Source organism: Marmota monax, unplaced genomic scaffold (genome assembly GCF_021218885.2).
Source record: "Marmota monax isolate L192 unplaced genomic scaffold, Marmota_monax_Labrador192_F-V1.1 WCK01_AAM20220418_F8-fsc00008, whole genome shotgun sequence".
NCBI lineage: Eukaryota > Metazoa > Chordata > Mammalia > Rodentia > Sciuridae > Marmota > Marmota monax.
In genome coordinates, this window is record NW_026694432.1 from 18,179,295 (window position 1) to 18,250,289 (window position 70,995).

General features: G+C 53.9%; 1 long non-coding RNA gene across 1 annotated transcript; it reads right to left on the reverse strand.

Moving 5' to 3' along the window:
• Nucleotides 1-28,627: 28,627 nt before the first annotated feature.
• Nucleotides 28,628-40,102, reverse strand: LOC124109784 (uncharacterized). Its single transcript, XR_006857091.2, has 3 exons — nucleotides 39,899-40,102; nucleotides 30,700-30,811; nucleotides 28,628-29,137 (listed from the first exon to the last, which is right to left on the reverse strand). It is a non-coding gene; the product is annotated as an uncharacterized LOC124109784 (long non-coding RNA).
• Nucleotides 40,103-70,995: the final 30,893 nt, after the last annotated feature.

Here is a 70,995-nt window from a genome sequence, read left to right on the forward strand (position 1 = left end):
TCAGGAATAAAATAGACAATGTTGCTACAGATTCGACAGATATTAACAGGACAATAAAGAAACACGAACATCCTGCTGCCAATAAATTCAACAACTTAAGATGAAATAGTCAAATTCCAGGAAAACAAAGCTGCATTCCCTCAGAAGAGATGGATGGCCGGGTAGGTGCGATTTATCTTTATCTATCAAAGACATTGAATGTGTAGTTCCAAACTTCCCATTAAGGCAGTCCCTGGGCTTTGCAGGTGAAATCCACAAAGTGCGCTCGAGGAAGCATTTGCAGGGGAAATAACACCGATTCCACACACACTCCTCCAGAAACTAGAGGAGGGGGCTCCCCAGCGGGTCCCACGCAGCCAGCATTGGCTGGTTACCGAAATCCAGTACATTTCTTGAAAAGAACATTATTAGGCTAATATTCCACATCAACACAGAAAATTTCCAAACAAAATGTTAACAATTATTATTCAGGGATCAAGGAGACTCAAATGATTTATAGCTCATGAGCAGGGTTTAACATGTGAAAGCCAATGTAGCTCACCGCATCAGCAAAGTAAAAGGTAAAAACCGTAAAGAGAAAGTGGAGTTTTCATACAATGGGATCTCTCTCTCTCTCTCTCTCTGGACTGAGGATTGAAACTAGGGGTGCTTTACCACAGAGCTATATCCCTTTTAATTTTTCTTTGAGACAGGGTCTCACTAGGTTACTGAGGCTGGCCTCAAATCTGCAATCCTCCTGCCTCAGCCCCCTGAGTCGCTGAGTCCAGCTATAAAATGGAATCTTAACCAGCCAAAAAAATGGGGGGTGGGGGATGAAGGACTGATTCATGCAGTGACATGGATGAGCCTTGCAAACTTGCAGAGTGTAAGAACAGACACAAAGGACCACATATTACATGATTTCATCCCTAGACATGTCCAGAATAGAGCATTAAAGAGACAGAACATGGGCATTGCTTAGGGCCAGTGGGGATAATGAGGTTTGAGTGACAGCTAAAGGGTATGAGTTCATTTCCTGATTAACTCACATCCACAAACATAAAGCACATTCATTCACCCTTAGTATACTTGAAATGGGTAAATTGTATATCCTGTGAATTATATCTCAATAAAACTTCTTAAAAATAAAAGGCACTGGGCGCACATGTACAAGAGTGTCTGGGCTGTTTTCATCACTTTTCTGTGGCCATTGGCTGTAGGGTCCAGCCCCATGTGTCAAGGACTCAGTGCCCAGGAGAGGGCTGTTATTGGGATAAGATGGAACGGTGGAGAAGTGGGCTCCTGGGAGGTCCCGGGTCACTGGGGGTGTGCCCTTGAAGGGGACAGTGGGACTGTTCCTCTTTCTCTTTGGCCAATGAGGTGAGCGTTGTACTCCATCAGGGCTCCCACCCATGCCACCCAGCACCCCACCAGAGGCCTGAGAGCCACGCATCCATATTCCGGGCCATAACAATTTTCATTCATGAACTGGAATGTCTAATACCATGAACCAAAATAAACATTTTCTCTTTCTAAGTTAATTATCTCAGGTATTCTGCTGCAGTGATGGAAAGCTGACTAAGCCATTCTAAAATGAAAAGTTTAAAAAAAAGGCTGAAACTGGGGGGAGGAATTATTGATATACACTAAGATGCAGATAAGTCATATAATAATAGTAATAATAATAATAATACTGATTGAAAGAAGACAGTCTGAGGGGACATTCGTATGACTTCATTTGTATGCAATTCTCTGTAATGGACAGTAGCAGGAGGCACAGGCACAGGGTGTTGCCAGGGAGGGAGGGGAGGTGACGGGACAAGGAGGGGGGAACGAGAGGCAGGCGGGGACCTGGGGGATGCTGGCTCTCTTCGGTACCTTGAAGAGGTGAAGCTGCCAGCTGAGGTTCCAGCTGGGACAGGGTGAACCTGGATTCTGAGCCGACTCCAGCAAGGGGTGACTTGCAGGGACTAATAGATACGCCCCACAGTCTCGCTCACCTCCTTGGCCATCGCTTACGGATGGTCATCTCAGGTGAGGCGGCGTGCGTGCCCCTACCCAGAGCTGCCAGGCTGGGCACCTCTCAAGCTGTTCTGAGTGTGGATTTCACGGGCGGGAGGCCCAAGGCCTGGCTGACCACAGCCTCCCCTCGCGGCCTCCCCGGATGAGCCCGGGCTGAGTCCTGGCGAGGGGCAAGTGCTCCTATTAGTGCTCCTAGGTGTGTTGAGGACCCAGGTGAGGAACCAAGGATCTCAGGAGGGGCTTGGAGATCATCTCTCAAGACAACCGACTGCTCCATAACCCTCGGGCACATTTCTAAGCAGGCCTCCTAAGGGGGGCCACCCACTTCAGTCGTCCTGCAGAGCAGACTTGGGGTCCTCATGCTTCAAATGAACTCTGTCCCCACCCCTTCTCCACGGCCCAGTCAGCAGCAGGGAGCATGGAGACCCAGGCCTCTGGGCTCCACGGTCCTCCCAGTGAGGGTCAGGGTCAGGCTTGAGCAGGGCTGATGACAGGCTTGGGCAGAGGACAGGCAGGTCAACGCCTCTGTGTGGTCACAGGACACAGGTTGAAGATGAGACCAACCAGCTCCTTACACAACCACCCTGTTAGGTCAGTCCTGGTCACCCGTTTCCCAGGTGACAGTGATACAAAAGATGACAGCAGTGTTGAGAGTCAGATTCCGGGTCCCCGTTCCCCTGGTGTTGAAGACTGAACACCCGGGAAACACCGAGGCAAGAGCAAAAGGTTTTATTTAAAGGGTAGAACAGAAAGAGGGGGACAGCAGCTCCTCCACAGAGGAGGGCATCCAAGCTGGTGTCCGAGGGAGTGGGGGTGTCCTGGCCCCCACTATAGATTTCAGATTTCCAACCCAACAGGTGGAGAGACCCAAGGGCAGAAAGAAGCCGTCCAGGGTCACGGGCAGGAAGGGAGCGGCCCAGGGGCTCCCCATTAACATCCCCTTGCAGGAGGAACAGCTCCCTGGAGGCAGGTCCCCTTGGCAACAAGTTGGAGGAGGGGGAGAGCTCTGGAGGTAGAGCATTTGATTTCCTTTGAATCAGCCCCCACCTTCCTGACCCGGCCATTCATTCCCTAGCTGACTGTCCTTTTGCCCTGGCCTCAATACCAATGACCATTGGTTCCTTTGAGACTTTTTTTTTTCATGATAAATACCTGAGGCTCAGAGAGCGGAGGGCACCTGCCCTGGGTCACATGGTGTTCAGATGCACCCCAGTATCTGGCTCCCAGCTCACAACTCTTTAGCATCAGCAGAAAGTCATGAGCTTGTGCCAAAAGCAGCCTCAGAGGCTCTTGTGGCAGGGGCCTGGGCTGGCAGAGGGAGGTTTTATGTCCTCTGTGTCTACAGGGACCCTGTGGAGCTTCTCAGGGGTATGGCACAGAGAAGGCAGGGAAGGGATGACCCCATCGCAGGGCCAGGCTCTGGAAGGCTGCCCATGGCCTCCTCAGCCTCTCCTCCTCCTCAGCCTTCCAGCCCACAGGGCCACTTCTTGGCCTCCCAGAACACACCGTTCCTCGGCTCTGCTGTCTCTGCAGATGCCCACCCTCCACCCCCCCAGCCGGCTGCTCCTGGCTGTGGGGAGACGCACAGCCCCAGCGTCCGAGATTCCAACCACCAAGACCTCGCAAGAAGAGGGACTGTCTCTCTCCCAGTGTCCTCTCTCAAGTCACAGCAAAGACTCTGATGGGCTGAACCCAAGTCCTGCCCCCAGGGGACTCGCAGCTCCACTGACTGACGAGGTAAGGTCTGGGCGCCTCCATGGCCTGGTGTGCAGTTTGTTTCATGGACCCCGCGAGAATAATAATGGTCTCTCTGATGTCACTGTGGTTCCCGCAAACTCACAGAAGGTGAGAGTGGGGTTCCCAAGCTGTTCCTTCAGTTTAAAGGACTCTGGGGACATGCCTCATGGAAAGAACAGAAAACCTTTTTTCTTTTTTTTTTCTTTCCAAGTTAGCTTTGCCAGCTCTTCACGTGGTGGTGGGAAGAGAGGAGGCGTTGACCATGCAAATGAGCCATGGCAGGAACCCATCAACAGGGACCACGCCCGACACATGGGCCAATCAGATGAATCCATTCATCCAGCCCATCACCAGCTGAGCGCTGCTGGGAAGACAGGTGGCATGGAATCGATGGTGCCCCCAGGTTTCCAATGACCTTGGAGGTGACTCCCCATCTCCCCCAGCAAAGGGCATGTCCTACCCAAAACACAAAGGACCAGGTGGCTTCCTAGGGAGTGGGAGCCCCTCAGCTCCTGGGAGTTGGCAGGGGCTCCTTAATGTCAATGGTGCATTCACACACGGTCTGTGTCGCCGGGATCCTGATGGTGGCAAATGTCAAGGTCTTCCTGAGAGAAGTGGTGAGTGGGAGTGGGATTGAATATGGTCCTGCCACGAGATATGGGTTCCTGGATGTGGAGATATGGGTTCCCGGGTGTGTAGCCATGGTGACCGCATCCCTCCTGACTCCTCCACTCATCAAAGGGACATAGGCTATTGGAGGAGAAGCCCCTGCCTGACCCTCCTGGGGACACTGCCTCTAGGTCTCTGACTTATTGAGGGCCCCTGAGGATCTTCGACTTTGTTCTATCATTTATTTATCCATTCATTCAGTATGTTTGCTTTGTAATCTATTTTTTATACTGAGCCCTGTGAACAGGGCTCTCCCTGCCCCACTGGGTTTTATGTCAGGGGCACGGCAGAGATAACCAGACAACCAAGCAAATCTGGCGGTATAAATCAAAACTGGAGTCCATACTACAAAGGGAATGAATAGGATGATGTTCAAGAAAGGTCACTGGGACCAGGTTTTCAGGGAAGGACTTAATGTTGGAGTTGTTTGAAGATAGATCAGGGGATCAGAGAAGTCAGTCAGGCAAAAAAGGAGGGGAAGGACTTTTCTGGTGGTAGGAACTGCCCGTGCAAATGTCCTGAAGCAGAAGGAGCTTGGGCATCCTAAAAAAAAGAGGCCCAGTATGGCTGAAGCTGAGGCTGAAATCCCCACCAGGACCAGGTGAGGCAGGACCACAGGGACTCTGCCAAGGTCTAGCAGCTTACCAAGGGCAGTGGGGCCATGGGAGAGGTTTCAGCTGGGCTGTGGTGCCACCATCTGTCTGCCTTGTGGAGAGTGGCCTGGGGGTGAGGAGGGAGTGAGAAGAGTGTTCCAGAAAAGGAAGCTCCAGGCAGGTCAGCCTGAAGACTCAGGACGTGTTCTGGGACCTGCCAGGAGCAGGTGGCTAGGAGCCAGGGAGGGTGGGATTTGAGTGCCCATCTCAAGGGCACGTGGGGATGAGCTGTGGTGGGGATTAAGAAGCCTTAGAGTTGAAAGGGGGAACCCAGTCCCTAGTCCAGTCACCCGAGGGCATCTGCCCAGGAGCACTGGGCAGGGGGCTCCTTTCTTAGCCAGGGTCAAGGCCCACTGGGAGGGTGGCAGAACTGGGCCTGGGGGAAGCAGCCTTGGGCTCAGTTCTTGAGGAAGGTCACCTGACAGGGACCTGGAGGGCAGGAAGTGAGCACACTCAGAGCAGGGCCTGGGCATAAGTGGGCAGGCTGGCGACGATGGCAGGAGGGAGGGACGCACGTTCTCCATGCTGCACCAGGGGCTCAGGGTCCAGGCATTCAGAGGCCAGGGCTATGGAAACCCTGAGGCAGAGGCTTGGAGGACAGGGAGGCCCACCAAGGAGTGGGGCCACCTGCCCAAGGGTCTGAGGCATCCAGGAACCACCCCACCCTGTGCTCTCAGAGGCTGCAGGTTAAGTGTCTCGATGACATGCCTTTGAGGACTCGCAGGCTGGCCCTGGGGTGAGCTTTCCCAGGCCCATCCGGGAGGACCAGCAGGAGGAGGTGGCATCGGAGCGTGATCAGAGGCCAGCAGGGGCGTGCGAGGCTGTTCGGTGGTCACGTTAAAGCCTCCCTGGTCTGGCCTCGACACCATGGTTTTGTAGAGGGAAGGGACACAGCGCGAGATGCAGTCTTTGTGCTTCAGCGCGCGCATTCTGCAGAGAACATTTTTATGTATCATGTTGGGTCTTTGGGGCTTCAAGGAAGAGCAGCTCTCCCGAGCTAACCTAACCCAAGTGAAGGCAGCACCCCAGGCTGAGATGCATGCCAGGGGGGTTGGCAGAGACTAATCCAGAAAATGGTCCCTCACCTCTCTCTGCTCCTCTCTGCAGAAGAGTGTCCTCTGCCCCTCAGCGCAAGGGAAGGAACGTGGCTGCCATTACCTCCAAACTTACAGAATCTTTATCCTCCACCAGACAACAGGGACTTGCCCTCTTCAGTTCCAGCTCCAAAATCTCCAAAAGGTTCTATTGGTGCAACTTGGACCAGGTCTGTACCAATCAGCTATGACCAGAGAGTGGGTCCCGCTCGCTCACATGGCAGATTCCGAAGTGACCCAGGAGATGAATTGGACAGGGAGAAAGAGATCACTTCCAGGAGTTGGTTAGGGACCAACCAGGCTTTGCTCTTGCTGCCTTGAATCTTCCTCCTTCCCTATATCAAAGAGGTTCAGAGAGGGTAGGTAACTTGCCTGAGGTCAGACAGCCAAGAAGCAGTCAAGTCAGGACTGAACTCCAGATGTTCCAACTCCAAGCCCCTAACACTCCAACATTATTACCCTGGACTATTTGGGGGATGCTGGGCTTGAGGCAGGACTTAGGTTTTAGGAGAAGCTCCCCATCTCAGCAGTTGCAAATTTGGAATATGGGCACATCAGGGTGGGCTCTTCTTTTTGCTTGCTGGGGGCCCTGCTAGGGGCCTGGTCACAGGGAGGTAGGAAGGACATGGTCACTGGACCCCAGTGAGCACATTGTGTGTCTTTTGCAACCAAATCCCAGGCCAACTTTTCACCATAAAAAAAGATGTATACCCTCTCTCTACACATATGAGCTGTGTGATCTCAGGACAGTGCCCACCTTCTCTGAGCCTGTTCGTTCATTTGTGAAATGGGGTTAACTATGCATAATAGCATATAAATGCCATGTGCCACAGCACCTGGCATGTAGCCTATTATGTGTGATTCTGTCCCCTCATTACTAGACTCCTTGGGACATCAATTGTGATCTCTGTCCTTCCCTGGGAACATCTACTATTAAAGACCACACTCTGGCTCACAAAGGAATGAGCTGAATTGATGCTAAATTAAAACTAACTGGAGAGTGACGAGGGCTTCTATGGCAACAAGCCTTACCAGGCCACTGAGGGACGCCACGCAGATGCTCTTGGTGAGGGGGGCCGCAGTGGGTGTCAGTGAGACAGGGGAGGCTCACTCTAATCGTGCGACGGAGGTCTCCGTCAGCTGCATCACTTGAGGGGGGAGCAGGTTGGAGATGGCAGTAGGGAGTGTTTGGGGAAGGACAGAGACAGGAGGAACTTTGAGGCCAGCCTGCAGTTATGTGTAAAAAATACTCAGCCCGACCCCACTTCAGCAGGCCTGGACGGAACCCGGCTTCTGGGAGAAGCTCTCCAAGGAACAGCCCAAGGGGACAGATGGGGTAGGGGGTGGGGCTGGCAATGTTTAGCCGGTGACACCAGGTAAGCATTATGTCACCAGGAAGTCACCTGGCCTAACCCACACTGTACCAGACACCACTTTTCATATTATTAGCATGCAGAGAAAGTCACTGGGCTGCTGTGGGGGAAGGACGGGGACAGGACGGGAGCCTTTTTCCTCTGTCACCACAGGCTCTCTCTATGAACTTGGGAGAGCCACCCCCCCCCCCCAGGATCAGTTTCCTAGCCTTTAGAATGATGGCCTTGTGCCTGATGGCCCCTGAGGGCTTCCCCATCCAGGGCATTCCATGACCTAAAAATGTTGCAAGACCCCTGTGGAAATGAGGTGGTTTCCTTCTGTTTTTCATTTCCAGCCTCTTGGCCGGTGGCCCCCGCCTGGTCACCAATGCATCCCTTTGTCAACATTGTAGAAAAAGTGCCCCCCCCCCGGCAGTCCATGCCCCTCACCCGGTCTGCTCAGTTCCTGACTCACAGGGCCCCGGGGGCCCCGGAGGGCCCAGCCACAGACGGGGCATTGGCCAGTCGGAGCAGTGGTCTGAGTCTTGTCCTCGAGAGAGCAGGGCTGAAGTCCAGGTGCCATTGTCCATCCCCAGTGGGATTTGGAGGATGACGTCTGACCTGCTGCCAATCCCCGTGACAGCCCCAGCGACCCACAGCACAGTCAGTGCCCGTCACCCTGAACTCCCCTCTCGTCTCCCTCATGAGAGACATGATAGTCATTCACTCATTTGCGTTTCTTCCGGATTGATCTGTGGGCAAGTGATGTGCCTTCAGCCTCTGACCACCACCACCATCATCATCACCCATAGCCCAGGACCTCAGAGCTCATCTAACTGCTGTTGGGCACCTGCAAATAAACCCTGCCTCTCCACGAGGTCCCTGTCTTCCTGGTCATGGGGCAGGTCCTGCAGCCCCTCCCTGAGGAGCACATGGCCTGGAAGATCTGCCACGACTCCTTCTGCTCTGTCCCCACCGCGTCCTGTTGGCGACCATTGAGAACTTGCTCTGGGCCCAGTGTGGGGCTGAGGGCCCTGCTGTTAGAGAGGTGCCCCTTTGAGGATCAAAGTTAAGTCACTGTCCCCGACTCCCTCAGCCCGTGAGTGACAGGTCCGGCTTCCGAGCCCAGGTCTCTCCATTTCTAGAATCCACCCTTTTGACATTTTGTACCAAAGAGCAGTCTTCTGCTGTCCCCTCCCCTCTACCTCTCCTGCTCACCCCCCCCCACCTGCTCTTTGCTCACAGCCCAACACCCCCCAGGCTTTTGGTCCTGAAGCCCCAGGTCTGCGTCCCACTGTGGGAACAGTCAGGGGACCTGGCCTCTGAGACCCACCCAGGCCCCTCCCCCAGCTGGCTTTAGTGCCACGTGGCTGCCAGAGGAGAGGGACAGCAACACTGCCCCAAGGTTCACCTCCACACAGGGAGCCCGGAAGGTTCTCCCAGATTTCTCATGATCCTCAAGGAAGCAGAGCATCATTCCCACTTGGAAATGGGAGAAACAGAGAGCCAGATATCACAGGTTTTTGGAAATGGGAATCCCTCTTCTTTTTTTTCCAGATAAAGAAACCAAGGTCCCAAGAAGGGACTAGATCTGTTCAATGTCACCCAGCAAGTAAAGAGCAGAGCCAGCCCCCGATTCCACATTCTCTGACTCCCAAGTCAGTGTCTCGAACTGAGTGTTCCTTGGGTTTCCGGGTGAGCCCCACCCTGCCTGCCCTGGGAAGAGGCCAGGGGCTGAGGGGTCTGGACTCAGGCTCAGATTCCAAGCTCCCCCGCCAACCTGCAGCACAGACCAGGGTCACCCTGTCCCCTCTGAAAACCTTTTTAAAATTTTTTATTTTATAGTGAAATGCTTGCTGGGGGAATTCGGGTGTCCTGGGTGTTCTGGGCATGCTCAGAGCCCCCCAGCCCTCCCCAGGTGAAAGGTTAATAATCTTGAGAACTGTTTGCTAGTCTTGTTCCCAGAATGTGCTGTCCCCAACTGCCAAACTGCAGAATGTATCCCCTCACCCGGTTGCAGGCACACTGCCCACTCGCCCTGACCCGTCAATGAACTTCCCTCCCTGCCCTCTCCAAGGAAAGTATATAAGCTCTGCTTAAGCTGTTCTCAGGGCTCTTTGCTCTGTCTCTCTTTGCTCTAGTGAGCTCTGAGCCCCAGCACGCTGGTCTCCAAATAAACCCTTTTTGCTGTTGTATGAGACAGTCTCTTGGTGGTCTCTTCCTCCGACGTTTCGCCGGTCCCTTACACAGGGAGTCAAAGTGAGTGTGGGCCACACCTCAGGCATCTAGCTTGCAAGAAGTCACTTCTCAACCCCGATAACCATCTCAGTTGCTGCTCCAGAAACCCTGATCCAGGAATCCACGGAGGCCAGAGAAATTGAACTGTAAAACTGATCATTTCTCAGGGCTCCTTTCAGAGACTGCCCACAGGTGGTTCTCCTGGGTCCTTCTGGATGAGCCCTGAAGTCCAGTTGAGACAAACTCAGCCTTCTAAAGGGACATCTGCTGGGAGGTGGCGCTCAGTTGTGTCCCATTATAATAGCATTTCACCGCGGCTCCTTAACTGCTATTTAACAAGAGCTGGAATCTCCCACTAGGAGGACTCAGGACTTCTGTGGAAGGAAGATGTCACAAAGGGAAAGGGGGGGGGGGCTGGTGGGCAGAGGAGTGGCCTCTGGGACTGGGAGGGGCACGCATGCACTGACCTCTGTTGTGTGAAGATCAGCTTTGAGAGGATTAGGCAGACACCTTGGTGTGGCAGCTGAGGGGCTCTGGAGACTCGGTTCTCCAATCGGGGGCTTCCTCACTCTTTAGCAAACACCTGACCCCACCCCGCCCTGCCTTCCCGGGGCACTGGGCTGGGTGACGAACCTGACTGGACCGAGGCGCCCACCATCTTGCACAGGACATGGGAATTCTGGCATGAGAAGTGTCTCAGTCCACAGGGAGCAAGAGGAGAGAGCCCTGGCTCCCTCCATGGGTGAGCAGAGCAGGCGTCTATCCCAGACGGGTGGCCCCGCGGCTGACCCTGAGAAAAGCACCTGGGTTGTGTGGTTTATGTGGGGTCAGTTCCAGGGAGCAGAGGACAGGGGGGCAAAGATCAGCAGGGAGCGTCCTTGGTGCACAGCATGGTGGCCAGTCGGACTCGCCCCACAAGGCACCTCCAAGAGATCAGGTGGGACACCCCTCAGAATCGCCCACCTGAAAGGTCAGGAGCCGAGGTCTTGATCGGCATCTCGCGTCCCCCACAGCCGGAGGGCTGCCCTGGGACGTGTGGGACACCTCACCTGCGCATCCTGCTGCCCACGGACGTGCGAGCTTCTGGTGCCAGGGAGAGCCCCCAGGTGCCAGCGGAGAACAGGAGGTGGGAGAAGCACTCTCCCGGTGTTGGCTTTTTGTCACTGTGACCACAAGGCCTGGCAAGGGCCACTTGAAGAAGGAAAGTTTACTTTAGCTCCCGGTTTCAGAGGTCCAGTCCATGATGGGCCGACTCCCTGGGTGTGGGCCCAGGATGAGGCAGAACATCATGGCGGCAGGACGTGGGGACAGCAGCTCAGCTCACGGCCACTGGGAAGCAGAGAGAGAGAGGAAGGGGTGTGGACCGATACCGTCCAGGCCACACCCCAGTGACCTACTCCCTCCAGTCACACCCCGCCCAGCTACAGTCACCACCAGTCGTCCATTCAATGGTGGATAAACAGCTCTCAGGGCCCAGTGGTGACAGCTCTGGACATCGGCGCGTTGCCCAATGCATGAGTTTTTCAGGAGCCGCTCCCAGATCCAAACCCTAACGCCCGGGCATTGTGCCAGGCTGGGGCGAGGCAGCAAAGCAGCTGTGCGACACCCTGAGGAGGAGGTGTCTGAGCCGGCCCAGGAGGGTGACCGGGCACTGGCCTGCGGAAGCGGGCACGGGGGCAGCCTCTCCAGGCACCTGGAACAGGAAAGAAGAAAGTGGAAAGAAACACAAGCACACGGTGGCTGCTGACGGGCAGGAAGGCAGCGGCTCCGAGGCTGAGGGATACCAAGAGGACTTATGTTAAGGTCAAGGGTAGGAAAGGTCCAGCAGCCCGGATGCAGGGCAGTGGGAAGGTGGAGCTGAAGAACTGCAGACCCAGAAGAGATGCTCGCCAGGGCCCCCAGGTGGATGGCGTGGCCCCCGGCTGGGCAAGAATAAGTAGAGCAGGAAGAGGAGGAAAGCACCTGATGCTTTCAGTGCTCAGCACTCAGGGGACTGTGAGCCCGGCAGCAGGTCACAGGCCAAGGCTGGCTGCAGGGCTCATGCACAGCAGAGGTCTCCAACAGCCCTAGAGGAGAAAGGGACGGTGACAGGCAGGTGGGTGACACTGATGACAGCTGAGGTTGGCACTTGTGCCCAGTAGCTCAATGGTAGAGAACTTGCCCAGCATGCAGGAGGCCCTCAGTTCCATCCCCTAGACGGCAAAAAGAAAAATAAATGCCAGGCTCAGTACCTGGCACACAGTAATTGCTCAGTAAACACCAGCTCGCTGGGGTGGCTCTCCACCATGCTGCTCTGTGCCCCTCTGCTTCTTGTCTCTGTTGTCACCCTGTGGACCCCCTAAGAGCTGGGGACAGTCAACACACATCGTGCTCACAGCCAGCATCAGCCCAGCATGGAGCCAGATTAACAGAAGCTCACTGAAGGGACCCTGGAAGGAGAGATGGGCGGTGGGTGTTGAGTGACCCAGAGATGGTCTCTGAGGGCAGGGACAAAAGGCACCCCAAGCCCCTCTCCCATGCCTCACGCCTGAGGCAGGCCGAGACCACCGGGCAGTTGGCTAAGAGGTCTGCGCCTGCCGTTGAACCCAGTGTGGGGCCTCTAGAGGGGGAGGAGAGCCCAGCCTCTAGGATTGGCAAGGCTCCCGTCTCTGGGCTGGGGCCACTTGTCAGGTAGACCTGGTCCCAGGGGCTGCAGGACCACGGGGGTCCTAGGAGCAGGTGTTCTGCTCTGCTCACCAATGGAGGGGCGTGAAGATCGGCAAGCAGGCGCCCGCGGACCCCAGGCCAAACTCACACCAGGGCTGGCCCAGGGCGGTGCCTCCTGACGGTGATGCTGACCAGGACAGCTGTCTCAGCTCAGGCTGCTGTGACCATCCACAGACTGGACGATTGGACAGAAAACCCTCAGAAGCTCTGGGAGTTAGAAGTGCAAGATCAGGCTGCTCAAGGCTGCCGTGGCGGGGTCTTCCCACGGCGGAGGGCAGAGGGGGAAGCGACCCTCCCCGGCTCTTCTTACCAGGTCACTCATCCCACAATGAGGGCTCCACCCTCATGAGCCAGCCACCTCCAGAGGCCCTGCCTCTAGACAGCATCACCTTGGTGACAGGGGTTCCAACGTGTGGATTTAGGGCAGTAACAGTCCATAGCCAAGAAGATGACGGTGGTGGAGATGCTGGTGACAATGGCTATGCTAATGAGGGTGACAGTCAAGGGGAGGTAACGGTTCCATTCTGCCCCAGTTCCAACCCCTGAGCAGCCCCAGGTTACAGGTGGGAAGGATCAGCCAGACCCCAGGAAGGAAAGACCGTGGAGAGGATGAGCGAATAACATCTGCTTCCACGCTCTGCTAAGCAAAAGGAACAGCAATGCAAAGATCCTGAGACGGACCCAAGTTAGATTTTTAAATATTGTCTTGCCTACGCTTCCGCAGTCTCCCCCAATACCTGCCTGCCTTGCTCCCCTCTGAGGCCAACCCCCTGTCTTTGCACACCTCATCATGCAATCACCAGGGATTATTTTTTTTAACTGAGCATCTACTATGTGCCAGACACTGTGCTGGGCACCCAAAACAGGAAGGATGGGGTCCCCATTCGTGGAACTGATGTGCCCCCAGGGCAGTGAGACAGTTGATACACAGGAACTTGGTTCATGACTCCATCACAGTGGACTCTTGTTAGTGAAGTGCCAGGCTCTGTACTTGGACCTGACCACAGGAATTATTTATTCGACCTCTTCATTTTGTAGCTGGGGAAACTGAGGCACAGAGGAGCCAAGGGGCTTGGTCGAGGTCATACATCAAGTCAGGGCAGAGCCAGGGTTCTGCCCCAGCCCAGGGGGTCCCGGCACCACCTCTGGCCACCAGGCTTCCCCGTGCTGCCCCTGAGTCTGCCTTCCCGTTCCAGGTTGCTGCAGACGCGGCTCTTGGCTCCCAGAAGCTGTAGTGATGAGCGCTCATGGCTGGGCTTTGATCATCCAGGACGCTCCCGGGCACTTTCCAGAGCCATTTGTCCCTTCCAGCTTCCTCCCAATGAGCAGGTGCAGAGCCACCGTCTCCACTCACAGGGAAACCTCAGGCCCTCAGCCGGGCAGAGCGCCCACCGCGGTCCTCAGGGGATTCCTGCTCGCGGTGCACCCGCTGCACAAGGGGAAAGGGCTCAGAGGGCACAGACCTGCTCGAGGCCACACAGCAGGTCAGAGGCCTCAGCAGGGTCCCTGGGCTCTCCGCCCACTGTCCCAGCAGCACCATTGCCTGGCTGAGGCCCGAGCCTCCCCATGGGGTCGTGAGGTCAAGTTCACCCGTTTCTCGTGCTCTGAAGATGGAGGCGTCTCAGGGTCCTGCGTGGCTCCCGGGTCCCCTCTTCCTGGTTACGTAAAATAAACCAGTTCATTGTTTTAATACGGCTCATTGATGTTTTAAAACAACAAAATACAAAAAGCTTGACATCTGCAGATGCCGCGAGGTGACCCTAATGCCATCGTCCCCAGCTCTGTTCTGCTCTGGGCCGGTGGACATGCCAGCAGGGTCCCTGCATGCTGGCTCCCTGATCCAGCCCATGGGAGGCTCCCGGGACACCAGGGGCTGATCAGAGGGAGGCAGGTCCCTGACGGTCCGGGTGATTAAACCCTCCATGGTTTTCTTTATGCGCGTCAATAAACGTCACCCTGAAACCAAGAGCGTTCTCTGCACTTAGTGCATAAGAACTAGTCTAGCAAATCCAGATCACCCCAAGCCAAAGGCCCAGGTTTAAATCACTGGGAGCACTTAGTGAATGAAGGGGCAGGGGACCACGGCCGGCCTGTCACCCCAGGCCCACTTGCATGGGTTTCTGTGGCTCACTTGGGTGGGACGCAGCAGCCCGGGGCTTCCCACTGCACTCAGGGTCAAGGTCAGACACCTCCACATGGCTGCCAAGGTCCCTCGGGGCTCAGCCCCGCTGCCTCCACCATCCTCTCCATCCTCGGTCACCCCGTGCCCTCAAGGACCTGTCTGGGTCACACTGACCCACTCGGTGTCTTGTTGACATGTCTGGCTCCCTTGCTATCCCCTGGGCCTCTGCCCAGCTCCTTCCTCTGCCCTCAGAGGCCCTCCCCCGGGAGTCCAGGTCCACAAGGGGGTGTCCTGACTGTCCACACTGCCTTCAGGCACCACCTCATCCCAGAACCGACCACCTGCTCCAGGCCCAGTCAAGATGTCGGGTGCGTGTTGCTTGGGGGATAGAGGTCAGTGTGGGGGACACTGTGTCCCCGTGGCTACAAGGTGAGGTCAACACCTTTGTCACTCCCCAGCACCCCCATGTGCTCAGGCTCAGCAGGTCCCCTCTTCCTACTGAGGGTGGTCCTGACTAAGCTTTGGAGGGTGACTGATCTAACCCAGCCATGTTAATATTATCTCCTTGACCATTTGTGACCAGGAGCCACTATGTTCCACCCAATGGAATAGAAGCCAATCTTTCTTAGGTAAGCCTTCTTGGTTGGTACAACTCCCTTCCTCTTTGCCCAAAGCCTTCCTCCAATTTGCTATCCAGATGTCTGGAGCTATAGTAGCCATTTTATGACCTTGAGGCTACAAACATGAGAATAAGAAGCCACATTACTGAGGACAGAAGAGCGGAAAGAAAAGCCAACCTCAACTCTTTGAACAACTGTTGGCCACATTCTCTGTTACTTGCAGTTAAACACGGTGGTCACTGATACAGACCTGAGTTCAAGTCCCTCGCCTGACATTGACCACCTGGATGACCTTGAGCCTGAGAGTCAGCCTATCCAACCTTTCCAGGCTTCTCAGAATGCAATTTCCTCATCTGCTGAAATGGAACAGATGGTCTCTGCTACCATAAATTGGTCAGGCTTTGTGGGGCCCTCAGAGGAGGTCCTGAGAGGCAGGGGACACTGTGTTGAGGCTGGAGGCCTGGGTCTCCTCCTAGGTCCTTATTAAGTAGAGGCCTTTGGCAACTTGTCCACTGCTGAGGGCCATTGCTAAGTAAGAATGACGCATGGCATGACCCAGGTCATTTGCAGTGTCATTGCATGTAAGGTGACCTTGCTCAAGGACCAGGGCGGATCCGGGTTTAGGACAATCCGGGTTTAGGGTGGTTCCAGGTTTAAGGTGTACCCTGCTGGGAATAGGGCGTATCCTGCTGCCTCAGGCGCACCTGCTCGTTGAGAGAGTATTTGGGATTTTGCCCAGAACGTGAATTCCCCCAGAACGTGTTTGTAGAGTGCTGGTGTGAGTTCGGGAATAAAGAGTTGCTGTTTGAATCTACAAGGTGTGTGGTGGCTCGTGATTTTGTGCCCAGCCAGACTGCGGCAGTCCACCCGCCGCCCACCCGGAGCTTGGTCTCCTCTGTGCTCCAGGAGAGAGGAAGTGAGTCCCCTTTGTTGGGTGCCAGGCCTGGCAGAACAATGGAAATGACTGACATCTATCCAGCTTATCATATGCAGACGTCAATCAAAGGAGTTTCATGACTTGTCAGACTCAGTCCTCACCCTATTCCTATCAGATAAACATTCACATGCCAATATATATATATACATATTTTTTTTAGAGAAAGAGAGAGAGAGAATTTTTTTAAATATTTATTCTTTTTTTAATTTTCGGTGGACACAACATCTTTGTTTGTATGTGGTGCTGAGGATCGAACCCAGGCCGAACGCATGCCAGGTGAGCGCACTACCGCTTGAGCCACATCCCCAGCCCAAATATGCCAATTTTAACATGCCCTGTCTTGCACATATGAAAACCTGAGCACAGAGAGGTTGAATGACTTGCCCTGAGACACACAGCTGGCAAGCGACAGAGACGCCATGTGAATCTGGTCCGTCAGGTGCTCACACTCCTAACCACCATGCTCTCCTGACCTGGCACACAGTAGGTGCTCCATTAATGGCTGCTGAATGGATGGATGAACAGATGGCAAGAAGGGCTCAAAGACATGTGCGTGGACTTCTAGTCCATCTCTGTCCACTGCTTCCCCCGTGTGTGGAGGGTCCCTGAGGACATCGTGGGTGCAGCTCCTGTGTCCCCACCAGGCCCGTGGGCATTGCTGGATGGGGACGCCCGCGCCTGACACCTCGGCTTTTCTACTGGTTCATCCACACGGATCCTCCCCAGCCTCGCTTTGCCACGTCCATTCTCAGTGGACACTCAGTGAAGAAGCAGAAGGTGACATTCCAAGACCACAGGTGGGGACGCAGATTAATGGGGGCCAGTGCCTTCCAGGGGGACAAAGGAAGGGAGCCTCCACCACCCTGGCTTGTCACTGCTGGGCCTGGAGAGCCTGGGAGGAGGCTCTCGTCCAGTCTGAGGCAGGGCTGGGCGAGCTGGCCTCTGGGGGCCATGGCACGAGGGGGCTGGGGCTGGACAGAGACAGGGATGAGCTTTTGGATGGCCAGAGGACGTCAGGCGGCTCTGAGGGGACACACAGGGTCAAGTCTTAGGTGGGGACCGAGGGCACAGGAGCCTCAGCCGTGGTCACACGAGACAGTGGTCTCAGGGAGGGGACAGGGGGGGCAGCAGAGGCCAGGCCCTAGTGTGGCGGGGAGACTGGGCAGAGCTCTCCTGCACCAGGAACCTGGGTGACACCCGTCCAGCCTCCTCACACCCTGAGGAGCGGGCCCAGCTGCTGGACAGGGACTCGTCCTGGGGCTTGGTCAGGCAGGGTGCAGGGAGCTGGGTCCCTCCACCACCCCTCACTCCTGAGGAGCCCAGGAGGTGCTGGGAGCAGAATTACAGTGGACGAGCTCACCCAGGGCCACCTCCTGGGCCACCACTTACTGGACAGGGCCCTGGGCGGGGCTTCCACCTGGATCCTCCTGAGAGGGGAGAACCGGCCTGTCCCGGGGCGGGCAGTGAGGCTGGTCACGAAGCCCTACGGTGACAATGGCGATGATGATGCTAGTGGAGGTGAGGGGACAGAATAGCGGTGACACCGATGACCGTGAAGGTGATGACGATGGTGTGTGGGGACAGTGACAGCGCAGTGATACTGATGAATGGGGGTGCAGGCCCCATCCCCAACTATCCCCCACCATAACCCCTGGGACTCAGAAGTCCCCTCCTTGCCTGGGCTGGGGGCGGCTCTGGTCCCCAAGCTGTCAGTGACATTAGCTTCACGGGATCGTGACCTTTACAGGTGGACAGGCTCCACCTCCCTGTTTGCTGTGCCCCACGGTAATCAGGCCATGTCCGCGGGCCCAGCAGACCAGGGCGTCCAGCATGAGCTCTCAAGGGGGCCTGGGAGGCTCTGGAGAGCCGGACACCCCCCTCCCGTCCTCTGGGGGACGAGGGCTGTTAGAGGGGCCGGGGGAGGCAGGGCTGGGCCACCCCACCTCCGCCCGGCTCAGCCCCGCTCCTGGCCTCTGGGGGGTCTGCACCCCAGGCCCCCTGCTCCCTGCACACGGTTCCCCACTGAGGCTCTAGATGCTGTCTGCCCTCTGGGCCCCAGTGCCCACCTGGGAGGGGGTCAGGCCGGAGGTCTCCACGGCAGAGCAGCAAAGCCCCAGCTCAGAGTGGCACCCACGAGACCACCATGTCCTCGGGCCCACCTGCTGACCAGGCCCTGGGTGTGAGGGCCCGGGAATTACAATGGGGAGGTGATAACTGGACTTTCTGGCGGCCATGAGGCCCCCAGGGAGAGCCTGTGGGGGGAAGCAGCTCCCAGGAGCCTGGAGCCAGCCTCGGTTCTGTCCATGGCCCCTCTGAAGCCACAGAGAGGTCTGGGATGCTGGCACAGGACATGATTTTCTCGTTGTGAAGGAGACGGTGCAGTGGCTAAGAGAAGGGTGCAGCCCAGCTCTCCCCTTATCGGGTGACCCTGGGCCGGGGTCTCCTTTCTGTGCTTCAGTTTTCTCATCGTTAAAACGGGAGCAAAGGGCTGGGGATGTGGCTCAAGCGGTAGCGCGCTCCCCTGGCATGCGTGCGGCCCGGGTTCGATCCTCAGCACCACATACAAACAAAGATGTTGTGTCCACCGAAAACTAAAAAATAAATATTTAAATTCTCTCTCTCCCTCTCTCCCACCCTCTCTCCCTCCCTCTCTCACTCTCTCTTTAAAAAAAAAACGGGAGCAAAGCTGTGCCACCTCCTGGGGTTGTCGAGAGGGTTAAATGAGACCTTCCTGGTTCTGACGAGGGTAGGGTGGTGACCCAGGCGATGACCACCCTCGAAGGTCGTGTCACACCTGCAGGAAGAGGCGTGAGAGGACCTATGACCACGGCGAGGCTCTGGGGGAGCCAGGCTGGGCGCCAGGCTTGGGAGGGAGAGCTGAAGGGCAGGTGTTTATCATGACCAGGGCTCACTGCAGCTGGACCGCCCCCCCACATGCTGAGACCCAGTGCCATCCTGACGGCCCTGACCTGTGGGGTCTCCAGAAGTGGCTGGCCCTGTCTTCGTGGATAAATCAGGACCAGCGTCTCGGAGGTGCATTGATTATTGGAGCAGGGAGCGGGCCCCCTCTGCATTCACGCAGCCCCTCGCCCTGTGATGTCCCCCACTGTGCTGGGACGCAGCCAGAGCCTCACAGGTGCAGCCCCCGTCCCCTGGACTTCCAGCCTCCAAACCTCGGCGACAAAACAGACTGAGCAGCAAGGGGGGCTTCCTGGGCTGAACGTCCCCACCAAGGGAGGGAGTGGGTCCTTCTCATCATGGTGTCCTTGTGGGGGACAAAAAGGACAGGAGTGTGACTTGACAGCCATCAGCAACTGGACATCAAAAATTGAGCCAGACCCTTTATTATAATAGTGATGATGGTAATGACGGTCATGCTGGTGGTGGCCGTGGCAGTGATAGTGGTGACAGTCACGATGACAGTGGCGGCGGTGGTAGTGGTGGTGGTGGCAGCAGTGAAGGTGGTATCTCTATTAGTCCATCTTCCATTGTTGTAACAAAATCACTGAGGCCAGGTAGTTTGTAAATAAAAGAGGTTTATGTGGCTCACGGTTCCTGGAGGTCTGTGGCACCAAGTTCTGCTGTGCTCCAATGAGGGTCTCGTGGCGGATGGTGACACAATGGCAGAGATCACGGGGCAGGACAGGAATCCAGGGAGAGTCCAGGGTCAGGGCCACTCTTGGGAAAAGTTACTCCATGGAACCAGCATGAAGCCCTGCTGAGGGCGATGTCCCCAGTGACCTATGACCTCCCAGAAGGCCCCATCCTTCAAGGGTGCCACCATTTTTAATTCTGTAACACTGGGGACCAAGCTTACAACCCATGGCAGTAACGATGGTGGTGGGGATGGGGATACTGACGATGGTGACGGTGGTGACGATGAGTCTGTGGTCAGGTGAAGGCAGGCCCAGGGACCCAGCTCTCTCTAGCTCCCTCCTCCATGTGGCCACAGATGCCTTCAAGCCACATTCCAGGATTTGAGGCATGTCCTCAGACCCACCGCCTCACCAGCGTCCGGTGGCTACTCCCAGCTGAGGCCTGGGGTGACCTAAGTCGTGCTGGGGTTCTCTGTGGGTGTGGGGTTCTCTTTCCGACAGAATTCACTGGAACTCGATCACCGCCAACCTACGGCACGGAATGTCTTAAACATTGGCTTCAACATTTAAAACTCCCTGCTCCACAGGACCCAGCAGCCTGCGAACCCATCCTGGACAAGTTGCAGATGTGATTAGGGGCTCACAGCCCAGGTATATAAAGAACCCCTGCAATGCCACCACAGCGCAGCACCTCAAAACGGGGAGAGACTCCAACGGACATTTCCTAAAAGGAGGCTCAGCGTGGCTCATCAGGGAAATGCCAATCAAAGCCGCGAGGAGAGACCCCCCACAGCCACTGGGTGGTCGCTCAAAGGTGGGGGGAGGAGAGTTAATGTTGGGGAACACGTGGAGGAACTGGGGCCCCTGTGCACAGGGGGTGGGAGTGTGACATGGAGCCGCTGCCGTGAGACAGTGTGGCAGCTTCTCAAAACATGAAAATGGGGGTGATGGTGGGATCCAGTAAGCCCCCTCCCAGGTAGGCACCTGGAGGAACCGGATCAGGTAGGAGGAGAGGAGAGGGGATGGATCAGGGGAGCTACTCTGTGTTACCGCAGTTGAGAAGTCCCAGAGGGCCATCTGCAGGAAATGGACCAGGGGAATGGACAGATGGCTCTGTCCCCGCCCGAAGGCCTGAGAACCCGGAGCTGTCCTGTGATTCTTGGTCATCGAGAGTCAGAGGGTCTTCCGGTGTGAGATTCGAGTTCAAGGACCAGAGAATCTGGAGTTCTGATATCCAAGGTAAGAAGAGCATCCTGGTCCCAGGAGAGAGAGAGAGAGAGAGAGAGAGAGAGAGAGAGAGAGAGAGAGCGCCAGGCCCCTGGCTGTTTGGATGGTGCCTGTCCACATTAAAGGTGAATCGTCCCACTCAGTTACCACCCCACTGCAGTGTCCTCCGGAAACACCCTCAGAGACACACCTGGAGCAGCCCAATCATTGTAATCAACAGCAAAACTACCTGGCTCCATTCTCAGCAGAAGACAGCCCATGGCAGTTGCCCAAAGAGTCTGCATATTTTTAGTTAAGTTCCCATTCTTTATGAGGATGAGAAAATGGAAGCTCAGAGAGGTTGAGTGCTATCCCTGAAGTTGCACAGCAGGTTAGAAACAGAGACAACCTCACACCTTGCCTGTTCTGTTTCCACACCCGGTGCCCCAGCCGCTATCCCCAGCTGCTTCCAGAAGACGTTGACCACATTTCCATCAATATTCATGATCCTGAACCAAGCTCAGCGGCTCCAAGTCAGTGGAGCATCTTCCCATCTGCGGTGTCCCAGCTCCCTCCGCTCCAGCTGGTCCCTGAATCTAGCGCCTCTCCTTTCTCCTCCTCTGTTTCCTGAAAAACCTCTTTTCACGCCCCAGGGCTTCCTTCTCGTCTGCCACATGCCGCCCTCCCCAGGCACACTCTGCCTCCTCCCCGCTGCCTGCTGGTTCCCACAGGGGGACGGGGCTCCAGCCAGCCCAGCAGGGGCCCGAGTCAGCCACGGAGCCACCTCCACTGCCAGGCTCCTGGAGGAGGCCGCTGTCTTCCTCTCTCCCCAAAAGGCTGTCAGAGAACGAGGGTCTTCAGGCCTCAGGTCTGGGTTCTCCGACTCGCAGGCTGTGAGACCCCAGGCACTCGAGGCCCTTCTCTAAGCCTCAGTTTCCTTGTCTGTCAACGGGGACAGAAGTGCTGGCACCTGAAAGCCCTGGGTGTGGACCTGTGGTCCGTCGCTCTCCAGCTCTGTGAACCTGGACAAGTGCCTTCCTTTTTCTGAACTTGTTTCCTCTTTTATTAAAACACCACTTGCTGAGTTCAGTGAAGAAGACTTGGATTTCAGCAGGTGCAGAATCAAGGAGAAGCCCCCGAACACAGTAGGTGCTCAACACGCGCCAGCTAAGCCCTCTCCCCAGCTGCGCCCCCACACCCACTTCCTCTGCACAGACTAGACGGGACCTGGGCACGATCCTGGCTCCCCTAACCAGCTCTGGTCGCAGCAGGTCCCGGGCCATCTGACAAAGGAATGAGATGACACACTGTGCGCTAGCAAAGTCTGGGCACGCAGTAGGTGCTCAAGCAAATGCAGCCGCTACTGATCGCACTGGTGAGCTGACAGAACCAGGGCAGCCTGGCCCAGCTGGGGGTGCCCACCAGATTTCCTCCCCTTCCATTTCATTCCTTCTTCCACGACAGGTCAACAGCTCCCTCCTCAGGGTGATCTCCTGGACCCACTCCCTGGGGAGGAGGGGAGCAGCCGTGTGTGAGCTCCGGGTTCAAACGTTCTTCCTCCCTGTCTCCGGGTACCGGTTTCCCCATCTGTGAGCTGGACCAGCACTCTGCACCCCACAGAGAGGTTATGACAATCTGATGACAGCAAACTCCTGCCTGAGCACCGCCTGGGACTTCCGCCCCTCTTCCTCCGCTCTGTGTCCCCTCGGCGACCTTTGGTTGGATTTATGACTCATGATCCCCTTCCGTGCAGAAACGGGCTCTCACGGCCTCATCGGACAGCCGTAGAATGAGCCCCCCACGCAGAAGCCCTAGCCTGCAGGGTGGGCCACACGTCCCAGCCCCTGCCCCAAGATAGGAAAAGAAACAACAGAGGCAGCCACACAGGCCACGTGGACCTGAACCTGCGCTCAGGCCCCTGGTGCTTGGAGCATAAGGAAATCCAAGCCCGCTCTGGGGAGGCGGATTAGCGAGGAGGCAGCCAGCGGGCAGCCACTCCCCGTCTCGGCCTCAGCCCCTTCCACCAGCCCCGTAGCAGTCGCCCAAAGATCCAGCATGTTCTTAGTTAAGATTCTGAGCCCAGGAGGAAGGCAGGAAATGATTCACTCTCCCTCTCAGCCAATGTACACAAAGGCACATTATTAATATTTACTCGGGGGCTTCTCCAAGGACCACGACTGCAAATCATGGGAGGAAGGGAGTGGAAGAGGAGGTCCACCACCCCTCTGGCAGCCTCCATGGGGCAGAGGGGGCTGGGGACATTCTGTAGGGCACGGAGCCTGCCAGGGTCAGGGCTACAAGGGCCAACACCGCCCACTGCGTCTGCCCTGGAGCTAGTGGGGGACCCACCCACAGCACTCCAGCAAGGTCATGACAGAGGAGGGAACAGGTCTGGGGGCACGGAGGGACAGAAGGAGCATGCCACTGTGAGCCCGGGGCCCCCATCTGCCAAATGAGGAAATAAATACCACCCCAGCAGGTCTGCGGGAGCCCCAAAGACTGCCCAGGACATCTGGCCGGGGGCAGGTGCCCCACAAATAACAGGAGCAGCGGAGTCAGGGACCTCTGAGCCAGGCCGTGCCCCTCTTCCCAGAGTGCTCTGCGGCAGCCTGGGGGCCCCCTCAGTGGGGAGGCCGGTGGCTAATGAAAGCCAGGAGGAGGGGGTATCCATTACCCCACCGGAAACGCCCCTCCTTTCCTTTGACAGTGGCCTTCCCAGGGGCCCCCTCCACCCAGCCTTCCCCAGATCTCCCGTCCCCAGGCCCCTCCCCAGGCTCGCCACCCCCAGCCTGCAGCCCTGTCCCTGTGGGTGATGGGGAATGAGGTCCAGATGTCCCTTTCTACCTGCAGGCACCCGCTGACAGCTTCTGTCCTCGGCAGCTGTAATTGCTGCTCCCCGTCTCCCCTCCGTGCCCTGCTCTGCACAGACTCCCTCTGCCTTGTCAGGGAGTTTATTAAATAGTTTATTAAAGTTCCCTGCCTCTGCCTCTGCTCGCACACGGGCTCCTTTAGAGATTAAAAAAAAAAAAAAAAAAAAAAACACCAAGACATGTGAGAGGCCAGATGAGCGAAGGCCACGCAGCTAGGAAAAGGCCGAAGGGGGAGTTTTCATGGGGTTCTGACGGCTTATGTCCCTGCTGTGAGGGGAAGGGACAAAGGACAGATGCACAGCACCCAAAGCAGAAGGCCAGAACAGGGAGCAGCAAGGAGTTTAGAGGCAGGTGGGGACGCAGCCGTCACTAGGCTGCATTCTACAGATGCCGAGTGATCACACCTGGGGATCCAAATGCGCTTACGATGCCCCGCCCTGGGTCTACAGGGAAAAGAAAGATGGCAAGTGGACCCCAATCGTGTCACTACGCTAGGAGACAGTGGACGTTCATCAAGTGATACTTAACCTGGGCTCAGCCATCAAAGAGGGCTTCTTGGAGGAGGTGGATCTAATCTGGGGCCTCAAATATGGAGGCTTTACTTTGGACACTTTGCCTCCTCTTCAGGGAGAAGAGCTTTGCTGGTGATTCGGGTTGCCACGGGACACCAAGGTGGGGCTCATATTGATATGTCTGCTCATCTGCTGGGCTGGCCACCCTGGGCACTCAGAGGGCAGAGTCCCTGTCCTCAGGGAAGGAACCAGCACGGCCCAGCCTGGCCAGTGCTGAGATGGGGAGCCTGGGGCAGGTCTGGCCTGGACATGGGTCAGGGCGACAGGCACATGGGCCAGGAGGAGCTGCTGTCTGCAGTGGGGCCAGGGAAGGGGTGCTGGGAGGAGGCTGCCATTGACAGCAGCCACTCTGCACAGGCCAGGCAAGGCGACCCCAGGGCGGGCCACCCTGGCCCTCGGGCAGGTGGCAGGCACTTCTGTGCAGTGGGACCCTGGTGGCAGGGGACCGGGAGAGGGAAGGTGCTGGGTCCCAGGCTCGCTCAGGGGGCGGCTGCGCAGATTGGGCTTCACCCTGAGGGCCTCGGGAGCCACGGGTGGACGAAGGGGGCCGGGTAACCCAGGAGGGGACTCTGCTGTAGGGGGCGGGCACGAGAGGGTCTGGGCTCCTCCAAACCCTGAATGGGAAGGGAGGGGCTTCTCCCTCCGTCTCTCCCGGCATTTTCTCTCCCTCCTTCCCCTGGTCTCCCTGCCTCTCTCCTCCTGCCCTCACAGTCCCCTTCCCTGGTCCCCAGGCCCCGCCCAGCCGCTCCCTGGACCCCGCCCCACCCCCAGGCGCCGGCCGGCCCCGCCCCGTCGCGCTTGCGAGAGCCTGCAGCGCCACCTTCAGGTCGCATCCGGGATTGCCGCGGGTGTCGCCCACCGGGACGACGACGCTGCTCGGGGTCTTTGCCACCTGGACAGCGGGTCGGTGCCGCCGCGATGACCTTCCCCGGGCCCCGCCTCAAGCCCGCAGCCTCGGCCCGGCTGCAGTGGGCCCCGGTACCGGCCCGTCCCTGTCCCCCCTCCCCCCCCCCGGACGACCCGACACCAGTCTCCTCTGTCCCCAAAGGACCAGGCTCCAGGAGCGTCAGGTCCTCTCAGGGCCTGGCCCCTGGGGCGCCTGGGGAAGGCGTCTCTGCTGTCCCGGAAGGAAGGGCCCTGCTGGGACCGTCACGCCCTTAGGCAGGGCAGCGAGGGGACCCACTGAGCTTGCAGGGGAGCCCGGCGCCCCATTCTGTGTGTGCTTGTTCAGTGACCCCCCCGGGCGCACCCGCACCGTGCTAGAGGGCTCTGTGACCAGGGACACGGGTGAGAAGACTGGGGTGACAGCTCCAGTGCTGGCAGCCAGGGCGCTGTGAGTTGGGGGAGGGGCAGGCTGAAGGGCTTCGTGGAGGAGGGGCTGCAGGCTGATTCCTCCAGGGGGGAGGGCGCAGGGGGGAGGGGGTGGGCGCCCAGGCGGGGACAGCTGGGGGGGGGTGGCTGGGCGGGGAGGGAGGGAGAGGTCAGGTGAGGGAGGTGGGGGTCATGCCAGGAGGGCTCTGGGGGCTGCCCAGCAGGCCTGGGGACGGTATAATAGCCACGATGATGTTAATGCCACACTAACTCTGCCTGAGGGCTCTGGTCTCCAGCCACACTGGAACAGGGTAGTCACTGTCTTCACTCATCTTAAGAGGCAGGCAGGATTATTATCACCTCTACAGAGAGAAACGCTGAGAGGTTGTCACTCACCACAGGTTGTTGGTGAGGGTGACAGCATGGCATCTCGGTCTTGGGCCAAAGTGCCTTTCAGACCCTCACTCCTGAGCAAAGGCCTTCCCAGACCTCTCCACACCCCAAGGGAGCCGGAGGGCGAGTGGGCCACAGGAAGCCACCTGAACACCTTGCTGAGGACCACTACAGACAGTGGTGACACTGGGAAAACAGCAGCAAAGGGACCTGAAGGCTGCCGTTGGGGCCCAGAGGGGACTCCTCTCACAGGACCTGCCCTGCCCTCTCCCTCTAAGGGGCCCCTGCCCTCATGAGCCCCGTGAGGGCTGCAAGCGGAAGAGGGCTCCTGGGGCCCACCCTGGGAACCACCCCCCCCAGCAAGGCTCCTTTCTTGGTCACCCTCCTTCTGCCCCAAGCATTGGCTTCCAACCCGGCCCCTTGGGGGCATCTGAAATTAATGGGCCCAAAATAGCAAGGTCTTTAGTTTCCGGGGCTGCCTCAGACTTCTGGAAACAGGGCTGACCTCTGTCTCCCTCTCTGCTAGGAAGCAGGGAGGCGTTTTTTCTCACCTCCTGCTGTGTGGTTCTGAATCACTCCCTGGGTTTCCTATAAAATATTAGACACAGAGAATCCTCAAGCTATAGTCTTAGATCCTGAGACTTAGTGTCAAATTATACACTCTAAGACTCTCAGAATCCTCGTGTGTTAAAAATAGAGCACCTCAAATTTATGGCATCATTAAATTATGGATTTTTAGAATTAAAAAAAAACAAGATCTGGAAAAAAAAATCTCAAAACCCTAGGATTTTAGGATCGAGAGACGCAGGGAACTTGAACACCCACTCCTGGCTCCAGTAGTCACCCGCTGGTGTCACTAGGCCCTGACTTAATCTCTAGGTGCCTTTGTTTCCTTTTGGTTAAAGGGGTAATGAGGTTGCTGCCTGATAGGGTTCCTGTGAAGATCCATGCGTTTCTATGTGCCTAGAGGTAGCGCCAGGCGCATGACCAGCTGGGGCTCTACTAACTCTGTAATAACAAGCCAAGTTCACCTGTCCTTGTGAGGCAGCGGGACAAACCCCCAGCCCTCTGCCCCAGCCGCGGCTCCTGTGTAGGAGGCCTCCTTCCAGCCAGCGTGGACTCCCTCCCGATAGCAGCTGCCCACTCCCAGGTCTGCCATGGGGCCGCACTTCCTGCCTCCGCTGTCCAAAAGCTGTCCTGTAATTATGAGTCCCCCCACACACACTCCTCAATACACAGCCATGGGGACTTAGCCCATCTCCCAGATGGCCTGGTGGAGTGCTCCCCCATCCAATTCCCCTTTGCTTCATTTCTCACCACCCACTGACTCTCCCCCAATTCCTAGGTTTCCCAGGACCCCTCATATCCTGCCTTCTGTGGACAGAAGCATCCATCCATTCCCTGAGGTCAGAGGGGATATGCGCTGTATAGAGAAAGCCCAAAGAAGGCAATGTTGAGCCCTAAGCAGTGACTTGCTCGGGACATGGCTTGGTGGCATACCCTCTGTGGGTTGAAGCAGAGAGCGCCCCAGGACACCCTCCCCCAGGTCAGCAGTGCTGGCTTGTAGCTGGCTTTGCATCCACGCTCCATCCCTGGGACTTTGCATCTCAGAGGGAAGGAACCACGCCCCGCCCCGTCTGGCCCCTGGAGAAGTTGCTCACAGCAGTCTGGAGTAGTGGCTGCCAGTCCACAATCCTACTGCAGCCATCCTCTGTCCAGCATCCAGAGGTCCCAGCTTCACCTCTAGGCCTCCTACAGGAACAGCGGCCAGAGAGCTGGGGCATCTGCAAGGACCCCATCAGCCCCCACCCTGCAAAAGACTTCCTCTGCATGAGCCGAGGATTGTGCGTCACTTACAAATTGGGCTTGCAACTACAGTCCTGCCTTAGGGGACATGGGCTGTTTCTGCTGAAACACTGGTCTGGGAGAGAAAGATGGATGAGTGGAAATCGGCTTATTCTGAAAATTCTGTGAGAAGCGACAGCCGGTTTTGTGTTTTTTATTATTTCTATTTTTTTTTCTTCCCCCTCTGTGCTCCTGTGGCCAAGACCCCATGTGCACACGTGGAGTTCACGGACCAGGCATCTGGAGCCAGGTGCAGAGACGCCGAGAGGCCTTGGGGCCCCTGTGAGGCCCAGGCTTCAAGTGTAACCTCAGGGGCCTGGTGGAGGGCTGAGCCATAGGATGGGGGACTCTTTTCTCTGACCCACGCCACAGGAGTAATGGATGCTCCCTGCTCATCAGACGCCCGGGGCCCTCCCTGCCTGGCTCCTCTGCACATGATGGAATGCCCTCCTCCCTCCGATCTTGTCCTCTGATCTTGTACCCTGCGTCCCTCCCCGGTACCATCTTCTGAGGCTGCCCTCCCCTCCCCCGCCTCCCCACCAGATCACTGTTCTTTTATGACCTTTGCAGCCCCGATCTTCATATTTTTTGGAAGCTCCTTCCTCCACCAAATCAAACCTCTTAAGATCCTACATTAAATCAATGTTTATGTAGCTACCCAGCCGCAAAGTAGAGCAGAAAGTGACTAGTTGACAACGCTGCGTTTTATAGACATTTAATTAAACATGTATCAATTTCAGAGGCACAGCTCTCTGTTTGGATTTTAATCCCAGAACATTTTTTCAGGCCTTAAACATTTTCACAAGACCTTAAGTGCTCTGGGGTCCTGGCTCGCTGCCTGGGGCTGGGCATCTGAAGAGGAGCTGTCTGTCCCCTGTCCCCTGCCCCCTCCAGCATCAGCTCCTCCTTCGGACCCTCCTCAGCACCCCTGCTGGCGTGGCCAGTGTCCAGCTGTCTCCCGGTGCTCTTCACTGGCCAGGCAGGGGTCACGACAAATCCTTCTAGTTTCCACGTGGTCCACCCAAGGCCGGGCACAGGGGGGCCCAGAAGCACCACTAAGGAAGAGTGAGTCGATAGCCAGACCTCGGACGCCCAGGAGAGGGTCTGTGGATTGTGATGGAGAACCAGGGGAGGAGCTTCTTAGGCCCCTCCTCTCAGCACACCCCACGCCAGGCATCAAGGGGTCACTTTCCAGGGGACCAGGTTCGCCTTCCTCTGTAGAGAGACAGGGACATTTATTTCCTGAGACCCTCGATGCACAGCTCAGGTGTCCGGTGACCAGCCTCCTGCACTCACGATGGCCTCTATACCCATTAGGTCTCCCGGGGAGTCCTGGAGGCTGGCCTGGCCCCTGCTTTACTCTGGAACAGAAGAAAGGCCCGTCCTCCCCAGGGGCAAGGCTGCAGGGAGCAGGTGGACATCTCTAGAAGGTCCCCACCCACCTTAGTCCATTTCGTGCTACGTCTTGGGAGGTCCAAGATCAAGGTACCTGGCAAGAGCCTTCCCCCCGCCCGTGGTGGAAGGTGGAGGAACTAAGAGGAGGAGCACACCCGCCCCCCTGCGCCTTTTATTAGTCATTAAACCACCCAGGGGACTTTGGGCCACCCACGCCACTCATCTCCAAAAATCCCCACTCCCGATACCCTGCACTGGTGACAAACTTCAAAGGGAGTGTCGGAGAGTCCATCAGACCCCGGCACAGCCCCCTGCAGGGGAATGGACCCTCAACAGCAGTTGGCTGCTCGGACCTGGGACTGGCTGCACTAAGGTTCCGTCATGTGTCACCCCAAACGATGGCCTCCCGATCCCTCCCGTCCCGTAGGCTGACGTCCATGGGCCTGCCCTAGTCCAGCTTTTCCATGGAAAGACGGAGAGCCGGAAAGGGCTGAAGATGTCTGAGGTCACACAGAGAGTCATCATAGAGCCAGGTGGGGACTTGGGGACACTCTGGGGCCTTGGATTGGGGACTGGTTTACCCCCTAATCTGGACCCTGGGGACAAACCAAAATACTGAAGGAGCCACGTGTCCTGGACGGTCACTGTGTGCGCAGCCCCGTTCTGAGCAACTCACCTGTCCGCCACCATCCCAGCCTCCCAACATGTCAGGGAAGGGCACGGTCCCTGTCCCCGTACAGATGAGGAAACTGAGTCTCAGCCAGGAGAGGTGAGCCGGAAGGGCCCACCAGGTGCCGGGCAGAGCTAGGACTCCCTCCTGGGCCTTCAGGTGCAAGGGCTTGAAGCCACCCTGCACTGTCACCTCAGGCAGAGGGAAGGGGACAGGCAGGGAGAGAAGTTCAGCCCCCGGGGCCTGGGGTGATCCAGGCCATGTCTGGCACACTCTGTGGCACACGTGTGGGCTCGTTTGGAAGGTCTGACCTTGTGTCTGACCTGAAAGATGCGCCTCAACCCTGAGCAAACCTGTCTGCCCCGGGGAGCCCGGGGAGGGCAAGCTGCTCCATCAGGCCAGGCCGGGGCTGAGCAGGAGAACGGGGGATGACAATGCCAGGCGCCCTGGGCCAGGTTCCAGCGCCTACCAAGCCCTAAGGGTAAGCACATGGGCAAAGCTGTCCCCATCTCTGAGCCTCAGTTTGTGCCTCTGCAGAATGGACACCATGTCCAGCCATCACCAGATGATACCATGGGGACTTCAAACACAAAGAGACGGAGAAGGGAACTAATGCCCAGAGACCAGCGTGTGCCGGTGGCTCACACCACTGTCCGCTGTGACACAGGACTGCAGCTCTGCCGCCCTCTCTTCCAGCCCTGCTCCCCCTTACCATGGTGACACCCGTGGTTTTGCCTTCCAAGCCTCAGCTTTCCTGGCTGTGGAATGGAGATGATAAGGTCCTGAGGCAGATTCCCCAGCTCTGTGCCCAGGATCTCCAGGACCTGGGGGAAGATGGTGGTGGTGGTGAGAATCGGAGGTTGAATGAAGAAGGAGAGGAGAGCTGGGCAAGGAGAGAGCCTGTCCATACGCAGAGAAGGGCAGCCCTGGTTGCCTGCGGGTCCAACGCCCCTCCTCCTGCTGCTCCTCCCACCTGCCTTGCAGAAGGAGCTCCCGGGAGCTTCTGAGCTGAGCTGGAGGGAGAGGTCTGGCCTCTCTCTGCACATCAGCCGCCGTTCCTCCTCTCCTAAGAGGTGCGACTAGCGCTGCTCCCCCCTTGGGACGGGGGCTGGAGAGATGAGGATGAGCGGGTGGGGCAGGGGGTGGCTTGTTAGTGGGCGACCCCCCTGCATCCTGCTCAGAGGCCAAGAGCTTCTCCCGATCTAATTAGCATCACGGAGAATTAAACTTCACAGCCCTGAAGTGAGCCCGCTCACCCAAGGGCATTCCAGAACTAATACTGATTAAATATGAAACGGTTCCTCTCTTCAGGGCCCTGCGTCTCGGAGGCACAGGCTGGGGATGGAGCCATAACCGCCGGTTCTGATTATGCAATGTGTGTTTTTGAACAGAGAAGGGAAGGGAAGGAAACAGGGAAAGGGAAGAGAAAAGAGTCAACTTGGAACAGACCCCGCTTCCCTCTCATCCCACAAATAAAATGAATCTACAACGTTTAGGGCTGTTTCTGCTCTATTGAAAGGAACAGGGGTGTTTTTATCCTTTCTCCCTCCCCTTTCTCCTACTTTTTCATCCAGGTGATTTGCTGAGCTTCTACTATGTGCTAGACACATACTGAGCTCAGGGGTGAGGAATAAACAAGTCCAACAATGTCCCTGCTCTCCCAGGGCTCATAGTCAGCAGGGGGATCTGGTCCTTTAAATAAAGGTCTTGGCAGATCACACAGCTCATCTCTGGACAGGGCCAAGCCTGCCAAGCCCAGGAGGCCCATAAGGAGGCCTGAGTTGGCCAGGGCAGGGTGGGCATCTTAGATCGAATGTTTGAATGGAGTCCTGGAGGGTCCTGCAGTCATTATTCTCTGTGCCTGGAATGCTCCTCCTCTAGCACCCACATGGCTCCCTCCTTCGCTTCCTTCAAGTTTTCACTAAAATGTCAATATTAACCACGCCCAGCCCCGGGGCCCTTCTTTTTATTTTTCTCTTTTGCATTTTTCACGTTACATACCAAATACGTTTGATGTATGCGTTTGTGGTCCACCCTCCCCACAGAAGAGGAGCTTCCGGAGACCCCGAATCATATTTTTGCTGTTATTATTTTTCTCTGCTGTGTCCCCAGCGCCCGGCACAGAGCAGGGGCTGGTTACCTGTATACTGACTGGATGAAATGGCCTGTTGGTCATGCTGAGGGGCCTGGACTTTGTCCCTGGGGCCAAAGGAAGCCCCCATGGCTCCCACAGAGACAAAGTCTGGCTTAGGAAGATCTCGTCACATGAATGGAAGGAGCTGGGAGCCTGGGAGGTCCCTCAGGGGTGAGCTGACAGAGGTGTGGACCCCGTTGTGCAGGGAACATGCCCAGAGGGGGTTGGGAGAAGGAGGAAGGAGGACTATCCGCCGGGAGCCCAGGTGCTGGGCGGCTGCCGGTGGGAATCAAAGACTGAAGTCCAGGGTCCTGAGGCTGGTGACCGGAGAGCAGAGTCGTGTCAGGGGCAGAGAGGGGTTTGCTTTGAAGGAGCTGCAATGGGGACCTGTGGTCACCAGGTTCATCCAACAGAGCCCACTGAGGGCCAGCAGGCGGGGACGGAGCCAGGGGGTGGGAGCCAGAGGGAGATGAAGTGCTGAGCTTGGGGCTAGGAAGACACATGCCATCCCCTGCCTGGGACGCCTGGCTCTGACCTGCCCCGCCTCCCCTGGCTGTGGGTCTAGCAGCCTGGCAGACACCTGGCCAGCTGTGGGGAGCCGCCCTTCTCTGAGCAGCCATGACGGGCAGGTGGACCGCAGGCCAATCCCTTCCCCGAGGCAGGGCTACGTTGAGGTGTGGCCCCAGCCAGAGGACTCCGGTTGCCATGGAAATGGGGTGACTGCGGCAGGCCCACCAGCCCCAGGCAGAGGCCCCAGCTGGGCTCCAGCACCCAGTGTCACCTCCTTCCACGCCCAACACTGCCCCCCACAACGCTGGCCCCATTGGTCCCCCACCCCTGACCACTCAGATGGCCTGTTGTCCTCTCCGTAGGGCGGGGCCCAGCAGGGGTAGAGGAGGACACCCTGTGGGAGACAGGACCAGGGCTCCTCGCAGCACTGACCACACGCAGCAAGGGCTGTGAGAGTGGGTTCAGCAGAGTGTTCAGGGGTACTGACAGAGGACATCTGTTTCAAGTGGGAGGGGAAGAAGGCCTCTGGGAAGGTCCGCCTTTGACTCTGGCCTTGAAAGTAGGGTGACATTTCAGCAGGTGATGTCGGGGTCCAGCAGAGAGGACGGGATGCTGAGAGTGTGCGGAGCCCACTTCAGTGAAGTCACCGGGGCCCGGTGGCCTCAGAGCAAGGGGTGCCATGCATGAGGCTGGGATTAGAAAAGGGGCCCTGGGGACGTAGCCTGGGCCCCGGGGTCAAAGATGGAAGATCAGAAGTGGAAAGAGGGACAAGGATGAAGGTCCCCTGCAGTTCATGGCTGGGAACTTCCCTGCTGGAGGGATGGCTACAGAATGTGAATCTTGAAATCCCACAGCTTGGGCTTCCGAGGAGCCTCAGATGAGAAGAATAACAATAACGATGACTTACAGCCTTAGGGTCTCAGGGAATCTCATTGTAGGGTAATTGAATCGCGGGGTCCCAGAGCCTCGGTGTTTAAACCACAGCCAGGTTGAATCGCCACCCCTCAGCGCTGTCACCCTGTCCCCTCCCCCTGGGCTGGATAATAAGTGCTCTGTGCTCAGAGCTTCGAACACCCTGTGTCCTGCTGTCTCCATGGCAACCTTCGGAGCAGGAACTACCTCTCTGCCTGATTTTCCAGATGAAGAAACCGAGGCTCAGGGAGGGTGGATCCGCTGCTGGGGGTCGGACGCCTGGTGAGTCGCGTGGCCAGGCTCTGCCCAGACCACTCAGCCTCTGAGGCCACACTCTCAGCCTCTCTGCCTCCTGTGAGGCCTCTGCTGACGATCACTTGCCCTCTGTGCACACCTCAGGGATGGGGAGCTCACCACCTCTCCCCAGGGCGGCCCGTCCACTCCAACTCTGGACACATCTCTCCTTCTCAGGGCATCCACCCACTGCCCCCAAATCTGCCTTGGGAGACCCCTCAGATGACCTTCACCAGGACCCCTGTAGGGAGAGGGAGCAGCCCCCTGAGGAGGGGCAGCCATTGCACTGGGGCAGAGTGGGGTGAGGAGGCCCCGATGCAGCCATCCTGGTGAAGGATGGAGGAGCTTATCCCAATGGAGGGAATCCCCCAGGGACCTCAGGACAGGCCACCTGGAGACAAAGGAGGACAAAGCCCAGAACACGGGGCGGTGGGGTGAGGAATGGACTTATGATCCAGCAACACGGTCCCCACCGTCAGTCACGGGGCCTGAGGAGGCCGAGCAGCAGGGCTGCGCCTGTCACTTCCTGCTCCTCTCCTGAAGACTGGCTCTGCAGAGTGCGCCTGGCCCTCGTCCCAGAGGGCTGTGGAGTGGGGCTGTTGGTAAGTGGGAGAGGAAGGGGCAAGGGAGCTGGAGAGCACGGAGCCCCCACTCACCCCAGAGAGGGAGGGGAGCGAGGGGGAGCCTGGGCCAGGACAAGCAGGTAGCCCCAAAGGACTGTGTCTCCCAGGACGGGAGAGCACGGCTGCTGCGCACGCCAGGGTCGCCTGACGGTCCCCTAGGTCACCACAGGCTGATGGAGGCAGAATCCCCGGGAACAGGGCCGAGGTATCTAGATTTTTTTTTTTTAAGTCCCATCCCAGGCAATACACACTCCTGGAGAGAATGTGGATCAACAGAAACTCTCGTTCCTTGGTGGTGTGAAGACGAGATCGCACAGCCACGTTGAGAGACAGTTGGCGGTTTCTCACGAAGCAGAAGGATCTTACCATGAGATCCAGCGATTACACTCCCAGGTGTTTACCCAACTGATATGAAAACTTACGAACACACCAGAGCCCGCACCTGAAGGCTTTCAGCAGCCCACTCATGGTTCCTAAGAGCAGCAGGCCACCGAGCGGTCCTTCCACAGGTGCGTGGATGCAGGCGGGACACTCACACGCTGGAATGGCACTTAGAAGGAGCCAGCGGTCGAGTCACACAATGACGGGGACAAATCTCCCAGTTGCCACGGGAGCGAGGCCCATCTGCAGAGGTTACATTTAGATGACATTCTGGGAAAAGGCAAATCAGCCATAGTAAGCAGATCAGTGGATGCTGGGGGTTTGGTGGGTGGGAAGGGTTAAAGAGGAGACGTCCAGGAGGTTTTCAAGACGATTATGTACAATGTCATAACTGATATGTGCCTTTGTCAAAATCCATAGAATCTGACGGCAGAAAAGTGAACCCGAATGTATACAGATTTTTTTAAACAATCATCTAGGACGTCGGGAGACCTCAGGATGGAATGTAAGCTGTGACAAAAGAATTTAACAGCATGACAAATGTGTGGAATGACTTCACTTCAGGAGGGAAGATAAAAGGGGCTGGTCCATGTAGCTCGGACTCCAGGTGGAGCCCACAGGACTAATTGCCCAAAGGACTGCACCTAGCCCTGGGCTCTGCTTGACAAGGCTGTTGCTATGGGGGACGAGTTCACAGTTCTGAAATCACTCTACTGTCCCCGACACCGGGAATAACAATTAAGTACATGAATGGCAGGTGGTGCAGGTCAGGACTCTCACTGCTGCAGGAGAAAGTCACAGACAAATAAGAGGAGACAGCTAGAACGAACCATGTAATAGATCAGAGATGGAGACATCCGTGTGAAGTCACATTAGTCCAACTAAAGACACAGACTTTTACATACAGAAATACTTCTACAGATGTGTGAATGCACAGCTTAGGGTCTGTCTCCTTATTCTGCAAACTGGGACGGCCTAGAAACAAGGATACCCAACTGTGATGAGCACATGGGTACCGCCATCTTGGTCTCTAAAACCATTCTCCAATAAAAAAATGGCTGACTCTAAGATAGGGCCAAAAGTACACCAGAGGGGCCTGGCATATTTTTTAGTGCCAGAAAACAATGACGCACACACACACAAAGACCCTACAAGGTTGGAAGAATACCAAAGGGACCTGGGTATCAACTAAAGGAACTCTCAACGGTTGAGAGCCGTCTGTGGGTTATGTGTGGACTTGACTGCACATCACGACCTAGTGAAGAGGACAGTCTGGTGTCTGGGAACTTCCAGTGGACATTTCCTCCGCTTGACTGCCCAGAGACATCGTGAACCCTATTCCGCTCTGCCTGGTCCCACACAGCACCAGAGATGGGGTGACCTGCTCCAACCACCCCACCGCACAGTCCCTCTGAGATGGGTGTGACCTGCCAAGATGCCGATCAACCTGCTGACTGCAAGATGTCACAAAGCAAGACTCCACCCTTGAAACCTTACCCCTGCCTTTGATGTACCCCCTTAAATACACCACCGGAGCTAATTGTCTAGCTCCAGATCCTGTGTGGACTGGACCTGTCAGGGCTCCATCTTTAAAACTCTCCTTTCTGATTCTTGGTCTTTTGTTCCTCACTAATTATCCAAGATTTTAATTTCCCAGGAGGCTTATCCCTCGGAGCAGGCAAGAATTCCCTGGCGAGCTGCTGGACACCCCGCAATACTCAGCAGTCAAAGCTGAAGATATTTGAGCAAAGAAGTCATTGAAGTAGAATTGGATTATTACCCAAAGTATAAAGTAAGAATCCAATGCTGAAATAATCCAATAGATGATAGATATATAGGTAAAATAGATAGATGGAAAAAGACCTATATTCTTTGTAGAAAAATTCCAAATAACAGATATAGAATCTGCAAGGTCACGACTCTCCTTCTGGATACTCATTAGTTGTGTCTTCTCTCCTTTATTTCCCCCAGTCAGTGTGGCTTAGGGGCTTATCAATTTTATTGATTGGGGTGGGTACTGGAGATTGAACTCAGGGGCACTCAACCACAGAGCCACATCCTCAGACCTATTCTTTTATTTTATTTAGAGACAGGGTCTCACGGAGTTGCTTAGCACCTCGCTTTTGCTGAGGCTGGCTTTGAACTCACGATCCTCTTGCCTCAGCCTCCCAGGCTGCTGGGATTACAGGCGTGCGCCACGGTGCCGGCTCATTTTATTGATATTAAAGAACCAGCTTTGGTTTTATTCATTTTCTCTGTTGCATTTCTCCACTGATTTATAGTTAACGCTTTTTTCTTTGCTGCTACCTACATTGGATTTAATTTGCTCTTGTTTCCAGTGTCTTAAGTGACAACTGAGGTCATTGACTTGAGACATTTCTTCTTTTCTAACGTAGGCATTTAGTTTTAGAATTTCCCCTAAGTACTGCTATAGCAGCAGCACTCTAATTCTGATGTGTTGTACGTTCACTTTTGTTTCAGTGAAAAACACTTTCTAGTTCCTCTTTTGATTTATTCTTTAACACATGGGCAATTTAGAAGTGTGCCATTTGGTTTCAAAATATTTGGAGACTTTTCGGAGATCTCTCTGTTATTCATTTCTAATTTAATTCTGCTCTGGTCACAGAACATACTTTCAGCAACTTGTCTCCTTTAAATTTATTGAGATTTGTCTCAGGACCCAGAATCTGGTCTATCTCGACATATTTCGAAATGTACTTAAGAAGAAGGCAGCTCTGTCGTAGCAGGGTGGGGTGTTCTGTAAATGTCAATTAGGTCAAGTTGGTTGATAGGGTTGATCAAGTCCCCTATCGCCTTGGTGACTTCATGTTTCCTTGTTCTGTCATCTTCTGAGCGAGGGGTGTTGAAATCTCTGTGGCTTTCCTATTTCTGTCCCTGCTCTGTGTATTGTGGAGAGCTGTTACCAGGTCTATAAACATTCAGGATGGAACGTCCTCTGGATGTGTTGACACCCCGGCCCTCTTTGTGACATTATTTATTCGGAAAGCGACTTTGAGTGGCCCTGCTGTAGCATCTCAGCTTTCTCCGCCTGACACTGTGACTTTTATCTTGTCGGGTGCTGGGTAGTTTTATTTTGCCAGACGTCTTCTAAACTTTATTCCAGAGCACCGTCAAGTTACTTGGGAGCAATAGGATCCTTTGGGGTCTTGCTTTTAAGATTTTTACAGGTGACAGCCGAGCGGTTCCCTCCTGGGGACTCTGCAGCATCTTCGCCCTGAGCTGCGGTCTCCTCTCGGCCTCTGTGTGCCGTGGACCCCCGCTGCACCCTGCTCTCCTGAAACCGCAGCTCTAACCCCCCCACTCCCAGGCTTCCCTGGGCTTGACCCTCCTGCCCCATGGCCTGGAAACTCTCTCTGGGCTGTAATCAGGGTAATGTCGTTTGTTTCTCGTCTCCTTCAGGGCCTGATGGCCTGTGTCTAGGAAAGCACCATTTCATCCGCACTCAGCCCTCTTTAGCTGGGAGCTGCCAGGATTCAACCATATCAATAATGTCTTTTTTAATTGCATCTATACCGAACATGCACAGAATCTTTCCTTTGGTTATTCACCAAACAATACAAAATAATACTATAATTCACACATTCTTGCATTATGTTAGGTGTTATAAGTAATCTACAGATGATTTAAAGCTCACAGGAAGATGTGCAGAGATTATAGCACATACTACACCATTTTATGTGGGGTTTGAGCCAACACAGATTTGGGTATGGGGGGGAGGGAACTGATTTTGGGATCCCTGCAACTGATCCCCAGCAGGCACCGAGGGGAGAGGATGACCAATCTTCCATGGATTCAGGAGGAAGGGTGAATCCAATCCCTGTCACCCCATCTTGCCTGGGAGAGGGAATGACCACAGCCAGGACTGAGAACCACCAAATTCCTTCATTGATTCTTTCATTGTTCAAATGGGGAAACTGAGGCTGCAAGGTCTGGGCACTTGCACAAGGTCACACAGCGAGTTGGAGGGTCCAGAACTTGCATCACCAGAGCCCCGAGGTGACCATCACCAGCAGACGATGAGGACGTCGCAAAGGCCCTCAGTGCACACCCTCTCTACTTCCCAGGCCTTGTGTCTCCTCCCTTCCAGCCCCCGCTCAGCCAGGGGCTGGGTCTCCAAGGTGACCCTGCCACCTCCACTTCAGGGGTACCCCAGCCTCCTGGCCCCACGTTCAGGGTGGGGGCGAGGAACCGAGCATGAACTAGGAAAGGGAAGGGAGACGCCGGAGCTGGGAAGGAGACGGTGCTCCCAGACAGGGATGCCACAGGAGAGCGCCAAGACCGCTTCCCCTGGAGGGTGGCCCAGTTCCGGGCTGTCCTTGTGTTCTGCCAAGTATCAGATTTGAAAAAAGAAATCTAGATCTAGACTGAGATGCACAGAACCGACTCCTCCCTCGCCTGCTCCTCCCTGGGCACGGGCGGGGTCTGTCTAGCTCCTCCGCAGCCTCCACATGAGGGAGAGCAAGACCCCCTCAGACGACGGCTGCCGAGGACACAGAGAGGGGTTCATCCAGCACTCGACAAGGGAGGCCCGGGAGCACGGCAGCCCGGCTCCTGCTGACCTGGGGCGCTGGCCTCTCCTTCCCAACCCAGCCTCTCCTGTGATCTGAAATCCCTGCTTCCTTTGGTGCTGAAGGTCTCCTGAGGGTTCCTGGGACTGGCTTTGTGTGACCTGGTGTTTGAGAGCAAGGACACAGGCTCCTCCAAGGAGTGGCTGACCCCAGGGCACCTCTGAGACCTCCCTGAGAAGTGTCTCAGCAGGCGCCATGATGGGGTTCCTCCCCTGCCCAGAGGCAGCTGTCCAGGGTCCTCTGGGCCCATGGGCCAGTGGCTTTCCCACCCTGGGGCGCTTGGTCCAGATGAGCGAATGACCTGGGAGGTGGGGCCTTTCAAGACCCCGTCTCAGGGAGGGGGTCCTCCTGGGCCCTGCTCCTGTGTCTCCCACCGTCTCCTGAGTACCCTGGGCGTGAGGGGCTCACAGCAATGCTGTAGGTGGCACCCACCCACACCTGGCCCTAAGACTGCGAGCCGTGTCCTACCTGATCACAGCGGAGGCCACCTGTCCCTCCCGGGCGCTGCCGAGGCGCAGCAGTACCTCCCTGGTCCTCAGCTGCTCGGCCTCCTGGCAACCCCAGCTCTCTGATGGGCTCAAGAGAAGTTTGATTTTGTAGATCATCCCTTTCTTATTTTTCTCATTTTCTAGCTGGGCTTTTTTTTTTTTTCCTGCTCATATTCTAAGTAGAAACAGAAGTTCACGCAGCCAAAAGAGTAAATTGAATGTCAGGACATTGAGCAAAGTTCAGGGGAATCATCGTGACGTGGCAGATTCTCCCTTTAGAAGGTCACTGTGTCCATTCAGTCTTCAACAAATGTTTGCAGAGCACAGTTACATCCCAGGCCCTGTTCCAGACATCAGATGAGGTGGAGACCAACTGGGAGGCCAAGGCCCAGAGATGGAGATACAATATACCCAGGTCACACAGTACCGAGCCCAGTTCCTTTGCTGTTTGCCCAAGGCTACCCCGCCGCTGTCTGTCTGTCTTTTGTCATGAGCTTTGCTGGAAAACCCTGAATATAATCTGTGCACCACCCTCCTGTCACATAGGCCAGGCCTATGTGCCTCCAAAAGACAATGAAAGATAATTTGGGTCTCCTGAGATTTGTTAAGACTAAATAAAAAGAGAATCAGCCATGCAGATACCTATGGGTGAGGCGGGCATGCTTGGGCACTGCTTCAGGGAGACAAATAAGTAAGAAAGACCTTGAGCCTCGGAAACACCAGCTCTGGGGCAGTGAGTCCACCTCCAAGAACCCACCCCAGGCGGAGGCCAGGGATTTGGGCCAGGCTGATGGCTACGGGTATTTATTGAAGCCTGATGATAAGACTGAAAACCCCAACATGCTGTCTATCCAACCAAAACGACAGAGGACCAATCACGGAGCCCCCAGCGAGGGACTGTTCGGAGCTATTAGCATCATGCTTTTCAGGAACTTTGAAATGATGTGTGAAAAATGCTCATGATGCAAACGCAAGACAGAAAAGAACGAACACTGAATGTACAGGAAGATCCCAACTGCATCAATTATACCGTCTGTGCCGCGCACCTGCTCTTCCTGCCTATGGAAAGGCCAGGTAATGATGCTGATGGCAGCGATCGGCATAAAGGCTTTAGTTGAGCACCTGCTCTGTGCTGGGACCATGCAAAAGGCTTCCATCTCCATCTCCCTGAGAGCCTGGGGGATTTCCTAGCCCCGTTTTATAGAGGAGGAAATGGAGGCACAGAGACAAGTGTTTACCAAAGTCACCCAGCAAATTGAGTGATGGACGTTGGCTTCCCACTCAGCCTGACTGATGGAGAGTCTTGGACTTTTGCTGTCACAAAGTAGACTCTGGAGAAGCAGTGAGCTGGAGCTGGAGGGAAGAGGCTTACCAGGGGCCAACAAGACAAGGAAGCAAGACTCTGGGAAGCCAGCCCGGGGCGGAGCTAGGGGCAGCAGCCCAGAGCTGGCCAGCAGGGGGCATTGACACCCCATTGGCTCAGCCCCGGTGTGGGGGCTCCTGGGGAGGGGCTTCTGCTACAGAAGGGACCTGGAGGCTGCAGGGGGGGGGGGCTGTGGTGCTCTCTCCACAGCCCACAGCACACCTTTTCCTGATGGAGCCTCTGGGTGCAGGTTCCAAGTTCAAGGGCAGGAGGCGTGCTGGGAAGGACAAAGTGCCCGAGCGTCAGCCCTCTCTGGTCTGCCACAGTCACACAGACCTGGGCCTCCACTGGCGGATCCTCTCAGCAGGCTGGAGACCGACCCGCCTTCCAGAAGGGGAACTTAGCATGGAGTCAGGGGACCAAGGCAGCCCTCACTGCCTCTTGGAGACCCCTCTCCTCCTCCTCCTCCTCTATCGGTTCTAGATTCTGCCCACCCTCAGCTGCCACTCTGGCGCCTTGGGAACACCACCCTGGCCCTCCTCCCTCCCCAGGGGCCTGAGCCTCTGGGGGAGAAGGAGATAGATGTCTGCTGCTGCCTGCCCTGTGGCAGTGGGGCAAGAGAATCAGAAGGCGCCTCATGGGTCGCCTGGGCTCTGGGCATTTTCCTCGTCACTCCCAGGGCACTGCCCGCCCTCACCCCCACCCCCTGCCGCTCACACTCATTTCCCTGGCAGAGAGACGGGCCTGCTAGACCCCGGGTCCAAGGAGCCCCAAATGCCTGGGCAGCCACAGGGTCCATAAACCAAGGCTCTTTCTGTGTCCCCAGCACAGGTGTCTTCTTGGGGGATCGGGACACAGAGCTTCAGGGATGGATCACCAAGGCCCTGTGGTGTGCTGGAGGATAGCAGGTGGCCATTCTGGTGGTCTCTGTCATCTCTTCTCGTTGGGGACACATTCCCTGGCAAAGGGCTTCGACTCAGGCTCCTACTGCCTCCTGCAGTGGGGAGCCACGTCGTCGCAGAGTGCTCTGTCCACTGAGATGGCCCATCAGCTGGGCCTGGTTGGCCATTCCCACGCTCTGTGAGGCCGGCATCTTCTGGAAGGTGCCAACAGTGGCCTGCTCCTGTCCCTGTGCACAGTGACACGGGCGCCCTGGCCTGACACACCGTGAGGCAGGATCCCAGCCAGTGCCTCAGACGCCCACAAACCTCAGAGAGTAGAAACGCCTGAGGCCACCTTACCCACCGGGGATACAGGGCCCTCCCAGGTACACAGACTGCCCGTGTGAGGGGCCAGTGTGGTCAGCTGGCCAGCTGATCTCCTTGATGGGTGCAGCCTCTTCAGTGGCTGAAGAGAGGTCTCTGCTGCTGGCCGACTGGTTTGCAGAGGCCACAACAGTGGACCAGCCCTGGGGGTAAAGTCCTCCTATTGTGCCCATGCAGGGCCTCCATCTGCACTGGGCCAGCCCCAGGGTGGCCCGTGCCACAGCTCAGGTTCACCAGTTGGACTCCCTACTTGGTTACTTAGTGCTCACTTTCTCAGGTCAGCATGAACATGCGATGCCAAGATCCGAGCACTTATTGAGTGCCTGCTGTGTGCCAAGTGCTCTCTGTTCACTCGGCCTGAGGTAGGAATGGTCACCATCCCCATTTTACAGGTGGGGAAACTGAGGCAAGGAGAGCATGAAGTGTCTTGCCCAAGCCTACTCAGCTAGGGAGTGGAAGAGGCAGGGTGCAGATGCAGGCATCTGGCTCCACAGCCAGGCTCTGACTCATGGGGTCACAGGGCTCCTCGGAACACCCAAAAGGGCCTTGGTCCTGTTCTCTGCTCCAACAGGTTCCTCAGACCTGATGCTCCTCTGTAGGTGAAAATGGACACAGGGTGGAGAGAAGGTTCTGTCCCCAGCTCTGCACACTCTCCACCTTGTAGGATCAGCCAGGCCCTGGTCACCCAGAGGTCAGGCTATCACTAACCAGCCTTATAGGGACAGCCCTATATTATGACTGGGAATGCACTGTGGCCCTTCGGGATACATTTATTGAGCATCTAATATGTGCCAGCCCCTGTGCTGGGGACTCCTCCATGAACAAAAGCAGACCCTCCCCTCCTCTGAGGGCTCACAGTGGGAAGTCAAGTTTTAAATGACATCCGTGATGGGTCTCATGATCTGTCTGGGCTAGGGAGGGCTTCTTGGAGGAGGTGACCAGAGAAAGATCAGGAACTTGCTGGAACATTGTGAAGGGGAGGGGACGGGAATGCCACCTGGGTGTCTGGTCCAGGCCCTGAACACTTGCAATTCTGGGCTCAGTATTTTATCATTCTAAGATTCTATTAACGGAGGCCTCTCAGAATTAGAGGCTGACAACTCTGGGAGGCCGGACTGCTGGGCTCCGCCGGGCTGAGACTTCACGACCGCACACATGAGCTTTGGCTGGCTCTCTCCTTTCCTGGGCCCCCGGCCAGGCCCATAACACCATGGATATGCAGCTTTTTGTGGCTTCGAGAATGTAAATTTATTCTGGGATCCCTCACCAAGCACTCACCTTATCTACATGTTACAGTCACCAGAATAAATATTAGGGGACAAGTCTGCAGAGATCTGTGTGCACAGGAGGTAAATCCTGCAGCTGGTGGGTCAGCCACGCAGGGATTTCGACAGAAATGCCACGTTTATATTAATGACAAGGAGGCTGGACCTCTGTCCCACCTCAGGTGAGGTCCTGTCTCCCGCTGCAGCGGCTTAGGAGGGCCTTTGTCTGCACAGGCTGAGGCTCAAGGGGGAGGGGAGCACCCATCAGCAGCCAGTGCACAGATGGGCACTTCTCCCAACTTCTGGGGTCACTGCATGGACCCTCTGACTGGGATCCCTCAGGCCGAGGCCACAGGAGCTCCCAGAGGCATGGGAGGGGGCAGGCTGGCCCCACCTTGGGTGAGACTCTGTGCTGGGCCCTGGGTGGGCTCCACATCACACCGACAAGGGCAGATGTCAGCTGTCCCCTCACTGCTCAGCCATGTAACCTTGAAGAAGCCACTTCACCTCCCTGGGACTCTGTTTCTTCAATGTGACCTGCCATTCCACCCACCCCACCTGCCAGGTGGTTCTGAGGACTAGGGGAAAGTGCAGGTCCCCTGCACGCGATAAGCCCGGATCCAAGAACCATCCCTGGATACCCCACCGGGTGCCGGCTCTGCTGGGAGCCCCCTGCGTAGGTTTAATCCTCGCCCCAGCCTGGTGAGGGCTGCTATCATATCCCATTTCACAGATGAGGGAACTGAGGCTCAGAGAGGTTAAGCAACTCACCCAGCATCACCAGCACAGGTGGCAGAGGCAGGATTTGTAATCAAGCAGTTGACCCCCAAATCTGTGAACTTCAACGCGATGTTTAAAGTTTTTGCAGCTGCCCTCTAGGGGGTGCTGGCCACTGTCAGAGCTGGCCCCTCGCCTGGCCCTGGTGCGCTCTCGTCCCTGAAGCTCTGGCAGTGGCCAGGCAGCAGGGAAACCAGGTGATGCCTGCAGGCCTTGCTCCTGCTGCGCCCTCTCCCTGGGACACGGTCCCCTGCCCGCGGCCTCCAGGGAACCCCTACCCAAGCTTCAAAGCCTATTCCCTGAGTCTGGCTCCAGCAGGGAGGGTCAGCCCTGTGGCACTGGCCACTTCACCCCCGTTTTACACACTCTCCTGCTCCAGTGGGTCTCAGTTTCCCAAGGCCACGGACCCCCCAGAACTAGGAAGCCACCTGGAACTGTGAACCCCGGCACCCCAGGACTCCCGTGCTCCAGGCCCAGGTTCACCTTGGGGATTCAAGCCAAGACTTTGGAGGCTGTGAGTCCCCCCTCTCCCCACCGTGTGGCTTCCTCCTGCACAGCGGTGACCTGGGCAGGCTCCACTCTGCCCCACACAGGCCAGGCCACTCCAGCAGCAGCTGCGGCAGGTAAATCTGACTTGAGGTCTCGGTCCCTCAACTGGCTCCCCTGGGATCTCCCCCCAGCCAGGGTTCAGCCTCCATCCCCCTCCCCTGCCCCAGCTCCAGCCTCCCATGGCCTCCATCTCGCCAGCTCCAGCCTCCCAGCCCCGCCCCAGGGATCTCTTGATCTGCACCGACTCCCACCAGGTCCCTGGGCTTCAGGATCAGGGCAGATGGTGGGGGCAGGACGGGTCTCGCTTTCAGAGGACAGCAAAGCCTGCGCCATTCCAGCCCTGGCAGAGCCCCAGCCGCCTGGCCTCCATCATTCGGGGACATGTCACATCTGTCACCCTAGTGGGCTCAGCAGCAAGAGGGCACAAAGGGGCGTAGACGATGCACCTAACCCAAGTAGCCGCAGGACCCTTTAGCCTCCCTGAGCCTCAGCTGTGTTGCTGTAAAATGGGCTGGAACCCAGATGTGTCTGACCCTAGCCTGTGCTGTGACCACCCGTGTCACCAGGAGGGGGAGCATGGTGCCCTGGGGTGGAAGGGACAGACACCTCTTTCTCTGGGGCAGCCCCCTGCTTTCTTGTCACTTTTCTGTACCCTGAACATCTCTTCCCTCCTGGGTGGCCCTGTTGAAGGGGCTCTCCACGCCACAGGGAGCAAGTTCAGAGGCCCCACAAGGGCTCAGGCCCCCAGCGCCGTCCCCTGTGTCTCAGCAGCCCACTGTGGTTCCAGTGACTAAGGGGCCAGGCCCAGGCCCGCGTCTCTCCAAGGGTCCCAGCACCCCAAGGTCTCAGTGTGGAGAAGAACCTACGAGTGGGCCTGGGGCCGGCTGGGGACGACCCTTTCTGTTTATCAGTTACCTACTGTGTGCTGGTCCTCCTCCCAGAACCCCAAATTCACATATTCACTCTGCAAGACCCTTTTCTAAGCACCTACGGTGACAAGTCCATTCAGGCCTGACAACCTTGATGGCAGGTCCCCTTAGCCCCCCACTTATGGGTGACACACCTGAGGCAGCCCTTGTGGCCTGTGAACTTGCTCCCTGTGATGTGGAGAGTCCCTTAGACAGGGCCACACCGGAGGGAGGAGAGCATGCAGGGTATAGAAAAGTGACAAGAAAGCAGGGTACAGGGGTCAGAGACCCTCTGAGGTCTCCCAGCCAGGGGTGGCCAAGCTGGATGGCACGTGGGTCTACGTAGCTGCGATGCGTCGTTTCCACCAGGTCAGGTTGTCCAAGGTGGGGCAGCCGCCTGCCCTGGGCCCTCCTTTCCCCCCACCCCTAGCTGGATCCGAGCAGAGGCTTCAGCAACCTCCTTCTTGCTGTGGCTCGGGCCCCAAGCCTGGGGTTCAGCTCTGACCCTTTCCTCTCTCCACCCACAGCCAGTCCCTGAGAAGTCCTGCTGGCTCTTCATCAAGGACACCCCATGACCTCCACCCGGGCCTGAGCCCCATCTTTTCTGGACCTCCACCCAGCAGGTCCCCCTGCTTGGCCCTGACTCACCTTAGGCTTTTCAACCCAGAGCCTAAGGAGCCTTTGAAAGAGAAGGCACATCCTGCCACTCTACGGTCAATCCCGTCTGCCCCCCGGGTCCCGCCATGGCACACAAGGCCTCAGGGATCTGCGGTTCCCAGGTTGCCTCTTCTTCTCCTTTTCTCCGCCTCCTCCTTCCCTCCCTCCAGTCCAGACAGGCCGGTCTCCTGGCTGCTCCTCAAACATGCCAGGCACCTCCCCACTCTGGGCCTCGGGTCCAGCGGTTCCCTCTGCCCAGTGTGGTGCCCTCCCCGGATGCCTGGGGGGCTCTCCGCTCCTCCCAGCCCAGCCTTTGCTGGCAGAGGGAGGCCTGCTCTGACCCTCCGCCCTGAGCACACAACACACCCAGGCCTGGTCCTCCAGCCTCCCCGAGTCTCTCCGCCCTGTTTCTCCCACCCCCGCCACCTGCTAACACGCTGTACAGCTGTGACAGGACCCAAGTCCGCTGCTCCCCGCATGACCCGCCAATGAGTCCAGACCCAAGGTGCTGCGGAAAGGAAGGCAGAGAAAAGAGAGTGGAGTCCATCTTCCCGGAAGCTGATCTAGGAGGGATTTATGAGGGTGGTTGAGGGGTGTTCCCAGGCCCATGGGCACCCCTCACAGCAGGGAATGGGTGAGCACCTACTGGAGGGGCCTTCTCCCAGCGGGTGGCCAGATGACGCATATCTGATCCTAGTCACCTGGTCGCAAGATGCTTTTCATTTCTGCTCATCTCAAGAACAAAGATCATGGTTTCCTCCAGAGCTGGTTGGTCCAGGTCTTCTAGGCACTGATTAGCCAGCCCACATGCCGTTCCTGACGTATTCCATGATGGACAGCCCAGATGGCGGAGCTGCCCAGGGCCCTCCCACCAGGGCCAACTTTCTGATTATTGTGGGAAACAGGGTTGGTGAAGTTGAATAGGGAGTCAGCATGAGATCCCCTCCACCTCACAGATCTGCCACCTGTTGTCTGCCTCCCCCTCTGGACTGTGAAGGAGAGAAACGTCATCTCCTCAACCCTCACGAGTGTGGAATCGGAGCAGACTCCCGCAACAGCAGGCAGATGAGCAGGAGAAGAACAGGCAAGTTTGCGGACGGAAGTAAGTTTATTTATGAAAGTGCATGTCCCGCAGGAGAAACTTCAGCAGAAAGTAAATCAAACCAGCAGCTCAGGAGCCTGCCTTGAATAGTAGTTTAGCAAAGGGCAATAAATTTCAGAGAAGGGACAAGATAAAGGAAAGCTAAGCCTGGAAATCGTGGGAGGGAGATATATAGGAAATGAACTAATGGAGTAGTCTGTGCGCAAACTCCTCTGGCGCCATCCGCGAGCTGATGGGGGTGTGAAGACGGATTTACATTTGTCTTTGGGTGGGAAATGGGGAGGAGAGAGAAGGACCTTTTGTCTTTGGAAATCTCTCTCAGGCCAACAGAGGAAGAGCAGACAGCTCTCCTGTATCTCCGCCTCAGCTGAAAAATCTGAGTCCAAGAGGCAAATTCTGCTTTCCTGGAGGGCAGGGATCTGTGTCTGTATCTCAGCGCTCAGAACAGGAGCCGGCACACAGCAGGTGCTCAACCAACACTTGCGTGAATGAGAACTGAGCTCAGCTGCTGACGTTAAGTTTGCAGAACTAAAAAGCATCTTGCGACTAGGTGACTAGGATCAGATGTGTCTATGTCCCAACTCTGGATTGGGACATTCATGACGGAGAGGAGTCCTTCCCCCTGCTCCTCTTGCTCCTGCCTGGACCCGGGACAAAACGTCTTGTTCAGTGGGTCTGAGAGCGCTCCTCCCCCCTCAGCTCCCACCAGGATCCGTCCTCCGCACCCAGGAGCATGCGCAGAGCCCAACAACCCGGAGCCAGCCCAGTTTTTGTGCAAAGGAGGGCAGGATGCCTAGAGGTCAGCAACCCACCTGTCAATCCGAAAGGAAAGCCGAGCTTCTTGCAGGTCTTCAGCCCTGAGAAAATGAAAGATTAAACGCATCCTGGGACTCTATGGCCTTTCAACTGTCAGGAAGACACAACACCCAGGCCTGCGGGAGTAAGGGAGACTGGGTGCTCCAAGGGCACTGGCAAGGCCGAGTGCCTAAGGGCCCAGTCACCCTGGCCAGCGGCTCAGAAACGGGCCTTGAAACAGGAGCAGGGGAACCCCCAGGCCCACAGGTGGCTGGAGGAGGCCAGGCCCCTCCAAGAGCAGCCCGCCCTGCTCAGTAGGAAGTAGATGTGTTCCCTGGCTCTTCACGTTGGAGGCTTCCTGGCTTTTCCTGAATCTAAGGGAAAATTAAAAACAAGAAATAAAATTATCAGCTGTGCAGCAAGTAGAAAAACACAAATCCAGAAAGAAGAGAAGGAAATGGCTCAGGAGGCAGAGAAAACACACATTGATGATAAATGATGGAGCAGGCTCCCTGGTCAGGCAGGAGGCCCAGAGAGGAGCAACTGGAAGGCCCTGGGCCAAGCCTCCCCTTCCCCATGGGCACAATGGCCCAGTGACACTGCCCTCCCTGGCTGAGATTAGAGATGATGGGGGCAAAACGCCCAAACCAACAGACACTTGGCTGGAAAAGAGATCTCCAGTGTTGACAGTGGCCTCCTGAGAGGACACACCTGTAGCAGAGCTCCTGCCCAGAGCGAACCAGTTGGGGAGAGTTGGTTGGTCACAAAGACAAAGGAAGCATAATTCTTCCCCACCCCAGCACCATCTTGTACAGATGAGGAAACTGATGGTCCAGGAAGCTCCCATCATCTCCCAACTCAGACAGGCTCCAGGCGCATCCGTGAGGTTCACTCCCTTAATGGTACTTGAAGCACCAGACCTACTCCTGGGACCTGCAATATTTAAACATTTTTAATGTTTAAATATTAAAAGATCTTTAATGTTACAGAGAGGCAAATTGATGAGGTGATTGACCTGCCCAGGATTTGGAGGGGTGAGGTCCCGTTGCTCTTGGTATGTCCCTCAGATTTCAACACGGTGTCTGAATTGGGAGGGTGGCATTCTGATGTCACTGCACCTCTGCAGGATGGTTGATCACTCCATGTGGCCGAGGAGTACAGCAGACTCCCAACACTGGGTACAGACACTCAGGACAGCCTGGCCGGTTCTGTGAAAGGTCATGGCTGCACCGCGCCAATCTTTAAAACGCATTTCCCAAACTCGGATCCGGGGACACTACCTTGGGGTGTTAACAGACAACACAGGCTGATTTCCTCATTTCACCAAGCACCGGAGACAGTTTCAACACTGGCTGTCATGACATCAGGTTCAGAGTGTCCAGCAGCCAGGGTCAGGGCTGGGAACCCTGATTCACTACCCCCCTCCTGAGCCCGAGGGGTCCCAGCAGGAGCCTTGTCCACTATGGGGTCCATCCTGTCCCATCCACACAAGTCCACACTCCTTCCAGCCCTGCCCAGGCTTGGAATTCCAGTTCAGCCCACCCAGGTCTGGGACCCACTGGGATAGGGCACAGCTGAGAGCCTCACAGTGAGTTGGGAAATTGAATCTGAGTCTCTGTTCTGTCACCCACTCACTGTATGACCTTGGACAAGTCACATCCCCAGTCTAGGCCTCAGTCCCAACCGTAGCCTAACAGAGTTTAGGCAGAAGATCTGCTCAACTCCTGCTCTGGTGGCCCAAGAATCCATGACTGTATACAGGAGAGTATGGCTCAGATACTTGGGGACAAGTGACCCAGGACCTACTGCAAGGCGAGAGGGATAACCAGCATCAGCCTACTGTGAACCACAGTCAGGAACCAAAAAGACATGACCTCCCGCCAGCTGCCACCAACCTGACGGACGAGGCTCCAGTTCCCAGAGTGGTAGGCCAGATGACACGCACAGACAGCGAAATGCGGCCCCTCCTCTGATTCAGGGGCTTTAAGATTCACTGAATGAAGCCCCACTTGATGTGAAAGCCATGCGGAAGGTGACACGAGGGGCCTGGTTTTGATTTCAGGATGGGGGGGGTGTGGGGTGGCGTCAGTAATAACAGTGGCTGACTTGTACCACAATCCTGCCGGGCCCTGGCCTCCTCGGGGCTCTCTATAAAGGCTTGAGCCTGGGGCCCAGCACACCTTGTGTCCATGCTGGCTGGACCACTAACCCAGAGGCCATCCAGGGACCCGTCAATGCCGCGGAAAGCTCCTCCTGCCAGAGCTGCTGTACCTGGTGGCCCAGCTCCCAGGGATCTCCTAGGAATGAGGTTAGAGGAGAAAGGGAGCAGGGTCCCCACGTCCCCAGTCTCCAGCTTTGACAAACCCCTGCCCACTGAGCCAAGGCTGGCCCATCATGCCACCAAGGCCACAGTGCCTTCATATCCTGAAAGTGGCTGTGACACAGGCATCTCTGAAAATCCTGGAATAAATCCTTCCCGCCTGCCCCTGTCCTTCTCAGGCACCTCCCGGGCCCCAGCGGTGACAACTGCTCTGTTTCCGAGGTCCAGCTGATTTAATGGGGACTTTAAATAACTCCCTCTGCTGCTGAGGAAATGACCTCCTGCTGAGACAGAGCACTATGAACTGGCACTCAAGGGAAGTTCAAGGCCTGGCAGCTATGGGACAATGACCACCGGGTGCCCTCCCCTCTTTCCAAGTGACACTTTCTGGTGGCTCAGCAGGTATCACCATGGAGTGCCAGGCCATGTGCAGGCTCTGGGCACAGAGAGAAGGATGGTCACCTTCCTGTGCTCCAGGAGGTCAGTCAGATGGGGGAGGCTGACCCACCAGCGATGCACACCACCCACCTGCAAAGTCCAGACTAGAGGTCTCAGCCATGGCCACCATCTCATGAGCACCTGCTGTATGCGACTCCATCACTGAGTGCCTGCTGTGTGCAGCTTGAGGCCAGGAGATCAACAGGTATTGTCACCCCCCCACACCACATCCCTCCCTGCCACAAGATCAGCACGATCCTTGCCATTTTAGAGGTGAGGACAGTGAGGCTCGGAGAAGCCAAGCTGGGGACATGGCCAGGGTCACACAGCCAGGGGAGGCTGAATCTATGTCAGCAGCATCAGGACAGGCCCCCCCCAACCCTCAGATGGGGACAGGTCTCCTGGGAGGGGACCTGGGCACACAGATGTCATCCCTTACATTCCCACTTAACAAAAATTATAATGTCTATCGCCACAGAGGCGTGAATGCAGGAAGGAGTTCAAGTACATTTCCCATGGAGGACAGAGAGTCCCAGAGAAGTCAAGTTAGCTGCCCAAGGTCACCTGCTCAAGATGGCAGAACAGGGTCAGCTGAGCCTCTGTCATTGAGGTCCAGCCTCCTCCCCCCACCCCCTACTGCTCTGCAGGGTCTAGGAGGGAAGCTGGGAAAGGAAGAGGCCCTCTAGGGCTGGAGGCAGGAGGAGGGCTTCCTGGAGCAGCAGGGGGAGGGCCAGCTGGTGAAGGACACCCTGGGGGAGGGAGTCTGGGGGAGTCTCCAGGCCTCAGGGCCTGGAATTCTCCAGAAGGAGGTTCAAGGTCTTCCTGGGGCAGCCTCTCCCCACAGCCTCTCCCCAGAGCCAGCGTAGCAGCAACCAGGCCAGGTGGGAGGCAGCTCCCAGGGAGGGAGTGGTGGGCAGGGCGGAGCAGGAGCCCTGGGGACCTGGGAGCACCCTGTTCACTGGGGTCAAGGCCCAGTGCAACTGAATGTGAAGGAGGATGGTGACGTCCTTTCCTGTCTGCTGAGAGGGGACCACAGTCTCACAAGCGGCTCTGATGAGGCCATTAGACCTCACTGCACCTGCCAATCAGCCCCATCAGCCAGGCAGACAATCCCTGCAAAGTGTCTCATCAAAGAGCGGCGCAGCCAACAGGTCCCGCTATTTCCCTTGCAAATTCCCGCGTGTAAGCAGCATCCCTCGAAAGAAAGAAAGAAAGAATCCCCTCTTTATGTCCAAATTGGGGAAATTAGACCCTTTTCTTCCCTGATCTGCCTCTGACGTCTGTGTTGACAGCCCATCTTGCGGGAGCGAGGCTGCAGCAACTAACCAGCATCCAGATGGAAACACGCACCAGCCCAGGGGTGCGCTGGGAGCGGGTGGGGCCCGAGCGGGGCTATTTTGGGAGCCAGATGCCTGCGTGGGTGAAGGCGCCTCTTTCTCTGCACAGATCAGCTTTCCCTGCAGGAAGCTGAGTCAGCGGGTCCATACCTCTGCTCCCGCCTCCTCCTGCCTTTCTCTGACAAGCACTTACAGATGCCAATTAGGTGAGGACTCAGAATGGCCTCCTGCTCCTGGGGAGACCGACCTTGCCCGTTGAAGTCTGCTTGTCTTGGGGAGGCAAATGCATACATCAAGACTCTACAGCTGGCCTCCTAATTCCTTTCCTAATTCCTCTGGAGCATCACTGAATTATCAGTGCCCACTCCTGGGCTGTCCCCAGGGTCCCAGGCAGGGGCCACATCTTTGTCTCTTCTCCTGTCTCTTCCCTACCCAGGAAGCTCTAGATGCCTCCCTCGTCTCAGCCACCGCATGGCTCCCCACAGAGGCTGGCAGAGGCTGGCAGAGGCTGAAGGGAGGAAGAGGGGATGTGGGCGGCGACGGGACCTTGCTTCAGAGCCTGGTTCAAACCCCAGGCAGAGAGAAAATTGGCAATTAGTGGACGGTGGGAAGAAGGACATCAGAGAAGGCTCCGCATTAAAAACGTCACCCAGTGACCTGAGTCATTTTGCTTCATCAGGAACAAATTGCTCTGTACCCGGAGCAGATCTGAGAGGTTTCTGGGGCAGCCCGTCTTTCACGTGGCCATTTCCTGCTGCGCTGGGCACGGCCTGGATGGCGGCAGCCAGGGCCAGACCCCAGCAGCCCAGCCCGGGGAAGAGCAAGACAGTCCCGCTCCCCCAGCCCCTCAGGGAGCCCCTCAGAAGGAGCATGGGGTCAGCCAGCCCTCCGCAGGGCTCCTCCCCCTGGACAGGACCCCCAGGGCCTAATAAGGAGGTGGGGGCTAAGCAGCTGGATTCTGTGATCTGGCCCCTGGGGATGGATGCCAAGAGTGCTTCCCCAACCCATGTCACCCCTTCACTGTCCCCAAACCCTAAGGGTTGGTACTGCTCTACTGTCTTGAGATAAGAGAGGAACTGAGGCCCAGAGAGGTTAAGTGCATTGCCCAAGGGACACAGCAAGTCCAGCAGGGCTCAGGTCAGATCCAGAACCTACACTTCCCTGATGTTGGCAGTGATTCTGGTTCCAAAGATGTCCTCTGCAGGCCTTGAGGTCATCCCCCTGATGGTCAGAGGGGCTTTCCAGGCCATTCCACAGGACCTTGGCATTATGACTGTCTAGGCTGCCACACTCTTTCTGGCCCTGACCCCTTCTCTCCTCCATGGGGGGTGGGAAGGACCCTGCCTCTTCCCTTCACTCCACCTGCCTGGGACCACAGTTCCTCCTCTGCACAACAGGGACAGGGACAGGCCTCTGTGTTGTGCGGGTGGAGGGTACAGTGACTGATTTGCCTCAAACTGGGAACAGGTGGTCTCCTGGTGGGGCGCGGCACCTCTGTCCTCCTGACACGCGCCTCCTCCTGCCCTGCTGGCTCCGGTTCCCAGCTGTCCCTCTCCATCCCCCCCCCCCCCCCCCCGGGTCTGGCATTCCCTTCTTATCGTCATTTTTTACTGTCGCTTTCCCCGCAGGGTGGTCACTTGGCTCTTCCCTTAGTCCTTTCCTGGGCTGTTTTCTCAGCCGCGTCCAAGAGCTCCCTGAGGCCGGGACCTGCGTCTCCATCTCCACTGGTCGCCACGCTCAGCACAGAGCCCAGCGGGTTAAGTCCCTGCCGGGTGAAGCGGAGGGTGAAGGGCAGCGGCTGTATCACAGGGCGGGGGCGACACAGCGCTCCCCAATCCCCGGGGCTTCTCTCCCACGCAAACCCCAGGGGCCCTGCCGGTCGGGACGTCTCCTCCAGGGGGCGCCCACTCCCATCGGGGACTCCAGGCTCCGCCCCCTGCCCGGACCTCATGCACCGTGGCCTCCAGGGTCCGAGGAGGGGAGTGAGCCCGGTGCAGGTGGCCCAGAGGGTCCACCACGTTCCCAACCACAGTCCACTGGCCAGATCTGTCCCATGGACCCACCCAGATGCCAGGGGGCCTGGAAATACTGTCCTTGGACGAGTGGCCACATCCCAACACCAGCCCCACAGTGTGAAAGAGTGTGAACCCTGGGGTCAGCAGACTCTGTCCCTCCTCAGAGGTGTTGGACGACTCTCCTCCTTGTCACTCGGGTCCACTCCTGAGATCCTGCCCCACCCGGGGTCTCTCTGGGCTTGGCTGAGAGATGCCAAGGCAGGAGGCGGGGGCAGTGGCTGTGGGGAGGGGTGTCCCACGCTGTCCCCCACTGGGTTTGGTAGGGCACCCTTCAGGTTGTGCTGGGAACCTTCCAGGTCTGCGGGCTGCTAATTCTGGAGCCATCTGCCTGGTTCCCAGCACCAGAGCCCAGGATCATTAAGTTTTCTTCTCTAGTTCTCAGAGGAAGATTAGGCCCAATGGGAGGAGTAAGCCCTGGGTCTGCAAACCAGCTCCTCTTTGGGAGGTGCTCCCTGCTGAGGCCCCAGAAGCAGGGGGTGTAATCTGCATCCTGCTCTGAGCCTCCTATGGACCGCCTGGGGCTGGCGGGATTAGCCCCATTTAACAAGTGAGTTGTCCTTACTTATAAAATGGGGATAGTCATGAAATCACCCTCTTGTTTTATTTAAAAATCAAAAAAGTATAACAGTTCTTATATAGCACAAGGCCTGAGACTATATTAAAAATAGCTTTCTTTTTAACAGCCTCATTGAGGTATAATTATCAAACAATAAACTGAACATATTTAAGGGTGCAATTCGATAAGCTTGGACACAGGTATGCATCTGTGAAACCATGGCCACGATCAAAATAATGAACATTCAAGGCCAAAAGTCCCCGGTGGGATCCTGACCTGCAAGGTAATGCTTGTCCCACCCAGTCCTCAGGCAACCACCGATCTGCTTTTTATCACTCCAGATTGGTTTCATCTAACAGCATTTTATATAAATGGAACTATACCATATGCAATCATTTTGTCTGGCTTATTTCACTCAGCGTAATTATTTTGAGATTTACCCACATTGTCGCATGTACCCACAGTTTATTCTTTTTTATTTATGGTAGTATTCCCTTGAATAGAGACGCCACCCTTTGTTTATCCATTGATGACTCTGTTGATGAACATTTAGGTTGTCTCCAGCTTTGAACTATGGCAAACCAAACTGCTCTGAGCATCCGTGAACCATTTCCTTCCGACTTCTTTTTTTTAGCAGAAGCTCACAAATTTTTATGTTCTGTTTCGATTTTCATTCAGTTCAAGATCCTTCATAATTTCCCTTTGGGTTTCCCCTTTGTACCGTGGATTATTTAGAAGGGTGTTATTTTCGTTTCTAAATATATGAGCATTTTCTAGATATCTTTCTATTATATGGAGCTCTAACTTAATTCTATTGTGGTTACAGAATATCCTTTCAATGACTTGAACCCTTTTAAAATTTTAGATTTGCTTCAGATAGAATGCCATCCATCTCGATGCATGTTCTGCGTGCCCTTGAAAAGAATGTATATTTCTGCTCTTGCAGAACGTTCTATAAATGCCAATTAGGTTAAGCTAGTTGATGGCCTTGTTCAAGCCTGCTCCATCTCACTAATTCTCTATCTGTTCGCTCAGTTAATGAGAGAAGGGTATGGCAATCTCCATCCAATTGTGATTTATTTCTCTTTGAAGTTGTACCAGTTTCCCTTCGTGAATTTTTGGACCTCTGTTAATGAGTTTGTAAACATTTAGGATTAATAAATCCTCTTGAGAAGCTGGCACCTTTATCATTATGAAGTGACCTCTTTCTTCCCGATGATGATGTAGGGATTAATGTCTACTTCATCCGTTATTAGTATGGACACTCTGCTTTCTTTTGATTACTATTACATAGCATATATTGTTCATTCCTTAATTTTAACCTATTTCTGTCTTTCCACTTAAAGTGGACTGTTTATAGGGGGTGGCATCTCTCTGGGTCTTGCTATTTTATCCCATATGACGCCTCTGCCTTTTAATTGGGCATGTTGAATGGGATCGCCGAACTGATCTGTTATCTATTGATCCTATTGCTATTTATTTTCTCTCTCTCCCATCTGTTCTGTGATTCCCTCCTTCTGCCTTCTTGTGGATCCGTTGGGCAATTTTTATGATCCCACTTTATCTCCTCTGTTGGCTTCTTAGTTATGACTCTTTGTTTTGTTATGTTGGTCTCTGCCTGAGGGTTGATAGTACCCATTTTTAACTTATCACAGCCAACTTTCAAGTGTTATTATGCGGCTTCGTGTTTTGTAGAGAAATCTGACAACAGCCGCTCCCAGCCTTTGTGCTCAAGTTGTCAAGCGTTGACTGCGACATAATAAATAGTAAATAGTCGCTTAACTTTAAAAGAGATTTAAATAATGAGAAAAATGTCTTTTCTATTTACCCACATAGTTATCATTTTCAAAGCTCTTTATCGCGCAGGATGTCTAGACACGTTATTTCCAGCTGGTGTCTATTTCCTTCTGCCCGCCTCTAACACTTCTTGTAATGCACATCATCTAAGGATGAAATTTTTCATCTTCTGTAGAGTTGAAAACGTCTTCATGTTGCCTTCATTTGTGAAAAACGCTTACTAACTAAAGATATGGCTCCAGTGTGGCCTGTTTATTTTTTTTTATTTTTTTGGATGATAGCTCTTCTGCTCACTTTATTTTTGTCCCTCTGGAAGAGATGCGTCTTTTTCCTCTGTCTGCTTTTAAGACTTTCTGTTTATCACTAGGATATGCCTTGGTATAATTTTCTACATTTCTTGAGTTCACAGTTGATTGAGCTTCTTGGATCTGTGGGTTTATAATCATCATCAAATTTGAGGGGAAACTGGCCATTTGTTTCTTCAAATATCTTTCTGATTCCTACCGCATGTCAAGGATCGCCATTAGTGCATAAAAAAACATTGAAGTTGACCTACCTCTCATTGAGTCTTTGTTCATCGTTTTTATTATTCTTTGTGTGCTTCATTTTGGATATTCTGTGTTTCAATGTCATCAGGTTAGACCATCCTGTTTCAGCAATGCCCAATCTGCTATTGCAACCACCCAGAAGACTTTTCCTCTCACATAAGGTGATTTCCGTCTCTAGCAACTCCATTTGTCCTTTGTTTATCTTTCATGGCCCTCCTTATCATTTTCAGGTTTTCTCCTTTATTTCTGAACATTTGAAATGCATTATAATAACTCTTTTGCGTCTATGCCTGCTAATTACACGGTTTGGGTCAATTCCCAGTTGGTTTTGATGGATTGGTGTTTATGCTCACCACAGGTCAGAATCCCCTACATTTTGGCTTGCCTGGAAATTTTTGATTGGATCCTAGACATTGTAAACTTTGCCTTGTGGGATACTTGGTATTCATATTCTTACTAATGCTTTTAAACCTTGTTCAGGGGCACAGTTAAGAGACAGGAACATGTGACACCTTTCCAGTCTGGCTTTTAAGTTTGTTAAACTTGAAGAGAGCAGCTTTTAATCTGATCCAGTTGCCCCCTAGCTACTGAAGCAAGATCCTTCAGAACACTCAGTCCAGTGCCCCAGGACTGATTCCTTCTCCACCCTGATTGGTGGGAGGGAGAACCGTTTGAGTTTCAGGATCACCTGCTCAAATCCTTCAGGTGGATTTCCTGCAGCCACATGTAGCATTCTCCTGCACCACGTGGTGGTCAGCTGGAGACCTGGGCAGGCCCTCGGCACTCTCATCTCCAGCATTCCACCCTGAGAACTCAAATGGCCTCATTTTCTCAGCATCCTGGCTCAGCACCAGCTCAGGGAGATGACCAGATTCTGCCTGGATTCTCCCTGCCAATCCCCAGCCTGTTATGTCTGTCCAGGCTGGAAACTGGCACATCATAGGGCGGTTTCCATCTCTCAGGGATCACTCTTCTGGGCTGCTTGGTGCCTAATGTCTTGGAAACTGTCATTTCACATATTTTGTGTACCTTTTCCATTGTTTCAGGCAGGCAGGTAAGTGTGACCTCTGTAATTCCATCTTGGCTGGAAACAGAATTATTGCTAGTATTTAGGAGCACTCAAATGTCAGGCCTCTTTGTAGCCTTGGAGTTGTTCCAAATCATTTGATCCTTGCAGCCACCTATGGAATCATTCTTGCCCCCATTGTATAGATAAGAAAACTGAGGAGCCAAAGGTGGAGTTGGTTCACCTCCCAGCAGGTTCCCCCAGAGCCAGGCCACTCCTCCGCCTGCCTTCCCTCCCATCCAGGGCCTCCTGATGGCCGTGCCCCTGCTGGCTCGTGCATGGGCTCCACATATCCAGGTGACAGGTGCCTGGTTGTTCTTCGATTCAGGGAACAGCCTTCCCAGGAGGCTGGGGAAATGCTGTCATTTTTCCAGGTCGGCCCTGACCAGGTTGGCTGGATCTTTTGGATGTAGATCTTTTTCACAGTGGGGACTTACAGTAGCTATCACTGTTGCTGTTGTTATTTATGTTATTATCACCAGCACCACTCAGCTGGTGACTCTGGATGTCTATACACAGCAGCAATTCAGGAAAATACACATGATTTAAGGGCACATAGGTATCATCTACAAATGCCCCGGGGGCTCCTGCTCGACAGACCTGGGCAGGACACTTCTGACTCTCCCAGGCCCCAACCACCCTCTAGGCAGATTGGGAGAGGGTTCTGCCAGCCTGCTCTGGGCCTCCAAGGGGTGGGGCTGTGATCTTGTTGCCAAAACAGGCCTGTGGTTCTCTCCTGTAGGTGTTCAAGAAGGAATTAAAACATGTGGGGCCATGGGTTACATGGACTGTGGGGTCAGGGACACTAAGTCCCCATCCCTGGGACCTTCTGACCTCTGTGTCTTCATTTATACATATGGAGTTTCAGCAGCTGCCTTAGAAGACTGTGGTGAGGTTTAAACCAGGCCAGGATTGGAAGGGTCTCTCACAGTGGCTGAAACGGTTTGCTTGGTGAGAGCTGGTGCCAGTGGTCATCTACCGGCCCTCTCAACTTGGATAGAGTATCTTTTTTTTTGTTTGTTTTCTTCATTTGTAAAATTGAGCAAATAATATTATTTCCCTCACAGTCTAATTGCAAGAATGAACTGTGACAGTAACATCCCCCTGGTCCTAATGGCTCTCCTTGGCCCCTCATGGGCCACTGATGCTCCTCCCAGCCTCCTGTCTTGGTGTCCTCATCCTCTGGACCTCGGTGCTCTGAGATGGGGTTGGGGCAGCAGAGGCAACAGGTCCTCACCCCTGACTGAGCAGCCGAGGAGACCCCAGTCACAGGACGTGGCTCGATGCTTTGCTAACTCCCCATAAAGCCAAATAGCCTGTGGCAGAAACACCAGTGTCCTCTCTAATTTCTCCAAATGAAGTCATTACCCAAAGGCCTCCAGGTGTTTGAGAAAAAAAAAACTAACAATTATGGCTCCTGCCTCTTATGCATGTGGAATTATGTTCTCCCTGGAGCACTGTGGGCGTGAGCGGCACATGCTGGTTTCCAAACAGTTATTGGGTCTCGGCTATTAGAGACTATTAGAGCTGGTAGAGGAGACTCTGCCCCAACAGAACATCTGGATACTCCACGTGCATCTCCTCTAGGTAGGCATGAGAGACCTGGAGGCCAGGGGCAGGGATTCCATGAGACCCATCAAACTGTTGGGGGTCACAGCTGGGCCTCATCTATTCCTGGGATCTGGGTCAGCTGAGATGGACCAGAGCCCCAGAATCTTCAGATGCCATAGTCACCAATACAATATGACACTGACAATCAGAAGTTAGCATTTCCTGAGTGCTTACCATGTCACAAGTATTGTTTGCCAACTTTATTGAGCACATGACAAAAACAGCACAGAGAGGTAAAATGACCCGCCCACGGTTCCCATGGTAAGTAGCAGAGCTGCAATTTGAACCAGGGCCATCAGGTTCCAAAGCTTACTCCAGGGTCACTATCATGGAGTTAAGAGTTCCCAGTCTGGCTCAGAAGGCAACACCCCTCCCCAATTTGGCTCCTTCATACGTGTATCAGTTAGCTTTTGCTGCATAAAAAGCCATCCCCCACTTAGAACCTAAGAACATAAACATACCAAGACATCAACAGAGTAGGAGGTCCCAGGAACCTGTCTTCCTGCCTAGAAGACAATCCCACTGGCAGGATCTGGGAGATGTGACTATACCGCCACTCTAGAGCCAACCAAAGGCTTACAGATTTGGGGGTGGGGGACTTGAAGAATAAAATTATTTCATTTTAGTCACTGTTAGCTGTAACTCAGTAACAGCTGTCCATTCAACACTTGCAGCAGATAGTCGTGCACATCTTCCTGGACATAGTTTACAAGACTGAACAAAAAAGAACCCTGTTCTTCAAATATTAGGGATCTGTCCCCTTTTCTCTGATTGTTGCTTCTGGTCATAGAGACACAGACAGGTGAACCACCGCTGCTGTTCCACCTCCCCTTCCAGCTGCAGGGGTTTCCAGGGGATTTGATGGGCCAGCACCTCTTCTCTCCTCCATTGTTCTCTCTTTCCTCTGTTTGGAACCAGGCATTAAAGATGAGGACATTCAAATTTAACATTATGCACAAGGAAAATGTTAAAATAAATGAGCATGCCCAGGAAACGGCTTGGGGAAAAAAAAACCTGAAGAAAGCTTCAGAGCACCTCAGCACAGACATGGTCTACAGCATTTTTTTAAGCAGCAAACCCTATGGAAAGGAAGAATCTGATTCCAAAGTTACCATATGATTAGTTCAAATGTACAGTTTTCAACCAAAGAATCACAAGGCATACAAAGAAATGAAAAATGTGGTCCATTCAAAGGGAAAAAAATAATAATTAGCAGAAATAGTCCCTGGAAAAGACCAGATGGCAGATAATCTAGATGAAAAGAGCTAAAGGCAGATGGGGAGAAGGTCAAGGAAAGGATGTATGAAGAAAATGGAAGGCTAGGAATTCAGCTCAGTTGGGAGAGTGCTTGCCTTGCATGCACAAGGCCCTGGGTTCAATCCCTGGCACCAAACAAAAGAAAAAAGAAAGAAAGAAAGTGGAGATATCAATGGATAGAAAACTGAACAAGAATTCTGGAGCTGAAAAGTCCATAACTGAAATTTAAAATTACCTAGAGGGATTCAAGGGAGATTTGAGTCATCAGAAAAAAGAGTCCATGTACCTGAATCTAGAAAATGGAAATTATTACATCTGAAGAACAGGGAGAAAAAAGAGTGAAAAGAAAATAAACAGAGATCCTAAGGAACCAGTGAGACACAGTGTGAGAGTCTCAGAAAAAGAGAAGACAAATAGAATATTCCAAGAAATAATGGCTAAAAGCTTCCCAAACTTGATGGAAGGCATGAATATGAACATTTAAGAAGCTCAGTGAACTCCATGTAAGATGAGCTCCAACAGACTCACTCTAAGACACATCATCACATTATAGCCAATCTTTTGAAAGATAAAGAGAGAACTTTAAAGCAGTAAGTGAGAAGTGTTTTATTACATATAAGGGATCCTCGGTAAGATAGTTAACAGATTTCTTATCAGAAAATTTGGAGGCCAGAAAACAGTTAGTTCATAGATTCTAAGTGCTAAAAGAAAAAAAAAAATCTTCCAATCGAGAGTCATATATTTGGAAAAACTGATCTTCGGGAGTGAGGGAGAAATTAAAATATTCCCAGAGAATCAAAAGCTCAGTAGTATCACTGCCATGGAACGTGCCCTGCAAGAAACCCTCAAGGAGTCCTGCAGGTGTAACATGAAAGACACTGGATGATAACTTGAAGTCAAATAAGGGTCTCAGTAATATGATTAAGTTCAAATGCACAATAAAGTCTGTGCAACCAAGGTGGAAATAAAGGTAAATACAAGGGCCGTGATAAAAGTCAGTATTATGGTGGCAATAATTTATATGTCTACCTTTTGTTTTCTGCCTCATTTAAGTGATTAATACTTTTTAGTTATATGTTGAAAAGCTAGTATTATTGTAGCTTTGGTTAACTGTAACTCATGTTTATTTGTAAGGCCACATTCTGTTTTCTACATATTTTCAGAGACTAATGCATTTAAAATAACTCTCAGTTTTTGTTTGGGGGCCACACAATGTAAAAAGATGTTGAAGTCAACAATTAAAAAGAGTAGGAAAAGTATCATGAAGAAGCAAAGGATTTTTTTTTTTTTCATTTTGTTTTTGTCTTATGCTTTTAAAGTAAAGCAGGTATAAACTCAAACTAGAGTATTACAACTTTAGGAATTTTAATGCAATTCCCACGGTAATCACAAAGAAAATAACTCTAGAATGTACACAAAAGGAATTTAAATATTTCACTATAAAAATCAATGCACACCACAATACAGTAAAGCTGGAAATGAAGGACAGAGAACTACAAGGAATGTAGAAAACAAATAACAAAATAACAGGAATAGGAGTGATTGCTTCCTTATCTGTGATTAATTTAAATGTAAATGGGTTAAACTCTCAAATCAAAAGACAGAGATTGACAAAATCAATGAAAACACATGATCCCACTATATCTGTCTACAAAGAGACTAACCTGTGATCTAAAGACACAAATAGATTGAAAGTGAAAGGAAAAGCTATTCTATGCAAATGGTAACCAAAAAAGAGTAGGGATTGCTATCCTATTATCAATAGACTTTAAATTTTAAAAGTCTACGAAAGATAAGGAAGGACATTTTGCATTAACTAGGAGAGTCAACACAGCAGGAAGATATCACCATGATAAATATTTATGTTCTTAACAAGAGACCACAAAAAACATATCAAGAAAAAATTGATGGAGTTGAAAGGAAAAATAGACAATTCTACAGTAAAGTTAAAGACTCCACTCCTCTCAATAATGGATATAATAAGACAAAGAAATAGAGAACTTAAAGAGCACCACAAACCAACTTTACCTAACAGGTGAGTCCTGAACACTATGCAGCAACAGTAGAATATACATTCTTCTCAAGTATACATGGCACATTATATTTACATAGGAAAGGCTGTATGTTAGACCACAAATTAAGGCTCAACATAATTTGAAATAAAGATATCACTCCAAGTATCCTCTCTGGACATAACAGAATGAAGTTAAAAATCAATAATAGGGGGCTGGGAATGTGGCTCAAGCGGTAGCGCGCTCGCCTGGCATGCGCACAGCCCTGGGTTCAATCCTCAGCACCACGTACAAATAAAGATGTTTATTGTGCTGCCGAAAACTAAAATAAATAAATAAATATTTTTAAAAAATTTTTAAAAAGAGGTTATGTTAGAAAAATGTAAGTGCAGGCCTTAGAATCCCAAGGCTGTGGGGCTGGGGATTGTAGCTCAGTGGTAGAGCACTTGCCTAGTGAGGCACTGGGTTCAATTCTCAGCACCACATATAAATAAATAAATAAGATAAAGGTCCATCAACAACTAAAAAAACCAAAAAAAAATTAAAAAAAATCAATAATAGAAGAGAATATTCCATAAATGTGTGGCAGTTAAAGAACATATTCTTAAATAACTAATGAATCAAAAAAGAATTCACAAAACAAACTGAAAAACAGAGATGGATGAAAATGAAAACACAACGTACCAAAACTTATGGAACACAACAAAAGCAGTGCCGAGAAGAAAATTAATGCCTATAAATGCCTACATTAAAAAACAAGAAAGATCTCAAATAAGTAACTTAACTTTACAAACTAGAGGTCTAGAAAAAGAAGAACAAACCAAACCTAAAGCCAGTGGAAGGAAAGAAACAACAAAAATTAGAGCAGAGATAAATTAAATAGAAAAAGGAAAAATAATAAAATCAGTAAAATCAAAAGTTGGTTCTTCAGATGATCAACAAAGTTAACAAATCTTTTAACTAGATGAACTAATAAAAAGGAGACTCAGATCACTAAAATTACAAATGAATTGGAACATTACTGCTGATTCTACAGAAACAAGAATTATAAGAGAGCACCATGAATGATGTTGTGCACCAAAAAGATAGGTAACCTAGGGGGCAAATTTCTAGAATCACAAAACTTACCAACACTAAGTCATGAAAAAAAAAAGGAAAATTTAATAGGTTTATAACTAATAAGGAGATTGACTCAGTAATAAAAAAAAGAAAGAAAGAAAAGAAAATCTTTCAAAAATAAATGCCCTGGGTCTGATGGCTTCATGGGTGAATTCTGATAAACCTTAAAAAAAAAAAAACTATCAGTGATCTTTCTCAAACTTTTTGAAAACACTAAAGAACAGGAAAAAACCTTAACTTACTCTATGAGGCTGAATTACACTGATACTGAAGCCATCTACAAGAAAAAAATCTATAGATCAATATCCCTTATTACCATTAATACAAAAATACTCAACATAATGTTAACCAATTGGATTCAGTAACATGATAAAAGGATTTTACAGTATAACCAAGTGAGATGAATTACCGAAATGCAAAAATAAGGACTGGAAATGTAGCTTAGTGGTAGAGTTCAATACATTAAAATTGATAAGGATTGGAAATATAGCTCAGTGGTAGAGTATTTGCCTATCATGTTTGAGACCCTGGGTTCAATCCCCACCAAAGTGTATACACACACACACACCACAACACACAAACACACACACACACACACACACAATTGATCAGTATAATATACTACGTTAACAGAATGAAGGAGAAAAACTACATGATCATCTTAATTGGCCCAGAAAAAACATTTGACAAAATTCAACACCCTTTCATGATAAAACACTCCATAAGTTAGGAAAAAGGGAACTAATGCAACATAATAAAGTAATAATAACAACAACAATAACTGTAAGCATCATACTCAATAATGAAAGAATAAAATTTTTTCTCTAATATAAGAAACAAAGTAAGGAAGTCCACATTTGCCATTTCTATTCAACACAATACTAGAAGTTCTAGCCAAAGCAATTGGGCAAGAAAAAAGAATAAAATGCATTCAAATCAGACAAGAAGAAGTAAAATTATCTCTGTTCACAGTTATATGATTTTATATATACAAAACAAAGATTTGACACTTAGATATCAACTTAAGGGGGTGAAAGAATTGTAAAATGAAATTAGGCATAAATAAATGCAAACACAAACCAGTTTGTAAGGCTTAATATTGTTACAATGTCAATATTACCCCAAAATATCTACACATTCCAAACAATCCTTATCAGAATCCCAATGATGTTTTATGCTGGGAAAAACATCCTAAAATTCATACGGAATCTCAGGGACCCCAATGAGTAAAACAACTTTAAAAAACAGAAGAAGAAGAACAACAACAAATCTGCAAGAATCATACTTCCTGATTTAAAAACTTCCTACAAAGCTATAATATTTGAAACAAGTGGTACTGACATAATGAAATCATATAGACAATGAAGCAAAATATAGAGCTCAGAAATAAAACCATACATGGCCAAATTATTTTTGACAGGAGCACTGCGGCTCTCCATATGCCCTCCATACCTGCCCTCGCCCCCTGTCCTACTCTGTGCCAGGAAACTGACCTGCAGGAGTAGTTGCCAGGAACCTCTCTGGTCCTTGAGGAAGAGCTGCCATGAGCAGAGATGTCAGGAAGCCCACACAGTCCTCAGGCCCAGCCTGCCTCTGGTAAGGGGTTAGTAAGACACCAAACCAGCAGCCATAATCCTCCCCTTTTCTCTAATTGCTTCAGTCTCCCTATCAGTGGGGAGAGGGGTTGGCATGGTGATGGGTCCTTATTACCTTTTAATGAGCAGAACCCAGATACACAGCTCAGGTCCCAATGAAGTTCCCCCTTCATCCTGTAGCCCGTGAGAGGAAGTGGAGGGTCGAGGCATCTCTGACTAGTGTGGCAGCCAGGAAATTCCTGAGTCTTTTCCAGTTCTGTGTGGAGACACGAGTAGCTGTGGGATGCAGACAAGTTGCTGAACCTCTCTGAGTCCTACTTTTCTCATCTGGGGAATGGGCCAACACCAGTCTCACAGGGTCCAGGTGGGCTGGGAGTAAAAGGACATGCACCAAGCCTTCACCCCATGCTATCCATGTGAGTCCCTTCCCCTCCACAGAGAGCTCCTGGAACCCAACCCCCACCTCACCCTGCCTCAGGGATCCCACACCTGATGCTCCCCCATCAGGGACCAAGGACCTTTGCAGCGTGGACAGTGAGGGCTCTTATTTCTTTGCTGAGCAACAGCCTCACAGCCTTGAGCTCCGCCCACTGCACCCCCAGCCTCCCTCACCTGGGGGGACATTCGGGGGACCCTGAAACCTTCCCTGGCTGGTCCCTGGAGCTGTGGCAGGACACAAGCCCCTGGATGATTAAGATTCTGCTGTATCCTGGGTCCTGAGGTCACAGGCACCTCCAGGCCCTGGTCCCTCTGAGGTCGTGCGTGGGCAGGAGGGGGGCAGGAGCCCCGAGGACATTCGCTGGACACACCAGGCCACTCCTGGGAGCACGACTCCTACCTGGGGACCCAAGAATAGACCCGCAGGTGCACAGGAGCCCTGAGCTGCGGTGGCTCTTGCTCTTCAGCCTGTCAGCACCAGGGAATAATTAGAATCCTAAAAAAGCCCTCATTATTTCTCCCAGGGCCAAGACGCCCTTTGGAAAAAATGGATGTTTCCTGCCAGATCATCCCCTGAAGATGCGTTTGTCACAGGCTATTGTGTAAATCCATGTTTGGCCCATTTTTTTAAAAATGTGATTTATCCGCTTGTCTGGTCTGCACGCTCTTCTCCAAACCCTAAAAATGTGGCTATTATTAGGAGCCCAGAAAGGAGACATAAAATACCACGAGGGAACGGCCAGCTTAGAGGCCTGTGGGCTGGGAGCTTCCTGCAGCCTGGAGAGTCAGCAAGGCCGGCCAGGCAGCTGGGGAGGAAGGAGGTCATTGTGCTGGGAGCAGCAGACCCTTCTGGAACCTTCCAGGGAGAGAAGCTGAGATGCAGGGGAAAGGCCCAACTGCAAGCTGTGCCTTACACCAAGGCTCGCTAAGATCCTACTGTGTGCAGGCCTGTGTGTGGCTTGGGGATGAACAGTCGAGGACCCTGTCCCCGGGAGGCAATGTGCTGGACAGGGAGGCAGGTCAATAAAGCATCACCAGGCCACTCCAGGTGGGGCTGGGGAGCTCCAGGGAGGAGACCCTGAGCCACTCCAGGCTGATGCTTAGAATTGCTCCAGGTGGGAGGGAGGAGGTGCACTCCAGACGGGGAGACCCCAGGAGTAATGGCCCAGGGACCCACAGGTGCCTAACATGTTGGGAAAACGTTGTGCCCAAAGTGGGGCTAGAAGTGTCCTGGGGGTCAACATGTGACAGAGCTCAAATGCTGTGCAGAAGAAACCAGACTCTCCTAAGGCAAGGGACCCTCTGAAGGAGGTAGGACTTCTGTGGCTTCCTATGGCCCCCTCCAGCTTGGAAGTCCTATGAGCCAGACTTGCAAAGCCTGTTGGCTTCAGCTGAGTTAAAATTGAATGCTGATAAACTTGTATTCAAATAGATTTAGAGTGTCATGAAGTCCTGGAAATCAGAGACCTGAGCTGGCAGGGAGAGCAGCCTCAGTAACCCCTTCTTCCTGGGTGGGGACCTCACACAGATGGACACTGCCGTGGCCAGGACTCCCACGCTCTTCCCCACCCCCCCACTTCCCTGTGGGCCTGGGAAGGGCCAGCAGGGCCCAGGCCTCCCGCTCCTGCCCAGCACCCTCGGGAACAGTCCCGGAAGGCCAGCCCCAGATACCCAGCCCGAACCGGGTCACCCTTCCTCCTCGCTCCTGTTTTAGATCCACCCAGCCAGCGTCCCCTTTGGGAGCCACAGATTCGTTTCTATCCCTGCTCAGTAAATCAGTAAGACCTGGGGACTGTCACAGCAGGAGACGGGAGAAAAGTTTTCTGGACTGTCAGCCCTTTGATGGTGAGTCTGCCTGGCAAATAATTGGGAGTCGGGGCTTCCTGAGACCTAGGAAGGGCGGGGAGGTGTCCCAGTTCCTCAGCGGAGCAGAGCTTCTGGGCTCCAGCAGGAGCGAAGAAAAGCGTGGGCTGCCGAGGACAGGCCGGTGGGCGAGCCGAGGCCGGGGCTGCAGGTGCATGAGGCCCGCGGCAGGTAATCAGGCAGGTGGGGACCAAGAGCAGGCCACCCGCGGACAGACCTGAGTAGGAAGCACGTTTACATGGGCATCATAGAAGGTCAAAAGCCCAACTTGACCTCCATGGCCAGAGGGAGGCCACGGTCAGAACAGAACCAGGCTTCCCGCTGCGCCCCGGTGCCACCCAGAGCAGGGCGGGCTTTCCCCAGCCAGCATCCAGTCACGAACCCAGAGAAGGGCTCCGATTGGCCTGACTTGAGCTGTGCACCCACCCCGCCCCACTAGAGGAGATGCCCCGATGGGGTGCTGGGATTGTCGCTTCTAGGCCTCTTGCTCCCTGTGTGGGGCAGAGGTCTTCCGTTAGCAACTGGACAGGAGCCACCGAGAGAAAGAGGGTGGGGCAAAGAAGCAAGAAAGGAAAGGCTCTTAGCTGGCCGGAGAAAGGTGCAATGCGGGTACTTGGCGCATGCTCAGATGCCTTCATGACCTGGTGGCCTGCTTGTCCTCCCCTCCCTTTGTACACCTCTCAGCCCCAGTGTCCAGCCTTCTGAAGATCTGCAGGATCCTGGCGCTGCACCCTCTCTCACCATACCCCCAGGTCTTACTCACGTGTTCCCTCTGCCCTAGGTCGCTTCCCTTCCACCTCTGTCAGGGCAAACCCAGCCCTTCCGAGAGGCACAGGTGTGGCCTCCTTAGCAGGCCTTCAATCCTGCTCCGGCAGGATAGAGCACTCGGTTTACCACTGTATGCAGTTCGGCCTCCCCACCCAACCCCCCCCCCCAAGAAAAGATATTTAACCTTATTCTCCTATTTTCCTAATGCCTTGTACATTACTTGACACATGCCAGGCATCAGTGAATATCTTTGTAATTAATCAATTATTTAATTGCTGTTATTGGCCACATTGATTTCATCCACACTTGGGAAGAGGAGCTGCCTTCCTTGGGCTGTGGTTTAAAGGGTCTTGGGGGAGATGCCCACGTCCCACTTATATCCTAAGGAGCATCCTGGAGAATTTCATTCCCTTCTCTCTCTGGTCTTATCTGTAGAATGAGCTCTTCCACTTTTCACGCTGGCTCCTGTCCTGTTACTCCTGAAAGGTCTGACCTTGGGAGACACACGGCGATCTCCAGACCCGGGACAGCCAGGAAAGCCCTGGGACATTGGCTTTCTAGGCAGCATAGGAGCCTGGGATGAGAGAAGTTTCCCAGCAGGTAAAAGTGAAATTCTGCTGAATCTACGAATTTGCTAATATTAGAATACTGTCAGATTCTTCCAAAACTCAAAAAAGGAGTTCTGAATTTTGAATTAATCTTTGCCTTTCACAGGGAAATGTAGACCTGTCTTTGGAAGTACAATGAGATCTCACTAACAAATACCCATCATAATTCTGGGCACCTTTGCGTTAGCTAGGGGGAAGAGGTTTGCTAAGCTAATTAATAATATGAACAAGACTAGAAGTGAGAGGATTTATGTGCTCAAATGAAAGAATTGTTTTCAAGTCCCTAGTCACAAATTCATGGATCTGGAAAGACTCTCAAGATCTCCAGGCTGGTTCTCTCTCTCATTCCCCCCGAGTTACCTGTACCCAGGTGCGCGCTTAGAAGTGCAATACCAGGTAATGGTCATAAAGGACTACTGTGTGCTAGGAACTGGGCTAAGCACCTTTGGTCCATACCATTTTACTTCTCTGGCCTCTTCTCCAGCTGCTCTCCCCTCTCTGTCCCTGTTCTGGTCACACTGGCCTTTCTGCAGTCCTTGCCACAAGCCTCCTCTGAGAAGCACTCCCTGATCATCCTGCCCACGTTTCCCCCTCCAGCCCGCAGCATCAGGCCTTTGCTTCAGAACATCAGCTGTGGCTACCACCTCTATAGTCCTCGTCACAGTCTGAACTCAATCAGTTATTGATACGCTTGTTTATTACCTGCTTCTCCCTCCAGAAGGTGAGCCCAAAGGGCAAAGTCCTTGCCTTATTATCTTTTTCCACAGTTACGTCCCGTGGACCTCCAAAGCCGCAATCGCCCAGGATGCCATAACCGAGTCTAAAGAGCAGATGAATAAATGATTGGATGAACTCATTTCCCTAAACTCTAGCCACGCCTGGACGTAAGATGTATGGCAGTCCCAAAGCCTCTCGGAATATCTCCTGAACAAGTCTCAAGGCTTATCTTTCCTTCGTCCAACAGGTTTTCCTGAGTCCTTTGAAAGAT